The sequence below is a fragment of the Lutjanus erythropterus genome, chromosome 18 (genome assembly GCF_056507025.1).
Source record: "Lutjanus erythropterus isolate fLutEry1 chromosome 18, fLutEry1.hap2, whole genome shotgun sequence".
Classification (NCBI taxonomy): Eukaryota; Metazoa; Chordata; class Actinopteri; order Lutjaniformes; family Lutjanidae; genus Lutjanus; species Lutjanus erythropterus.
The window spans coordinates 9,872,734-9,944,202 of NC_139334.1; the positions used below are offsets into that span (position 1 = coordinate 9,872,734).

General features: G+C 39.7%; 5 protein-coding genes across 6 annotated transcripts in view; all 5 read right to left on the bottom strand.

Moving 5' to 3' along the window:
* Positions 1 to 1,568: 1,568 nt before the first annotated feature.
* LOC146310630 (zinc finger protein DPF3-like) lies at positions 1,569 to 25,413 on the bottom strand. 2 transcript variants are annotated; one of them, XM_084742717.1, is made up of 11 exons: positions 25,335 to 25,413; positions 16,234 to 16,394; positions 14,820 to 14,927; positions 10,367 to 10,494; positions 9,372 to 9,467; positions 9,087 to 9,147; positions 7,786 to 7,827; positions 7,093 to 7,233; positions 6,435 to 6,545; positions 5,518 to 6,300; positions 1,569 to 4,432 (listed from the first exon to the last, which is right to left on the bottom strand). In XM_084742717.1, exons 1-10 carry the CDS (start codon positions 25,364 to 25,366, stop codon positions 6,140 to 6,142), a joined length of 1,041 nt encoding a protein of 346 aa, XP_084598843.1. In that variant the 5' UTR covers positions 25,367 to 25,413; the 3' UTR covers positions 1,569 to 4,432; positions 5,518 to 6,139. The 2 variants fall into 2 exon arrangements, with proteins under 2 accessions (XP_084598843.1, XP_084598844.1); XM_084742718.1 differs by lacking the exons at positions 1,569 to 4,432; positions 5,518 to 6,300; positions 6,435 to 6,545 and adding an exon at positions 6,586 to 6,986.
* Positions 25,414 to 27,159: 1,746 nt separating this feature from the next.
* On the bottom strand, positions 27,160 to 40,372 carry LOC146310631 (zinc finger FYVE domain-containing protein 1-like). Its single transcript, XM_084742342.1, has 11 exons — positions 39,696 to 40,372; positions 38,124 to 38,628; positions 35,531 to 35,745; positions 35,292 to 35,398; positions 35,089 to 35,197; positions 34,865 to 34,962; positions 34,360 to 34,477; positions 33,771 to 33,941; positions 33,391 to 33,571; positions 32,956 to 33,069; positions 27,160 to 29,801 (listed from the first exon to the last, which is right to left on the bottom strand). The coding sequence occupies exons 1-11, from the start codon at positions 40,206 to 40,208 to the stop codon at positions 29,569 to 29,571; spliced, it is 2,364 nt and encodes a 787-aa protein (XP_084598468.1). The 5' UTR covers positions 40,209 to 40,372; the 3' UTR covers positions 27,160 to 29,568.
* A 2,238-nt stretch (positions 40,373 to 42,610) lies between these two features.
* LOC146310632 (rho-related GTP-binding protein RhoV-like) lies at positions 42,611 to 44,258 on the bottom strand. Its single transcript, XM_084742296.1, has 3 exons — positions 43,956 to 44,258; positions 43,456 to 43,514; positions 42,611 to 43,371 (listed from the first exon to the last, which is right to left on the bottom strand). The coding sequence occupies exons 1-3, from the start codon at positions 44,119 to 44,121 to the stop codon at positions 42,922 to 42,924; spliced, it is 675 nt and encodes a 224-aa protein (XP_084598422.1). The 5' UTR covers positions 44,122 to 44,258; the 3' UTR covers positions 42,611 to 42,921.
* Positions 44,259 to 59,658: 15,400 nt separating this feature from the next.
* On the bottom strand, positions 59,659 to 63,491 carry LOC146310633 (glutathione-specific gamma-glutamylcyclotransferase 1-like). Its single transcript, XM_084743057.1, has 3 exons — positions 63,049 to 63,491; positions 62,808 to 62,843; positions 59,659 to 60,996 (listed from the first exon to the last, which is right to left on the bottom strand). The coding sequence occupies exons 1-3, from the start codon at positions 63,217 to 63,219 to the stop codon at positions 60,547 to 60,549; spliced, it is 657 nt and encodes a 218-aa protein (XP_084599183.1). The 5' UTR covers positions 63,220 to 63,491; the 3' UTR covers positions 59,659 to 60,546.
* A 2,048-nt stretch (positions 63,492 to 65,539) lies between these two features.
* Positions 65,540 to 71,469, bottom strand: part of LOC146310634 (delta-like protein 4) — an 11,091-nt gene continuing 5,161 nt past the window's right edge. The window contains exons 6-11 of the mRNA XM_084742429.1: positions 70,848 to 70,978; positions 70,379 to 70,548; positions 69,899 to 70,118; positions 68,257 to 68,971; positions 67,986 to 68,094; positions 65,540 to 66,959 (exon numbers count right to left, since the gene is read on the bottom strand). Coding sequence (XP_084598555.1) covers positions 66,954 to 66,959; positions 67,986 to 68,094; positions 68,257 to 68,971; positions 69,899 to 70,118; positions 70,379 to 70,548; positions 70,848 to 70,978 — 1,351 coding nt within the window. The 3' untranslated portion in view covers positions 65,540 to 66,953. The remainder of the gene's footprint in view (positions 66,960 to 67,985; positions 68,095 to 68,256; positions 68,972 to 69,898; positions 70,119 to 70,378; positions 70,549 to 70,847; positions 70,979 to 71,469) is intronic.

Consider the following 71,469-nt stretch of genomic DNA (forward strand, 5'->3'; position numbering starts at 1 on the left):
TATGTATGTATGGTCATATCCCTCTATGGTACACATTATGATGCCAGTGAGGGAAATGTGTTTTTATATCTCAAAATAGACTAAATAAACATAATCTGAAGAAATTTTATTTTTATTTTTATTTTTGGAAGTTTTTGGGGTTCGTTGCCTGTAGGCAACATTGTACCATAATGGTGCATAAGTGAAAAAGAACGTTCCTTTTCCAATTTGAACATTGTTTATTTCATAAACATATGCAAAAATATTCAATAACATCAAGAAGTCACAATTCATTTTAAATTTTAAATTAAAAAGAATTTTAAAAAGAATTTAAAAAGTTTCTTGGCTAAATGTTGCCTGTAGGCAACATTGTACCATTTAGGAACAACCCATTGAAATAAATGTGTAAAGTATTAAACTTTAAACTACTTAAATCAACAAAGATAACCATTACCATAACCATTTGAAAAACAAAAACAACAAATTCCAGTGTTTGATCATCACTGCTTCATTTCAGTGCATGTTTTGTGTCAGTCCCCCGTGTCTTTCCTGACATGTGTTGCCATCACTTGTGGTGTTGCTGCTCAGTGCTAATGGAACTCCATGAAGCAGTTTTTTTCAGGAGTGAAGCACAGGCAGGTGACACATTTTGTGCACTGTGATTTCACTCTACCCTTACATCCAGGGTATCTGCATCTGCCCTTTTTCTCCACCCAAATAGGCCAGTGGTCAGCGTTGTGTTTGCTATAGTGATTCCATAATGGTTCACTGTTGCAGGCAACATTGCAACTTTCCATGATGGCACATTGTTGCCTCAGGGCAACAGCTGCATTTGAACAAGTTTCCACTATTAAATTAGTAAATAAGTTGCATGAAACTATCAAAACTTAAAGTTTACTCACCTATTAGTGTGAAGACATTTTTTTCCAGGTGGAAAAGGGACAAAAAATAACTTTTTGAGAGTCTTTTTTTTGCAGCAAGATAGCAGAGCTGTCTCCTTAGAAAAAGCCCGCCAAGAAGGGTTTCAAAATCGCTTCCTGGAGGTCATGTGACAAATTAAAGCATTGTTAATGGTTCCCTATGGTTTTACCTCTTTTTTAAAGTATCGCATCATTTAAAGGGATGCATTGTGGAGATGTGACAGGGCAAAAATGGGTTTGTTGCCTGAGGGCAACATGGTACCATAGAGGGTTAAGACACCAAACCTTTCTATTTTATACCTGGAGTTAACATTTAGAGCCCATACACTGCTGCTGATAAGAAATATTCCTCACTGCAGGCAGACTCTATTATTGCTCATATTCAGTTCCACCAACTTACTAGTGATTTCTCAAGTAGCACCTACCGATCAATAAGAGCTCCCTGTGCTGGAGCTTCTTTTTGTTGTCCTGTTCCTATTTAGAGTCCAGAGCTACCACTGCTCTCACTAACTCCAGTGCTGATTTTCTTCCCCTCTTCGTCTGCTCCTCACAGAGTCTGAGGGTCACTCTGACCTATTGATCCAGTCTGGGATTCTTCTGCTTATCAGCTGCCTTTTCAAAAACGACCTGTGGTCATTCTCAGAGAGAGAGAGAGAAAAAAAAACAGCATCAAGAAGTACCATTCATTCTTTATTTTTTTTTTCAGAACAATAAAAATAGTTTAACAAACAAAGACTTCTTCATTCTCTCCATTTCGACTTCGTATTTACAGCTGAAGATGAAACAAACGCCCAGTCGTGTCCATTTCATCTCCTCTTGGCTCCGTTCCCACCCCGATCCTCCCTCTCCACCCCCGGCAGGCTTGACAAGAGAGTACCAGGGCCTATTGCTGTGTCTTTGACGAGGTATACAGGCTATTAAATGATTGGTGACACAATTCGAAGCGGACATCACTGACTTTTGCATTTAGGAGCTTCTCCTTTTGTTCAGAACTGCACCACACTAGGCCTGTTCGTATACGGTAGGAAGGTAACATTAAGCAGGTTTATGACTGATGACACATGCTTTCACTTACTGGCATGACTTTGGAAGATAAAAAAGAGACACAACGACCCATTTTACTGTGGAAACGCCATATAACTGATACAAGAGAAGAAGACAAGATAATTGAGAAGTCTCAGATCCATTCTTTGTCCAGAGGAGATAAACTGCTGTGTGGAAGGGTCCCTGAGGGAAGTGAAGAAATATGGTGTGAATGTACAAGCACAAGTCATACCAGACACATAGGATTAATGGTTAGCTTCAAAAAACGGAGCGGCTAGTATTACTTTGCAGCGATACTGAGTAATCACATGGAAGGACAAAGACATCTTACAGTTTGTGCAACCTATGGACCTAAAAGGCTTTTTGATACAGGACTTCAAGCACCTTCTAAATGCCATAAAGCAATTAGGCCCTCTAAAGCACTCAACGGAAATGTCACAGGTACAGTTCTCACTTCTCACTAAGTATCTGAGCAGAGTTATGTCTCTCTAGCGACAATATTGTTTTTAAATGCATCTGAGATGATTCTCACTGTTTCTACAACCCTAATTACATAAAAAAGTTGGGAAGCTGAGAAAAGATAAGCCTATAAAAACAGAATGCAATGATTTGAAATCCCTCTCGACCTATATTCAACTGAGTACAGTACAAATACAAGATATTTAATGTTTAAGCTGATAAACTTAATTATTTTTATTTTTTGATATATACACTTGTTCTGAATTTGATGTCTCCAATAAAGTGATACATACAGATTTTGTAGAATCATATGCTGCCGTCCAGAGGTATTTTTCAGGGATGTTCCTGCTTATTTCTGCAAAACAATACCAATTCTGCATGTGTTACAACACAGCATGGCTTTGTAGTAGAAGAGTTCGATTACCGGTTCTGGCCTGTCTGCAGTCCAGACTTTTCTACCATTGCAAATGTGAAGCACATTGAGAAGGGCAAAATACGACAATGGAGACTACAGACTGTTGAGCACCTGAAATCGTACATCAAGCAAGACAGAATTTCACTTTCAAAACTTCAACAATTAGTGTCCTCAGTTCCCAAATCCTTACTGGGTGTCGTTAAAAGAAAAGGTGATGTAACACAGTGGTAAACACGCCGATGTCCCAACTTTCCAGGCAGGTCTGGACTGCCAGCAGGCTAGTCTAGTAACCCCACTCTTTTATTTCGAAACCACGCATGCAGAGTGTGTCATGGCATTGTCTTGCTGAAATAAGCAGCGATATCTTGCAGTGATGTCTGGATGGCAGCATATGTTTCAGTTCCAACCATGAAATGAGTGTATATTTACTAAAATCAATGTTTTCAATTGAATACAGGTTGAGAAGGATTTGGAAATCATTGCATTCTGTTTTTGTTTACCTCTTACACAGCGTCCCAACTTTTTTGGAATCAGGGTTGTAACAGAAAATAGAGAGGTTTTACATGGCGAGTTTGATGCCAGGCAAAAATCAGCAGAGACCAGACAGAAGTTGAACCTTGTTATTGCAATGTTTTCCTATAGCATGAGACTGCAGTATCCCAAAATCCCTTGCAGGAGTTGATTATAATGGGATCCTTGTGTGGCGTTATTGTCCCTCCGTGCCAACTGAATACAATCACATGAATCAGGGCTGCGTGGCTGAACAATCAACAGCAGAGGAAATGAAAGATGCCTGAGTAGTTGTGGCTATTGTGCACCTGATCAGGACAGAGGTATCAATACAGTCTGAACAAACCCAAGAAGTCATACTAATTAAACTTTAAAGAGTTCAAAACATAGAAATATTATACAACAGAGAAAAGATGCAAAAAAATTACTAAATTACTGTGACGCATTCGAGTCAGAGAGGCCTGGGAAGTAGAGAGCAAAAACAGACAGAGGGACAGAAGCAGAAAGATAAAACCTTTGCGTCCATGTCAAGAGTATTAATACAGTAGTCCAGAGGTCTGCATGTAATAGTGGTGGATTTGAGCACCATCTCTATGGCTGGGGGTCAGGGGGTCACTGGTCCAATCAGGTTGGAGGGTCATGGCTGTCAGAGCTGGTTTCCAGTGCAGAGCGGCAGGCTGGCACAGTGATGAGGATAATGACGTCTTAGTGTCACATCGGATCACACAGCAGACACACAGTCACAGAGCAGGAGTGGGCAAGCTGGGCCGCGAGGGGCCCCAAATGCACCCGTTGGGGCACAAACAGTCCAGAAAGGCCTGGCTGGCCTTTAGTGTTCCCATAGTTCAGTGGAGCTCCAGCACAGTGCAGAAAGGATGAAACGAAGCTGGATCTACTCACATTTCAAATGTTCAGAAGGGATCGATACATATTGTCAAGGGAGCAGTTGCTTCAATTAAACCACATGGCCTGTAGACGTGCTGGACGTCTGTTCATCCATTTCAGTTATTTTAAGCCCAGATTCAGGAGGGACATGAAGGCTCATTAGTTTTTGAGAGTTAAATCCTCTTCTTCACTGGGCAACATGCCAATGTGCTGAGTGCTCCTACAGTACAACACAGACAACATGGGTTAGACTCACACATTATATGTCTGAACAAGAGTCTGCAGTCATGCTAACAGCACACATGGGACCAGCTGGCCGTTAGAGCTTTCCATCAGAAAGTGTTCTTGCAGAATGGTCTCTTTTAACCCTAACCATGATCTTTTCCTAAACCTAACCTACCAACCAGCAGCAACAGAGAACTGAAACTAACAACAACAAAACAAAACTCAAAATGATTCAAGTGTAAAAGTGCTTCACACAGGACAAGAACCCTGGTCTCCTAGGTGAAAGTCCTGTGTTTGATCCATTTATCCACCACATCCTGGTCACTACTGGGACTTTGTTGCTCTTTATACTACATCACCTGACTTTCAAAAGCCTTTCTTCCAGAGGCCAACTTCTTCTAACACTGCTAGGCCCCCTATGAGGCCGTATGAGTGCTGTGACAGAGGTGTTCTGCTAATGAAGGAATGCTAACATGCTCACAATGACAATGTTAACATGCTCACAAGTATGACAGGAATAACCTTTACCATGTTCACCATCTTAGTTTACCATGTAAGCATGGTAAAATTTGATAACTAACACTTAACACAAAGTACAGCTAAGGCTGATGGGAATGTCAGTTTTGCAGCTAATTTGCTGGTAATTATTAGACAAACGGAAATGGTACAAAAGTGTATCAGGGCCACTGTAGGTTTTTAGATTTCCTGAGATTTAAGTAAATTTATAGTGATAGCTTTTGTGCATAATTTTTTTATTAATTTCTTTGAACCTTAAATTGCACTAATAAGCTGACCTGCTGTAAGTTGACAATATTCTATTTAACAGGAGGGATAGTTGGATCCATCCACTAGTTAAATAAATTGAAAAAAGTGATCATTTATTCTGGACTACAGACAAACATAGCCTTCCCAAGAGCAGTTAGCATGGCTAAAACCCAGATTAATGTTTGATTCCTGTTCTTGTTACAATGATTTGCAAAGCTGAATCTGTTTGACTGACTTCATGCTTCCATCACAAAAAAAAACTACCACAGTAATTTAATAATACCAGTTTTATAACTCAAAAAACCCGTTTCTTACCTTTCATTTATTTAGTCTCATGTATCTGTAAAGACTATATTTATAGGTTTCTTCATCTCCAAACATTTCCAGTAGCCTGTGGCAGTCCTTTCATTGGTTCCTTCATTTTCAGACAAGTTTAATCCAGAGTTAAAGCAGAAGAAGAGAGCTTCATAGTCACAGCGACTACTGATTCAAAAACATCCAGTAGCTCAAGTATGGGTCTGCAATGACATTCAATCAGCTCCCAAACGTGCTGTATCATTTATGCCTTTAAATTTGTCAATTGTTCAAATTTCTCCAGTGTTTTTGTTCATAACGTTTACGCTCCTTCTGCTCCAGTGAGGGGGAAAAAACACTCCAAAAACATCTTCTGTTTTGCATGGAGACAAAGTTCCTTGTCAAGAAACACTGACAGTTGTTCATTGCCTTAAAAGTTAATATATATATTTATATATAAAAAAAGTGTTCATAAATTATTCAACAATGTTCAGTAGATAAAATACCACTTGCATTTCTGTCCTGAAATGATCACTTTGTGCTTTCTGCAAACAAAAAACATTGAAAAAGAAGCAGCAGATTTTTGCCAGAGGTTAATCCATATAAAAAAAAAAATCATTTCTTCAAATCTAAAAGGTCCTCTCTATCTGTGTCGGTTGGGTATTCCATTGCCGTTTGTGGCGGGCTCTTCCAGATCGTCGTCCTCAAAACCATGGAAGGTAGAAGTGTCGCTCTCCGACGTGGTGCCAAACAGCTCCTCCGCTCCAGTAAAAGTCCCGTCTTCCTTCTCTTCTCCACAGTCAGCTGGAACACAGGATAGGAAAGTAGAAAGCAAGAGCACCTTAGAGTTAGAAGAATCACTGGGAGGAGGGAGCATCCATTTCTTCCCATCGTACATTCAAAACTGCATCTATACACTTTGGTGTACGTGGACTCACTTGTGCATCGGCAGGTGGGGTAGGGAGGCCCCGATTTACCCGTTTTCTTCACGCCCTGGCATTTATTACAGTAGTTGTTGGGAACGCTGGTCCCACCTGGACCTTTTGGACCTACAAGGACATTTCAAAAGAAAGAGAAACAACAAATTTTGAGGAACAGTTGATTTTACCCTGAGTATTGCAATTTCATGTTCAGAATACATTACATATCTTGATACAGCACATTTTTTGTAGATTCAATAAATAAACAGTTTAGATAAAATGACAACACGGAAAGGCCTGTTTATTTATACATTTTGAGAGACAGACACAGACATTTCATAACCAAACCATGTTCATGACACAGAAGGAGCCCCTTTTAGGTACAAGCTCCTCATTCTGTCTTCTGGGCTGGTCAAAGTCCTTCTTCCGTTTGGAATTATGTTCACTCTCCTCCATGTTTGTTTGTGTTGTTTTCATGCAAATTTCCTGCCGCTACCCGTGCCATGCGGAAGAACGCAAAGCATTGCCAAAAGTGGCAACTTTTTGTGCATGACATCTGAGTGGAATTATCTGATAAGACAAGCTGTTATGTTATGGTACGAGATGGTTTGTTAAATGAAGCCAAATGCTATGATATATGATGATATATTAGAAGTGCAGCAGTTTGACTTCTTACGTTTGTGTCTGTCAGTCTGTGGTGCAGAGGGGGATCTGGATGCCACAGAGCTCCTCTCTCCAGCTCTTTCCTCTTCTGCCAGGTGGGAATGGGTGTAGTGGTAGCTTAGTCCCGTACGATTCCTGTAGCGCTTCGCACAGACTGCAACAGACGGCACATGTTCAGTAATACTACTCTAACTGACTGCATAAAAAAAACACTTTTAGGCAGGACACTGTTTCTAAAAGCAGGATTTCTTATCTTTGTTTAACTTTTGTGAACACTTGTTTAGAATGAAGGCTTCAATATGCTTTGATTGCAATGTGATCTTCACAAATAAACAGTCAAACACAAACCCAGTCACTGCTGAGCTGTTAATGTCTAGAAATTATAGAGCAGAATGCAAAGTGATATCAATCAATCAGAAAAATAAACAGGACTGATGGTGTTTAATGGAGCTACCTATTCCACTTCTGAGTCCAAAATGGAAAAAACGGAGCACTTTAGGGTCTGATTACAAGAGTCAGTCAAACAAAACACACAGACAACATAATAACCACGTCTCAGTTTCACAGCACCGAGGGCACTTTTCAGCTTGAGAAAAGTAAGATAATATAGGGGCTAAATCAATAATCACAGCACTTGCAACACAAACACTCAACAATCTATCAAAACAAATATCCTTAAAAAGCTACTGTCAACAAGTCAAGATACCTGAGGTCGAAGATTTTGAGTTCTGCTTTTGTTTGTATCTGTCTGAAACAGAGAAGATGCAGAGCAAAGGGAAAACAGCATGAGTTGAGAAGAGTCACAACAGAGTAAAATCCAATACCCCCGAGCTGGATTTTCCACATGCAACTTGCATGTACAGGAATACTGGAGGCTACAGTGACACTCGTTCACCTTGTTTCATCTTGTGGTTCCACCTCAAACAAACTGTGTTGCAGATTGAGTTACGACGAGTCGACTGTCTGACAACAGAGGCTCCAACACTTTTTTGTAATAACTTCTTGATGCATATTTACATTATGAAGCTAATGCATAAGACAAGGACAAGTCAGACAATGAGCCTCATTTAAATCAGATTCTTGAGCAAAAATGCTTAAATACCTATTTTGTATGTTTTACTGATTTTTAGCAAATGGACAAGAAACTATCCTGTTAGATCAAATTAAAAGGAACTGCATTTGGATGGAGAACTACATTAATACAAGGAAACGACAAAGTAGGTCTGTGATACAGTCAATTAGATACACAGAATTAGTGTATTGTCTTAGGGCCTGTGTCCACATAATTTTTTTTTTTTTTTTTTCTGGCAGACAGGTGGTGGCAGAGTGCTGCGAAAAGCTGGAATAAAGCATCTGTGCAATAAAAAAAAGCAAAGAAAATCATACTTTTTCTTATTATGAAGCTGCAAAATCAGGAAATGAGTTTTAATCAACAGTAATTTAACATGACTCCTATCTGGCTGAAAGCGAACATGAGACAGTAAAATAATGTAGATACCTAAAAGTACAAACAGCAACACAAGAGAGAAACTAGAAACTAGACTTGAAAAAATCTTTCTCTCTGAACTCTTGCACAGACATGAGTTGAGTCTCAGCTCTCCGGCGCTCATCAGAAAAAAGAAAAAACACAAATGCAAACTCTCCTCCATTTTTTTGACTATTACTCTCCTGTGATTGGTTGCCTGAAAAAATAAAACAATGGTGACAACACCAGCAGCTTTCTGAAAGGTTTGCGATGTGCAACTAGAACAACTTGGAGTGGCCACACAAAAAAGGCGCAGCACTTGCGCCTTTTCTCTAGGCGGCCACCTCCTGCCACAGACGCTCTCTCCTCAACAGGAATAATTGAAAAAAAGAAGAAAAAAATGCATTTGGACACAGGCCCTCACATAAGATAAACATCCAGTATACTGTCCCACTCAATTGATCAGTGAAGGATATCAAGAGGTGTGGTGAATCACATCTTCCTACACTCTATTTTATACATCATGTTTCATCTCTACTTACTGTCACAGACGTATGGCTTGTCATCGTCCATATCTGCCCTCCTGCGGCCTGAACCCCGACCCTGAGGAAAACATCCAGATAGTGTTGGTATCTGCAGTTACATCTGCGCCCACAGCCTTCCAACACGCACAAGCTGCTGCATGACTTTTGCATCTTGAAGTGTGTACAGTTTAACCACTGCCTACGCAAAACAAATCACACTGAGTTTAATGTTTACTGTTTAAGAAACTGCTGATAAATAAAGTGAATTTATTTGCCCTGACTACTGTCCCTTTGATCACTTACTCTTCCTTTGCCCCGATGTCTTCTCCTGGGAGTGTCCACCTCAAAGTCGTCATCATCATTGAAAGCGTCTTCTGCTGCGTCTGCCTCCAGAACCCTCTGAGACAGAAATAAACAGAGGAAAAACAGTTCAACACTTTGATTAAAGTAGGAGCCTGCTGAAAACGCACTGAGCAGCGACAGCACAGAGGAAAGAAAAATCAATTTTTAGTTCAACGCAATCTGGCAGCTTTTGACAGATGTTGTGTACGTTCCGTTGTTGCAGAAACATGTATTTGAGCTTACAGATAATACAGCTCCTTAAAAGGACTGGAGAACATTTGTTTATTTCAGTGTTTTGAACCAGGACCACAAATTTCTGAAGAAAAAGCAGACTGTCTCGGGAAAAGGGATGATAAATTTTGTTCAAAGCCCTCTCTTCCTGTAAACATACATGTGCCCACATGTACATTTAGTGGAATGTGTGATGTTGAGATATGACTGTTTTTGACAACAGAGCTCAGCACAACTAATAGAGCTACTGAAGTTACATTGATGTTTGGCATTTGTCCTCATTTTTATCACATCATTATTTGGCCATTATTTATTATTATTGCCATATATAATAATCAGTACATGGGAATTCAAAGTTAAATGAGTCTGCTTGTCCAGAAACGTCTCAGTGAGGCAGCAGTCAGCTAACGAGCCCTGCAGGTCAGCTGGAAAAACTTGGCAAGTTGCCGTGACAACCAGTTGGGGTGCAACACTTCACTCTTGGTGCCAGGGCCCTCAGTCATTTGAGTGATATCGCTGAACATTTACATTTTAAACGTTTGGCTGACGCTCTTAACCCGAGGAAACGCGCATGGACGCATGCACGCACGCACACAGACACAGACACACACACACAGACACACACACACACACACACACACACACACACACACACACACACACACACACACACACACACACACACACACACAGTGAGTGTTAAACATCTCTCTGAGTGAAGTCACCTGGATCTCCAGCAGACTCTCCTCATCGTTCTTAGAGTTGTTCCTCCTGTCTAGACCCTCTCCTCGCAGCAGAGCCTCCAGCGTGGTGCTCTGGGTGGGCAAGGCGTCCTTGGACATGAGGCCGCCGTCTGCACAGAAACAGACAACACGGGATAAATACTCAAAAATACCAGCTCAGTGTTAATTACTTTAAATGGAGAGTTCAACCCAAAATCAAAAGTACATATTTCTTTCTCTTACATATATTGATTTTTAGCCATCTAGATGGTTTTGGTGTGAGCTGCTGAGTTCTGAAGATATCAGCTGTAGAGATGTCTTCCTTCTCTTAAGACAAAAATGTAAGTCAGACTCAACAGTAGAGAGGCACTGATTGCAATTTTCTTGGCCAATCCCGATTTCCAGTTTTTCAAAACTCTGACGTGTCGATACCAGTTTTAGCTGATTCTGATTTTCTATAACTGACAGAATACACACAGATTTTTTGGAACTGTTAATGTTAGTTACTGTTATTTAGCAGCACCATCAGCTGCTCAGTTGCTCTGTCTCTTTGTAGACTCGTGTCTCTTCTCTTTGGCCTGATATTGGAAACTATCACTCCTCCTTTTAAAATCTACAACATGCTAGCGTGTGTGGCTGTGACCAGCACCATTGAATATGGCTGTGTGTGACTGTCTGTGTGAACCATCGTGCAGAGAATGCATGTAAATTTGACCAGTACAGAATATGATATCACTGGTCATGGCCTATCAAGCTGAAAAACGGATAATTCCGGTCACTGGTGCATCCCTACTCAACCACAATGTCTCTTTCCAGAAATTGTGACCTGGTTACTTAAGATAATCCACAGACCTTGTTGTGAGGAGCTTTATGAGGGAAGTACTTCTTTCTACAGAACAGCAACCGTATCAGCGCACAGATTGAAGCATGCATCTACTCATGGATAAGAGGCTTGTGCTCATGATAGTGTGGGATGTAAACACGATCCTCAAAACACTGCAACTTGCATTAAAACAACCTAGATGGATAAATAGCACTACAAGTGGGAGGAGAAATATTTTATTTTGGGATAAACTGTCCCTTTAAAAGCTCATACAAACACATGTCTGTTGTTCACTTTAGATAAAAACTTCCACAGGTGTATATTTGAAGCAATGGAGCCTGTATACTGCTAATGATGAATGAGCTGCAGTGTGTTACAGCTCCCTGCATCTCCATCAAGAGCTGTTATTGTGACAAGAAGCATCAGAGCTACAATCTGTGACCTCTGTGAGCAGCTTCTATCAGCACATTTCCATTATGTCTCTTCTCTCTACTCACAGACCTAATAAAAGCATGTGGTAAATTGCTTGAGCATTTGTTTTTTATAGCGGCTGTCTTTTTTTGTGTCTGCAACAGCATGTGTCATCACAACTATTTTCACAGCACTATATGACTGAAATGAAAAAATGTACATATTTTCATCGTGAAAGAATGCATTGTCACTGGTGAGCTCTCAATAACGCTGCTATGTGCAGACACTGGGCTGACTCTGTCCACAGGAATCTCCGAGGTACAATGTAGTTAAGTGGCTTATCACGTTAACCTGAACGCATCATGCAGATATCTCCTCCTACAGCGAGCTCGAGATCTAAACAAACAGTGTAGGAGGCGGGCAGGTTGAGCAGACAAAGCAGAGCAAACAAAAGCTTCGACAGTCGCTCGGATCTGCACATCTTATTTACACAATCTCCTCTACACAGACTGCTTCATGGTCGTCCACTTGCTCTGTGGATGTTTGAAAAGAGGACACACTTCAAAGCCCCCTGACTCCAGCTTTCTATGAGTCCTCCATCGTTTCCACTGCGCCCACTGGAGAGACTTTTGCAGAGTATTGAACATGAAGAGCTGAAGCAACAGAAGACTGCATAGGTGAGAGGCAGATACAGGAGGTAGGCGTGAGGAGCAGATACAGCACGCTCCTCTAAAATGGGCCTCTCCACCATGCGGCGGCGGCGGCAGCCCCTCACCATTGTGTCTGCACACGTTGACTTTCAACTCTCCGCGACGAGACAGACCCCCCCACCACCACCACCCACCCCTCCCCCTCCCTCCCTCCCTCCCTCCCAACCCATGGGAGCTGGGGGGCTAAAAATAGAGCCGGCAGCAGCCTGCAGCAGGGAGCTGATTCTGCATGCAGCCCCAGACTCCAGCACACCATCAGTTAGACAGCGAGCCGAGGCAGCGAGACAGACTCTGCTGCCCTGTGCCGGCCACCTCTGGCCAGCTGCACAACGTGCTCTGTATAAGAGACGCCAGGTTAAATCAGGGTACGTTTCCCCCTCTGCCGGGTACGCGCAGACAGCAGCACATACAGTCCACTGTTGCTGGAGAAGGGAAGGGACAGCAGGGTGGTGGCGGCGGGGTCTTAGCAAGCGCGAGCTCAGTGGAAAACAATAGGCGACAATGGGATGTGTTTGGGAAACAAAGGCTTGGTTCATGTGCTATCACTCCATCTTGCTTTCTCTTTCCAGGGCCTGTTCTTCTTTTTGACAGTCTCAACTTCCAAAACATTTGTCCTTCACCATGTACTGCGGAAATTAAATCTGAACTATGACTGTCACAATATCAGATTTTCACTACATGATTATTGTGGCCAAAAGAATTCAGAATAATGATATTATCACGATATCTATAGAAAATTTAAAACAAAGAAATACCAGCCAAATTCATCTTTAACTTTGTTGATTGGACATTTTGTCTCTTTTTTTGGCAAATGAATCACACTCAAAATACAAGTGTGGGGAGGTACATAGAGAATCTGTCACCATATCTGTACAAAAAGTGCAGTTAGACTTAATGGATAGTGAAAAGGGTGTGTGTGTGGGTGTGTGGGTGGCACTGGTGGAGTTAAGCCCATTATCCTGAAAACAAAAGCCCACTGCTCCAGTCATACACACTCTGGAGTTTGAGTTCAGTGACTGCCTGCCACAATGTCTATCAGGCTCCATTAACATTTTGCTCAGTTTAACCGCTATAAATATCTACTCCTAAAAGATTAGTAATAACTTCTTACGACCAATAAACAGACACTAATTCAGAACTCTAAGAGGCAAACAAAAACATAAGTTACAGACCAGAAGAGAAATTTCAAGGGCTGTTGTGTTGTTGTAAGAGAAGCAAGTATTTCAACATTTCAACTCTCTGGTGACATATTGTGGTCATTTTATGATTTATTGCAGTAAACATATTATAGATTTCTCCATTAATGTTTAGGCTATTACCAAACTGTAAAATATCCTGCCTCCACTGTGATGTAACTTTGTCACAAATGTTTGATAACCACATTTGAGGGCTCATTGCAAAAATGTGTGTTTATACAGGGTGCAAAACTTTTTCATCCACCAGCCAATAGTGAATATACAAAATTTACACAAATCTACCAGTAACTTGCATATTTTACCAGCATTTTGGTGGTCGCTGCAGCTAATTTAATGTATATATTCTATATTCTGTATAAATATTGAAATATTGAAATATTTTCACTCCTTTATATTTGTCTCAGCATCAACCCCAAAAATCCAGTATTGGTCCAACTCCAATATCAATATTTATTTATTTTAAACATCATGGTTATTGTCAATACTGGTATATTGCAACAGCCCTAATTTGAATGGTAGGGACCATGATCATGAACATTTTATCCAAACACAATGGATTTCTTACAGCCTTTTACAGAAACTACTAGAAAGTGAAAGATGTAACATCATGTTTCTGTGTGAGAATCCCTCTTTTGTCATGTTCATTCCTGAGGGTAGGGTAACATCCCGTTGGGTATGCAAGCCCTAGGCACAGAATGGACCAGTTACTTGAGCTCAGGAAGACTGGTGACAAAAACACACACACACACACACACACACACACACACAGACTGTGGGCAGACTAGCCGGGGAGAGATGGAGAGATGAAAGACTTGCCAGAGAGATAGAGACAAAACCCATCAGCAAGGGAGGTGGTGAGGAGAAAATAAGATCGAGGAGAAGGTAAATGCGTTGAGTGAGCTGTTTGGAGTGGCAGCCAGAGAAGGCCAAACTCTATTCCATAACATTTATTAAATACTGTCTTCAGTGGCCGAACTCTGTCTCGCTGCTCCCAGCAGCGGTAAATCTAATTACATGTTCTACTTCTCACAAAACAAGTTTACCAGCCGGGGTGAACACAGCCACATTTCATCCTCTGAAAAATGACTGGCAGTCTGTTCTGCTCGCTGCGCTGAGACAGAGCGATATGCTTTTAGCCAGATTATTCCAGATCATCACCAGTAATCACATGAGCTGAAGGAGGTGGTGGAGGTGGGTGGGAGACGGGTGGGGGTGGGGGTGGGGAGTGGGTGGTGGTGGTGGTGGGGGGGGGACTGAGAGGAGCGGAAAGCGACGGGCAGGTGGTTTGAGGAGAAGAAGAAGCCGCGGGGTCTTACCGAGCTGGAGGCCGTAGATGCCCAGACGAGGATCTGTGGTGTTGTGCAGCCGTCTCTTCTTCCTCCAGCAGCGGGCGGGGTATGTGTACATCTGCCCCGCTGCGACCCCTGGACAATAATAGTGGTAAACATGCCAGCAAGAAAGTGTCAGCTAAAACACATTGATAATAAAAAGAATAGAGGTACACCTATTGTCTTTTTTTAGTTGCGATTTGATTCTGACACTGATATCCTAAAACATTACAAGTGGACATCTTACTTTTCTGTGTTTTCCCCCCTGTGCTTTGAGACTAAAATATCTCCAAACTAAGGACATGTTGAGTTAGCCAACTGTTACTAGTTCACTAAGTTTCAGACTCTATCGTGTTACTTTAGCAGGGCTTAATGATTTGGCTAAAGCTGCACATCTATGAATTAGATGTACAGTTGCAGATAAAAAAAAAAAAAATACTGAGTCTGCTGGATACATTTGTACTTTAACTGTTTAATTACTAATTAATTGGTGCTATAATGATAGGCAATGGGCTTGAAATTGTATTATTACATATTTCCATACATATTCATAAAAATCTCTGGATAGGTTATGTCAGTCCAATGTCCAGCTCTACTGACACCTGATAGTGATGTTGGAAAAAAATAAATGTACAATGGTGCTTTGAGCTACATGCTAATGTCCACTTGCTAGCAGGCTCACAATGATGTTTACATGCACACTTGTTTTCCATAATTTATCATAATATGACAATATTAAGAATTTGATATGGGTCATGTAAACATACATATTCTGAATTAGGTCTTTCAGATCATTCCCTCTACTACCACAAATCATATTGCAGTTGCAACATCAATGAAAATAATCACACCTACATAGTTTTTCAAAAACATTCAGTCCTAATCTGAAGACTGAATGTTTGTTCAGCATTTTGTGCCAAGACAGTAAAAAACTTTGGCCTGCTGGTGGTGCTAACTAAAGTAACTAAAGAAGATAATGGGATTTATCCTCTGGGGTCCATGAATGTCTGCAAAAACTTTCATGGCAAACCAGTCTGGACCGCAGTGGTGGAGCACCTGACTGACAGACTGCCACTGCCATCCATGTGGCTAAAAATGCCAAATATTTGCTGGTTGCAGTTTCTTGCTGCTATTCTTAGTTTAAAATGCCCTGTTTAAGATTAATTAACCCAAACAAGGCAATAAAAAGATTAATCAATAATGAAAACAATCCTGATTTATGATGTTAGTTAACAGCTTTAGATAATGTAGACAGACATAATTTTCAGAGGCTTAATGGACCAAAAAGACTCTTAACTCTGAACATAAAACATTCTTTGTGTGTGTGTGTGTGTGTGTGTGTGTGTGTGTGTGTGTGTGTGTGTGTGTGTGTGTGTGTGTGTGTGTGTGTCTGTTTGCCCACCAGGGCTGCGGTGGTGTCGCTCCATCCAGATGTAGCAGTTGTTCTGGGCCACGCCAGTTTGTGAGTCCAGGAATGGCAGGCGGACGCTGCGTTCAGCACACAGGCGGGCATTGTAGCTGCGGCACTGCTCAATGGCCTCCTTATAGAACTGGTCGCCCAACCTGCGGGTGGGGTAATGTCAGGTCAGTGACACTGGCTGATGTGGTTGACACAGCTGAGCTGTGATGTGATTATATTTGCAGGATCTCTGATATGGAGATGAGCCCTTTTATCATGTATGAGTGCTTCTATAATGGCCTGTTGCTCTGCTGGCTACACATCATTAAATCAGTAAACTGAAGCAGCTACAAGATTTGTATGCAAGTCCCTGAGAAACTCTCCTCAACCCACATAATGCTGTTAACGTCTGCTCAAACTTCTTATCAGCGCTGCTCAACGCAAGTCTCAAACTGACAGCTGAGCTTCCCTCTTCGCTTCCAGCCTGCCATCGGGAAGAATTTGTGGGGAAAAAAAAAACAATGCAACCCAGTTATGACTCTGCTGCTCCCACTCCTGAAGTTAAAGGGATATTTCAGATTATTTTAAAGAGGTTTAATTTAGGTACTTATCTTTAGTCAGTGTATTATCTAGAGTAGATGGGGGGGCCGTACATCCCCAGTTTAGAGATGCAGAGAGGAGTACCAGCACAGAAGCAACTTAATTCTGTGGACAGTGTGAACAACAGAAGGTATTTTAGCCACTTAGAGCTACTACAGGAAGTAGTTAACTGGTTATAAAACAGTCTCAGTTTAATACTAATGCCGCTATATGACCTACATAAGCAAATAAGAACATCTGCAAGAAGACTGACCATTTCTGTTTAGTTTTTCTTAATGCCTGCCACCAGGTTAGATTTTCCGTGAAATCAGATGAAACAACTCTGTGTTTGTATTTTCACAGCCAAAGTTGCAGTGCGTAGTACATTAGCTAAAAAGAAGCAGGAGATTTTTATATAGAAAATTTTATGTATTAATTTAATTTTAATAATTGCTTTTTGAGCTTCTTTAGCATTTATTTCATAGGACAGCCAGGAGACAGCCAGGAAATGGGGGGAGAGAGAAGGGGGAAGACATGCGGCACAGGGCCACAAGCTGGAATCAAACCCAGGGCGACTGCTAAGGACTCTTAGCCTCTGTATATGGGGCATGCAACCTACCAACTGAGCCGCCAGGGCACCCAAAAAAATTGATTTTTGACACTACATTTTGTGGTTATTATGGTGGTAACAACCACTTTGGTCCACATGGGCCTCCAAAATGAATTAAAAAAAAAGTTTCTTGTTGTAGCTTTAAAAAAAACCAATGTATATTATAATACTTAAGTCACATAATAAGACAAACTAAAAAAAAACAAAACAAACTACCAGATGGAGGCAGTGGTAGACAAGCAACTTGGTGTTCAGGGAGGTAAATTAATGTTGTTGCCAATGGACTCTGGTTGGTTTGAAGAGATCGATATTTGGCTTATAGAACTATGGTTTCCCATCAGAAAAAGCTGTCTGACAGCAAGGTAAAAAAGTGAAAATATTCTAAATATAGAATACACCTTACTGATACTGACTTTTTTAGGTGGCTGAAATACATTTTGCCACTGACCCTGTCCACAGCAGTACACCGCTTAGCTTCTATGTTGGTTCTCCGCTCTGCTTCTCCTAACAGAGGGTATGTCGTTCGCCACCTACTATAGCTAACACACTGACTATTGATCAGCACCTCATTCAGACCCACATCAAGTAATCTAAACACTCCCTTTAAACATATTATTACCTCTGTGGGCTCTTTGTCTATGAAGGAGTTTCATTTATCACAACATGATAGAATCTGGGGTCTGATGTGAAGTAGTGAGCAGCTAAGACTCCTCTCACACTTTAGTTCCACTTTTCTTAGCACCACTGAGATTTTGGCAGTCCCTCAGGGTTTCAATGTTAATATTCAGAGTGAAATGGGGGAGGATATTTCACATTCAAGCCCTCAATCGCTGCCACACGCCTGGTATGGTAATTAGCCTACTTAATTAATCTCAGCAGAGCGCCTAGCACAAGGGCAGGTTCTAATTTGACTATATCAAAGATGGGGGCAAATGCAGCAACTCTGAAATCACGACAAGGTACTTTGTATGTGATTTCCAAAGTCTGCTGTTATATCACAGGTTCAACAGGGCAAATAACAGCTACTGGTTCTGCTACAGCGGTATGAACATCTCCATAATGAAGTTCCTCCACGTGTTCTCAATTACAACATTAGGAAGACGGCCATTTTGAAGTGAAACTAATGAGCTGCGGGGCTGCGAGTCGAGCCTGGAATCTTAAACTAGAAGAGGAGGAGGCCGATTTGTCTTCACTTCCATCTTTACCCCCTTTACCCCCTCGATGGAGACGACATCCAAACACATGAACAGCCGTGTTAGGAATGCTGTCCCGCACAAAGCCCACTGCTCTGCGGTTCACACAAAGCCACAGTGTGTGTATGTGTTTGTGTGCGCGTGTGTGTGTGTGAGAGAGAGAGACTTCTGGGAAAAGAGAGGCTTCGTGTCGGTGTGACTGTGAAGAGTAAACAGTCGCAGGTACAGAGCGAGTGCAGGGGTGGAAAGGTGTGAGAAAGACAAAGAGAGGAATAAAAACAACAAGACAGGGGGGTTCAAAAAGGCATAACGGTGAGAAACGAAGGTGAAAGCTAACAAGCAGATCATGACTAATAACTGTGGGACTTTGTTTTTCTTTCCTGGTGTTACAATCATACCAAGATTGTGGGTTTGTTGCAGTTCATAATCATATTGCTACTACTGTCTGCCTTGCAAAGATGTCACAAGTGTTTCTCAGTGTATACCAAGCCAAGAAAACACCGATTTCTGACATGTGCCAGCTCTTTCTCACCCTTTAAAGATGCAGGAATTTTTACAAGAGGAATCACACAGGGATATACTCGAAACAGATTGGCCATAAAAGCTGCAAGTTCAGAGGTTTGACATCTTCACCAGTAGCTTGATCAAGGATAAATATTTAGCTCATAAAAAATAATGACACACAGCTGTGTAACAATATGTATAATTTGGATTTCTCAGATCTATTCCATATGTAGGCTGGGTGTACAGTAAATACCCTGGCGTCAAACTAACCTGTTGGCTTCACTGCCATTCCTTGATACCCAACGCACAGCTCCAATGAGACGCAGCGTGACATATCAGTTTACTAAAAGCACACCAGCTGTAAACGCTCCCTAAAGTCAGCCACGAGTGCATGCTCAAGAGCCAAATGCTCCTGAGATTACTCGAGGTGAACAAACCAAGAGATCTGTCTCAAGTAAAAACATGCAGGGGTTGGAGGGGAGTCAGAGAGGGCAAAAAAAAAAAATGGTGAAAGTCTTGTGGTGGGTGCTGGCTGTCTGTGCAACGACAAGCTCTCCATCACAGCCCCCGCCGCCCCGAGCAGCAGGTGCACTGGCTTAGGTGAGAGATCTTTCTGACACTTGTAATGAGTGACAAGACCCACACCACCAACGCCACAGGAGAGGAGAGAGTCAGTCACACTGACACATACACACCACCCCTACAACAGCAATCTCAACTTTTCCCCTCTTGCCTGTTTCAAGGAACATGTAGGCCTGACACAATAACTACATTATCGATTTATCCTACAATGTACAGGGTTTTACAGGGGGGCTCGTTGGCACTTGGCAGGTATCTTATAATGATGGCTAGTGGCCAAGTGCCTTTTCTGATGAGGGCCTGCTGTTAGCCAGTGACGTACTGATGGCAGCATTAAGGTTGCGTCCTAAAGTTTCTGTATTAACAGAATCATAGCTGGAATCAAGGACTTGAGAATTAAACATGCCATAACACTCTACATTAAGTCAGTGCTAGAAGCTGAGTGAAGATTTGAAGATATTTCAATGTAATGTGTAATAGTAATAATGCAATAATAATGTAATAATCCCCTTACTGATGATCAGTTGACCAATATTATTGGCCAGAGCTGTATAGGTCTATATCAGTATCAGCTTATATGTTGTCTGATATGTGCCTTTATAAAAACTTTTTTTTGAACAGAACATAATGCACATTGTGTCTATTTGTTAGCTTTACAGGCAGCATACAATTTTGGACAATAAAGTTTGTTGCACTATAACTGAAAAAACATCCTGTTTTGATTACATATCTTTGTCACAAGTATTAACCACTTTTAAGGGATGATTATATTATATTCTGAATATTTTGTAATGTATAAGGAATATTGGCAGATATATATATATATAGTTTTTTACTCCTGGTCTAGGCACTAGCCACAGAAAATCCAGTACCACATGTGCCGTAAGTGTACTGCACCCAGTCTTAATTTTTGGCCACCATTCTTATCTGTCATGATAACTTTGTACTCAACAAATTAACTGCTGAGAATACTGAGCAATATCACTAAAAAGAACTCAGACATGGTAAAAAAAACAAACAAACAAAAAAACATGAGAAATCTTGCAATAACACTAATTTTAATTATATATTTAATTAGAATTATTTTAGATTATCAAGAGAAAATGAACAGTTAAATTATTAACCAAACTATTGGTTGTAAACATCTGCCACAGTTTACAAACCAGCATCCCAGTTCAATTCTGACCTACCGTACTTACTGTAAATGGGTGCACACACAGTTTCTTGTGCAATGTAGGATTACTACCAACATTTCAAGTGCACTCACTTTCAGTTTTAGAGTAAATGGTTACCATCAGTGATTCTCAGCTTTTCGGGTTTGTGAAAACGAAACAATGTCTACTTGTGAACTGTCATCACCGGATGCATACTGTATGTATAATTTTTTGAATTCACATTAAGTAAAATTACCAAGTAATCCAGAAGAAAAAAGCTAAGATTTGAAGAAAGTCGGACAAAAACAATCTGTAGAACATTGTGCAGCAGAGATATACATTATTCTGCTTTCCTATTATGTTAATTTATCTAATCTATTTAGACAGTCTGGCCAAACTGCTGTCCTGTGTACAAACTATCTGATTGCTTGACTGCTCATTTGTAACACCACTGAACTTTTCAGTAATTTCCATGTGTTCCCATATCTCAGCAATTAGTTCTGCAAATCCAGTTCTACAAAAGTGATAGAAATGAAATGACAAAAATAAAACAAATGAGACCCAAGCTCTGCCAAAAAGGTGATAAAAGTGTGTTGAATCAAACTGAACTAGTACAAACACTTGTGTGCCTTGCAGAGCTTAAAAAGGTGCGTCAGACCAGAGGTATGTGCTACACATCTTCAGTATCTTCCAGTTGAGTAGAGAAGGTGAGTGTGTGCACGAGGGCGAGGAACAAAAGCAAATCTTGTGGCCAGTGGGGCCTCCGCTATCAGCGTGTTCCTGTCAACGGTTCGCCGTGTCACATGGCTGCGTCCGTAATGTGAGCATGTGTCAACACTCATTTTGCATATCTGACGACAAACTTCAGTTTGCAGAACAGCTTTTACAGAGGAAAAGTGATCTGCAGTGCAGTCATGTCAAAAACTCCAGCACCGCCTACTTCAAAATGGCCCAGCACACAAGAGATCTAACTTCTGTGAAGAATTAATGAGAATATGAAACAAAAGTCTGATCTAAAAACTTCAGGCTCTTTTCAGGAGGAGGTTTCTCAAATTTGCAGGTGCACTGCTCCTTCACAGGAAGCTACAGCCACCACATAACAAGAGAGGAGGAGGAGGAAGAGGAGGAGGAGGGCCTACAGAGTGGCTGTATCCTGACAACAACCTCTGATTACACCAATCAGAACAACACAGTCTGGGTGAGGGCAGGAGCAAAACCAGACCATACACCTCCACACTGCAGTGCCAATAAACAGCAGGCCTGACTCACTCAAAGTCTACTCAACACCAGTGACGAGTGGGGAAGGATGGAGGATGTGTCCGACCGACCCGCGGAAAGCTCCAGCTGCGGCTAAAATTTTAATGAGCAGCTTTATGAGCTCCTTTATTAATCAAATATTCCAGACTCCATTTTTAATCAGCAGATTCTGGAGATTACTGTCCTCCCGTGCTCATAGGAGGGACAGACCTCACACACGGACGTGCACAGGCTTGCACGCCACCACAGCTTCATCCTCCACCACCTCTTCAACAAAGTCAAACCAGCATTTCATTTCCCTAAAGTGAATCATCTTAATACAAAAAAAAGGTCAAACTGGTCCACAGGAGCGACATCCAATTAGTGTCAAGTGTGACTAATTATAATCTGACAAACGTGTGAAATGAAGTCAGAAACCCAAGACAGAGGCTAATTATAGCACATTGAAACACTTCATTAAGCACAGTTTATAGCAAGGAGACATTCCACATCAGAATGCTAAAACGTCTCTGAGATGAAACGGCAGCTTGACAGCAGACACACACTCAAGCTTGTGGGGACACAAGAGAGGGAAATAGTCCAAGAAAGGTAATAATGAAATGTACTTTACAATAATAATCCTGAAAAACACAGACACGACACGATGAGAGACTGGAAAGGGCTACAAGGAAGGATTACTTCTGATATTTGAAGTGAGGTTGTATGAGGTACGTATCCATAGTCTGTATTATATACAGCAGATGGCGGTCAACATGACCCTAGTTTGGTGAAGCAAAGAGGAGTGCAAGCACTGAAGCTAAGCAATGTATTGCTCTAGACAGGGTCAGCAGATATGATTCTGTTATTTTAGCCAGGGCCCGAATTATACTGGATTTTTGTACCCAATGTTGATAATTCAGTGGTTATCAAACATTATGTGATGGAGGCAGGAAGATTTACAGTTACACAATAAATTTTGTTGCCCGAAATGACATCAGATCACTGAAACAGTAAACTTTTATTGGTATTTTTATTAATTATAAATAACTGGAAATTTGAAAACACAAATAGAAAAAAGATATTAAGATACAGAAAATATTCATAAAATGCTATCTATGAAACTACAAGATAAAAACAACCTACATAATGTTCTTAAAAAAAGTTTTGATATTGCCACAAATCGAACAACATATATGCTAATACAGACCGATGTGATATGCAAATATATTTGTCTGGCTCTATTTTTTCACCTAAAAAACAAACAAACAAAACAAATAATATAAGCGTACACTATATTTTTTGAACATTTTTTCCACTTTACTGTAATGTCAGACAGCCTCTTCTGATGGGAAACCACTGTTATGTAAGGCAAATACTGCTCTCTCTAAACCAGCCAAACTCCATTAGCAAAATCAGTCATTTTACCTCACACAACACAGGAGTGGCTACCTTGACCAGTCTGTATTTGTATTGTTTGACAGATCAAGGCAGCTCCCATGTTATGTGAGGTAAAATTTCTGTTTTTGACAGTGGAGTCTGGAGTGAAAAAGAGCAATATTTGACCAATACAATGGCAGCTTCCCACCAGAAAAGACAGCAAGATAAAGCAGTGGAAATATTTTTAATATAGTTTACACTTCAACTAATGTTTTCTTTTTGGTGGCTAAAATACTTTTTTCTGCTGATCCCGTCCACAGCAGTTCATTGCTTAGCTTCCTACACCAGTTCGCCTCTCTGCTTCTTCAAAATGGGGTCATGCCAACCACTGATTATGGACAAATACTTAATACAGCACCACTTCAAATAATCCAAACTATCCCTTTAACATAAAGTGTTTCACACTGACTTGTTCAGGTGGCTGTGACTGTATTGGGCAATTCCCTATGGGACTCGGTGAAACTGTGAATAAAAAGTGCAAGCACGCTCACTTGACGCATAAATACAGATTCAACAGAAATTTTGCAGCAGCCAGAACATCGTGCAATGATTGTGCAGGTCTGGGGTTGCTCATCTCTGAACAGGACGCGTGCAAAATTAAGTACTATGGAAAAAGGTGGGTAAACAGGTATGAAAAACACCATCCTGCATCCTCTCCTACAGTAGGTGTAGTAACAATGTCACAACAACAATGGCAACAGTGTGTGGGTGATGTGCAAGGTGTTGTGCGGTCCACTCCCTGTGCATTACAGTCCACGGAGGTGCCAGGGTACCTCTATGGAGGAGCAGATGGTTCTCCTGCTTGTGCCCAACACTTCCTCTCTGTCGGAGCATCTCTCTGACAGATGGGCCCAGGATCCTGGACCAAGCTAATCTCCAGCACTCCTCCACTTAAAGGCACAGTGGAGCGCCTGCCTGCCTGCTCTGATCTGCTCTACCTCCACCACAGTCCCAAACGAGCCATGATGGTGATGATAACACACATCAATACTGGCTGTCACGTCCTGCTGAATGTGCCTAAATTATTATTTAGTTTAAAAGCATTAGATGACAACAAGCAGGGGGGGTTATTGTGTCTGACTTGCAGTGAAATGTTATCCAAAGGAATTGGTGAGAAGAACAAAGGAGAAAATAAAAAAAAAAAGGTGGAGCATTTCTTTGAAGTTGAGCGATAAAAATGACCAATGCACGGGCTATTTCAGCACAGAGTGACAGTCTATTTCTAACAGCCGACTCAAATTGCTGTCACTTTTGTCGATTTCGCCAGCAAGCATGCAAATACAAAATGCCTCCTCCCTTTGCTTCACCAGCCGGGTCCTGACCACGTCTGCGCTCGGAGGAGCCAAAGTTGACATGTCGACAATTCACACCAACTATAAACGACTTCTCTCGGTATGTCAGATGATATTCCACCGCTGTGCCCAACCAAGCACGAAGAAAATCGGCTTTTAATTATTCGGAGCGGCGCAGGGGCACGTTGTCGACAGTTTTCAAATAAATTTACAGCCCAGGAAAGACGACACTCTCTTGTGTTGAGTGTGTAACCGTGTGGTGGAAAAGCTCCACCAGTGCAGTCAAAATGTCAGGCAGCCTTAACGCACATGTTTAAGACTAAATGTTAAAATCTTGTTGGAATAAAAAGAACTATACGAGGCTACTTTGCCATGCAAGAAGTACACAAAATGAATTTGGACAGCTTAATCTGTCATATGCACACGGCTGGGAATCACATGCACAAGCAGGCAGTTTTAACGTACAAGTTGGCAACAAAGTAATTATTCACACAATTTCCTAAATGTCTAAATTACTTACGCTTTTAGTGGATTCTGAATGACAGCCGCCATTTTGCTACAATGTAACGCAATATCGGCGTCTTGCAGTTCTGAGGGAAACCTACAGGAACCGGCCAATCAGAGCGCGGGGTGAATTCGTGGACCAATACATTTGCAGCATACGCGGACGGGGCGTGGTTTTATGGGGTAAACTGTCAAAATTATTTTAAAGGGTTTTCCCTTGTATTTATATTGTACACTGTCGGGCCATTCCACCGAATCGGTGCCTTTCCCGTCCCCAGGACAATACATGCATAAATATGCATGAAATGTATCTGTATAATATATTACATTATCAAGTAGTTTGTTCTAATTGCAATTTGAAGACAAACCATGTAAAACCTTAATTAAAACTACAAATTACACACTGAAAAGACTGTCCCCACTCTTTAACACTACACTTTACCATGAAATAAAATTATTAAAGTCCTTCAGAAATCTTATTTTTTTGCATTATTGTGTGACTCTGTGCTGTGTATCTATTAATTTAAAAATAAGAATAATTTAATATTTATGTATTGTATCTGTTCTGAGGACATAACATACATAAATGTGCATGAAAAGTATCTATACAACAGATTATATTATCAAGCAAATCAAGCTTTGTCCTATTTGCATTATAAATTATATTATCAAGCATTCTGTCCTAATGGAAATTTGAGGATACATCATGTAAAGCCTTGATAAAAAGTTACACAGAACACTGAAAAAAAAAAAAAGGATTTTTTTTCTGTCCCCACTCTTTAACACCACCTTATCATGAAATAAAATGATTACAGTCCCTTCAGAAATCTTTTTTTTTTTTTGTATTATAGTGTGGCTCTATTCCCAGTTTAGTATTTCTGATATATTTCTATACAGTCTTTTAATATCTTAAAGGGTTTTCCTTTGTATCTATACAATACACTGTAGGGCCATTCCACTGAATTGGCGCATTAAATGCATCATTATGCATGAAAAGTGTATGTGTAATGTATTATATTCTTAAGCAAAGTGTCCTGCACTTTGCAATTTGAAGATAGGCCATGTAAAACCTTAATTTAAAAAACAGCAGAAAAGTGGGACTTTAGCTTCTTTAACACTATACCACAAAATAAAATGTAAGATGATTAGAATCCATAAGATATCTTATTTTTTGTATTATTGTGACTCTATTTTTAATTCAGACATTTACAAATTTAAGTTGTGTGTTGGTTCATATTGCAAGTGTTTCATGTATTTGCTGATACCATACTGAAAACTCAGTCCTGTTATGAAACTGCAAAATGCATGATCCTCATTTAAGAAATTATGTGACCTGTTATTAATAACACATTTTGAATAGTTAAACATGATATTATGTTATTAGATAGTGTTGAAAAAAGACAAAGAATTGAGTTGATTTTGAAAAAATACAACATGCAAAAGGCACAAATTCAGTTAAATGGCCCTGTGGCAGAATAACAGCACTTTTTAAAGAGACCCTGACTGGAGCTTTGGATGCATATCAAGTGCAATTCCCTCCTGAGACCATGCAGTGCAAGTTAGTGGCAGAGAATATCAACATAGAAGCTTGGGTTTAATTATTTATTAAAATAATTATAAATCATTTATCATCATCAATAAGCACCAAGCAAATAATTTTCCCTCTATGTATCTGAAGCTGCAGTGCTGGGAGAGGAATGGAAGCAAGGCTCATAAATACACACAGGCGTGCACACGATCTATTCCTCCCACATACAGTACAAGTAAGTGGTTTGACACAGGCAGATTTAAACACACAAACACACACACACACACACTGAAAACATGGAGGCAATTCAAGATTATGTTTTTGACAGACGGGAGCTGATGCAACTTTAATCTTATGCAAATCTTCCATCAGTTTTAGCACGTATCCACACATCATCATCATCGCTTCAAGTTTCCAACAGTTTCAAATGCATCAATCATTCTTGCTTGATTTGTAGTGTGTGTAGGTGAGAAGTGTTGATTAGCACCCAACCTTATTAAAAAAAGAAAATGGACATCACAAAATGTATCTGTCAAACACCACAAAGGATATCTGAAGCAACAGACGGCACGTATTTGCATTGGAATGAACTCCAGTACAAGTAATCCGCCATGGTGTGTCTCCTATTCTATACTGTGCAATATTAGCATCTCAGAGGAGGGTGTGTGTGTGATGCAACATTCAGACAAATAAATCTATTTTGAGACAAGGCAGACACATCTTCTCATCAGACATCAGAACCAAAAAGTTCCACGTTATGAGCAAGGGGAGAATCAACTTTATCTCCAAAGCGTACAATCAACAAAGACCCTCTTTTTTTTCTAATTTTTAACAACAAAATACAAGCATGTGTGTTTAAAGGCATCACCTTGTGCTTTAAATGACATCCAGATGTGACGGTCTCTTCCTCAATAACTCAAAACTAGATAAAGTTAAAGCTCTCAGTCACTAAATATGGTTCGCTGCCACATTTGAGCATCAATTTTCATCTGTAATGCTGAAAGACAAAAGAAAATAAAGACAAAAACAACATGAGGAGAAAGGGTGATTCACATACAGGCACTACAAAGTATATAAATATCAATACAGTAACTAATGTCAAACAAAACCAAGAAAAAGTACATCAATAACGGATGTAAAATAACAGCAAAACAAGCTGTGAGGAGCTTAAACAGAACAAAAAATGTGTTGACCTTTTGTCAGGAGTCCTTATCATGTCAGACTTTGCAGACAGAAACCTGGAGGCGTGAGGTTAAATTGTAAAACTGGTTTGAAGACAAACGTAGGTCTTCAGTTCTGCTTAACGATGTCTTGACAACCAAAACGGCAGGAACTGCAGATGCTACACATACAGAGCAAATAAAGCAAAAGTGTTGAGAAAACAAATATGAACATGAAATACAAACATTTCTTAACATGTGAACACGAAAAATGCCACTTGGTAAAAGAAGACAGTGAGGTTCGTTCAGAGACCATCCTCTAAACAGGTAAAAGGCCATGGATTCATCAGACTGTCATGCATGCCAGAGCGCTAATAAGTATTTTTTTTTTTTATCTTCAATACATAAATAATTTTCAACAGTTCAAATGTACACTCCTCTAACATATCTCTATGTCTTCATACAACCACAAATTACAAGATCAAATATAAACATTATACCAGCACAGACACAGTGACCTGAATGATTTTTGGCACACCAGATATCCACATCCATCTAAACTAGAGCTGCAATGATTATTAGATTATCCAATAAGTTGTCAACTATTAAATTAATGGCCAACTATTTTGATAGTAATTGTTTTGAGTCGTATTTTAAAGAAGAAATGCCCAAATTCTCTGATTCCAGCTTCTCAGGTGTGAATATTTTGTGGTTTTCTTTAGTCCTCCATGATAGTCAACTGAATATTTTTCAGTCGTGGACAAAACAAGACATTTGAAGATGTCACCTCAGCATTTTTCACTATTTCCTGACATTTTATGGACAAAACAACTAATCAAATCAGCAATAATGAAGATAATCATTAGTTGCAGCCCTAATCTTGACATACTGTCATAGATTTTAGCTCAGTTTGGAACAGGCTACATGATCATCTGGATATCTGGGTTTTGGCCATGGTAAGCAACAACAGCCTATAACAGCTGAAAAAAGGCTTAGTGCAAAAACTAAAATGTTGCAATACAGCATGCAATGGAACCCGCAGTTATACCTGCACGGATATAAAATATCTCCTCGCCATTACACGTACGTACGACATCAGAGAAACAATGCTTATTATTAAGAATTGCTGGAAACTAATCACACCAACCCCGAAGGGTTCTCGACTAACTAATAATCTTTAAATGATACATTTTTTTAACATTTTCTGATAGTAGAAAAATAGCTCAACAGCCTTATTTAACGTAAAATCAGGGATTTGTGTCGATAAGAATCAAAATATTCACTCTGTGAATAATCAGAGTGGAAATGCAATGCAAGTTTCACACTCAGTCAAGTAACTCACATGTTCTGGCTGTTCTACAAAGGCCACAGGAACTCTGAAATCCCAAATATGCTAATTGTCCTATATATAATGTATATATATATATATATATGTCTAAAAACTTCCTTTCCACAGAAACAAGAAAGAACCATCAGAGTAACAGAGGTAAAGCAGTGACAGACTGCGAGCTGACTGAGCCAGTGGTTCTCTCCTGTGCTCCGAGGAAGGAAGGCCGTCCCTGTTAAAGTTCTCCAGGTTTCTGGTTGCAGCTGGCGCACACACGCACAGGGTGGTCCCAGCCCCGCGACGGAACGGGCCGCCGCTCCGGGGAGCAGTCGTCACACACTCCCTGGCCACAGGCGCGGCAGTGGTGCTTGGACAGCTTGGCAGTGAACTCGCGTTGGCAGTTGTGGCAGGACAGGATGTCCTGGTCAGGCACCCAGTAGGCAGGACGGGCTGCATCTTTCACTAGACCTACAGGAGACACAAACACACACATAAACAAGTACATATTAGTCATACTATGAGGTTACATCTTTTACATTTACTACACACATGGTAGTCATTTGGTGGGGTAAACAGTTCTGGAGAAAGACACATATTTGATCCTCACTGTCTTGTTGATAGTTTAATCTGAGCACTGGGTGTGACACTGGAGAGACTCACTGGGATACCGGCGGTGCTGTCAATAACATGGTAGCACCACCCTAAAGCATACCCTGCTTTATTGTCTATCTTACTCTAAATGGGGTCATAATTTACACAATGAATATTAGGCTGCAATGATGATTTGAAACTAGAAATTGAGACCATAAACTCATTAGGAAACGGTTTACTGACATAATAAATCAAGTGAGAAGTAAGGTTATTTTCTCAAAAGACTTCATATCATTGGACTTCTTTTTACAACCAGTACCTCCTGCTTGACATTAGAAAGAATGCAGGTTTAAGGCACTCTGTTCACTCATTCTACTGTACATGGCTTTCTTGCTGAGAAGATCGATAGCACTTTCTATTATCTTAGAGATAGCATAAAAACTAGAGACAGAGGAAAACTGCTAGCTGGCTGGTTCAAAAGATAGTGTAGACCTACCCTATATCCACTGCCAAAGGGCATTGATGAACATGTTTTCAATAACCTGACATCCTGCTGGAAGCAAGATATTCTAACACCACGGAAGCTGACTAATTAGCATGTTATATCTCATTTGTTTAATCTGTACAGAAACTGAAGAGTGAAAACGGCGAGTTGTGGTTTTATGGGGGTTATGTACCGGACTTGGCAGGGAGAAATTACTTCCTGGAGTCTCTGCTGGTTGCCTGGCAACTGATCCCAGCCGAGGAATTGTCCAGAACATAACCCTCTGTCTAAAATGGCGAGGTATTTCTTTGATTTGAATGTAACCTATGAGCTACTTCCATCCCATCCCTGCTGATTAAATACTGCTCTATGCTGCAGTACCTGCATTTATTTACATTGACTTACTCAATTTAAAATACCAGACTGTTGATATCAACACTTTCTATTCTCAGTTACCATTGCTTTACCTTAGCTTTATCCATGCTTATTTTTCATTTCTACTGCTTGAAGAGCATCGTAACTTCAAATATGTGGTTGGGGTATCCATGGAAACATGGAAACAAGATTTGGAAATAAGCAGGCTAATTTAGTTGTGATTGGAGCAGACCTTCTGCTGCTCTGAGGTATTTTTGGGGTGGTGGATATGGAGACCTTTTCAGCAGGATATCAAGTTATCACAAACATGTTAATCTATGCCCTTTAAGAGTAAATATAAGACTACGGTTGGCTCATATATGCACCTAACATAAATTAATAATCATACTACTTACGCTCTGAATTAAGCACATGCTTTAATGGTTTTTCTAAATATGATTAAAACAAGTGAGAAACAACAACCAGAAGGAAAAATAAGGGCTATGATTTGTAGTGTATTTGACTGAGAGTACAGTTTTTATTCTTGCCAACACTTTGCAATCTCTTCCCATACGGAAGAGCCAGTTTTCTCAATCTAAAACACATTTTGGTTTATATTGACAGAAATGTGTCATATTGGCTGTTACAAAAATGTTCTTCTCACAAACACTGACAGGACCAAAGTGCATTCTCAACATTAGTGCAGACAGTGTGGAAGCGACTGCAGCAGCAAGTCTCATAAAATGAAACAAGTAAACACGGTAACTGGTCATCTATCTCACCTTTGCACTAGTCAATGTTAAACATTAAGGTAGCAGGACCCCTCTGCATGGAAGCACTGACACTGATATGCCGAAGGCTATTTTAGGTTCTGTAGCCAGTGTTTGTATGAGGATTTTAATTTTTTTAGTCTATAAAGGCCTCTTGTTGGCAATAAATGTAGACATTATTTGAAGGTTTGCTTAAAGGGATAGTTTAGACTATTTGATGTAGAGTTATCTGATGTACAAAAGCCAGTGTATTAGCGACAGTAGATGGCGGTCAGCACGGCTCCAGTTACGAGAAGCAAAGAAGGGCATCAGCATGGAAGCTAACAAATGTACTGCTGTGGACAGCGTAAACGACAAAATGTATTTTAGCCCCTTTAAAAGGTTCATTTCAAAATATCAGTATCAGTTTAAGTGTACACTATATTTAGTATAATATTACCATTTCACTTTGCTGTCAGACAGCATCCCAAAGGAAAAGTCAAACATCACTCTCTCCAAACCAATCAAACACCACAGGTTAAATCATTAATTTTGCTGATTTACTGCTGCCTCGATCTATTAGTATGTCTGTGGGACTTCAGGGAATCTTAACTGTCCTTTTAAATCACCAAAGTCACACAATAACAAAAACAAATGAACAGATTGAGGCAGACAAACAAATCCCACGATCTGTGAGGTAAGATTACTGATTTCACCTATGGAGTTTGGTTTTTTGGAAAAAGTGTTTTTTGGCTTATTTAACAACCATTTCCCATTCGAAATGCCTGTTTGACAGCAAAGTAAAGCTGTGATATTATTCTCAACACTTAAACTGATATTGATTTTTTTTAAGTGGATTTTGGTTTTGTTGCTTCCGTGCTGGTGCTCCTTTCTGCTTCTCCAAACTGGGTGGGGGCTGATTGTTATCTACTGTAGGTAATACACGTAGTACCTCACACAACCCCACTTCAAATAATCTGCACTATCCCTTTCATGAAACATGTCATTTCAATCACACATCTGAGTCTCTCAATAATACGTCATGTTGAAGCAGTAGGTCACACTATTTGCTCCTGTTTGAATTAAAATTATTTTTACAGCTTACTAGTCATTTGAAAGATCAGTTCCTTGATCTGTGACATTTGCATGATTTACAGAAAGTGAGCAAACACCTGTGAGCTTTTGGTAATTGCACAGGCTGTATTACAACTGGGCCAGTAGGACATTATATATTCCTTCCAAGGAAAGCTTTGCTGGCCAGACTGGTCCATGACATCTTTGAAAGTTCAAACTAGAAACAAGACCTCCCTACTTTTCTTTCTTACTCTAAGCACATTTGGCCTCTGCCACCAGAGGGCATCATATCTACTCACTCACATTTACTGGGTCATTTGCTCCTGTTACATAACAACCCTCTTTAGGTTTTGTTTTGGGCAACACTCACCAAGTGGGATGTCTATAGCAGTGACCACAACCCCGAAGGTGTTGGTCACGGCTTCTCCAACCTTCCTGGCGAGGTTTCCACCTTCTTCCTCCTCGAGCTCTGCCTCCAGCAGCTCTGCATGAAGATGAAAAAATGCCTTCGCTAGAGCCGAGCTCACCAAAATGTTAAACAGCTGCATAACACACACTCTTAGAATAAAGGTCAGAGGATTCTGTAATCTATGTTACAATTGTAACATGTAACAATCTTTAAAGAACGCTGTCTTCCAATAGATAGAACCCCTAGAACCCTTGATGAAACCTTTCTTCAAAAAGGGTTCCACAGAGGCAAATGGTTCTGGGTGAAACCTCAACCCTTCAGGAAGAGCCTTTCTCAACCCCTTATTTCTGAAAGAACACACAAAAGAACATTTGACATTATTCAGAGTGTGTGTACCTGCGTATGAGGCTCTCTGCTCGAAGCAGACGTCACAGACTCTGACAGGGGCAAGACCCCAGCCTCTCTCAGGGACAGGCGCAGCTTTGGAAGAGCAGCCATCGCAGAAGCCCTCCCCACAGGCACGGCAGTGATGTTTGGTGTCATTGTCCTGGAAGACTGTGTGACACTTATGGCACACCTTGTACAAAAGGAAAACAATAACAACATAGGCTGTTATTGACCACAAGCTGGAGGAAAGAAGATTTATCTTGTGACCTGCAAACATAATGTTGTGTAATGGGCACAGAGCAGCAGACAGTAAACATCCCTCTGGACACGAAAGTGTTGACTTGGCTGTTGGTGGCGGGTGGCACAGGGTGGGGCTGTGTGTCACTCACCAAGATGAGGGAGTTGGGTTTCCAGTAGGCTGGGGCGATCTGATCTGTCAGCCAAGAGGTGACGGCCTTGGCAGGCTTGACACTGAGCTCTGACACAGACTGGGCTACTAGGTTGACTCCGTCCAGAAGACGCTGCGCTGCATTGCTATTGTCCTTTAAAAAGCCATCCGACTGCAACAAGCACACAGGTTTTTACTACATAAGCAGATAAGTGATTATCTCTTGCCATAATTATAATTCTGTATGATAACAGATTGTTTGGGCTGCAACTAATGATTATTTTCATTGTTGATTAATTAATAAGTTATCTGGTCTATAAACTTCCAGATAATGGTGAAAAATGTTTCCCAAAGCCCAAGTTAACATCCTCAGATTTCTTGTTTTGCCCACAACTCAAAGATATTCTGTGTACTGTAATAGAGGACCAAAGAAAACAGAAAATATTCACATTTAAGAGGCTGGAATCTGAGAATTTCCTTAAAAAATAGTTGGTCATTGATTTCATAATTGATTCATAATCGATTAATTGTTGCAGCTCTATGTACATATAATCTACATCAGATAAATAAATTAAATAGCTTTGTCTTACCCCTGGCCATACATGCTGGATCTCAGTGCGGACAACCGTGTCCACAGGGTCCTGGTTCCCATACCAGTACTGACGGCTCCGATAGATCACTCCACAGTTGGGACATTCAATAACGTACCTGAACATATAGTAGAGACATAAACTCAGTCTCTGTGAAAATATAAATTGGTTTGGATTGGAGTGGATCATCTTTATTGTCCCAAAGGGGGCAATTTGGTTTGCTAACAGTAGTCAACAATTCACAACCAACACCCATCATAGGAATGAATAAAGAACATAAATACATATAAAAACATACAGCAGATTTCATCATAATAAAGTTGTAATGTAAATACATTTGAATCTGGGGTACTATTTGGAGCATGTAGGCTACTGTAAGTATAAAAAATAGATTTTAGGTCAGAGTCTGGAGCACCAGAGCTAAAATTAGGCTCTGTAAAGGTAACCTAAGCCTAACCCAAGTGTAGTTGCACATGACCCTGCAGGTCACTCAGCTGCTACTCACCCAGACCAGGCATATTTGGCGAGGCCCAACCACGGAGAGTCTGAGGAAGCCGAAGTCTTAGGGACAACTATCACTTCCTTTCCCCCTTCATAGCAGGCCTGAAATGATACAACACACAATGAATTTAACTCAAGACTCATCGGAACAAGAGTAAGAATTAAGTCAGTGGTGTAGAGAGAAAGCTCGGTTGAATTTAACTGAGAGACACAAACTCCTGTGCTTACCTTACAGATGTAAATGCGATTATCATACTGGACAGAATAACGGCAGCGATGCTTTGCCTCGTGGCAAACTCCTTCTCCTAAGTGGTTCATGCTGTTCTTGCAGCCGGATCTGGAATAAAAGTAATACGTCAGTATGTTTAACAACATGAAGAACAATAGACTGAATGTGACATTATAATGGTTACAAGTAGGGATATACTGACCCACAACTGAGGCACAGGCTGGAGCAGGTGAAGTACTCATCAGGAAAGAAGCAGCTGTGAGCTACAAGCTCACCTGCAATTTCTCCATTAAAGCGCTCACTCAATGCCTGCAGGAAAATCAAGGGGGAAAAATTAGCGAGAGCCAGACAAAACACCTCTTCATACAGTTATATTGCACAGACATATCTCAATACTGGCTTTAAAACAACAGAGATGTTGATCTGAAGCTGACTTTATACCTGCAGGGCTTTGAAGATGACCACAGGGGTGCGTGGGGAACGGGTGGCGTTGTTATCCAGGAGCTGCTCCAGTTTATTCTGCAGGCCACGGAAGTCAGTGGGAGGGTTGAGAGTCTGTGTGCCCCAATACTGGACAGAGCTGAAGGCCTCTGGGAAACGGGCAAGTTTCTTGAAGCGCTCCAACAGCAGCCGATCTACTGACTCAGATGACTTATCTAGAACAAGACACACATGGAGAGGTGACCTTAAAGTGTAATCACAATACAATGTAGATATTCCATTAGTATTTGTGTTTCAGAGCATCAGAAATAATTTGATGTACCCTGATTTTTTACACTTCCACTTGGTTATGTGAAATAGCAACATAAGAGAAATCTATTAGAAAGATATTAGACATGTATTACAAATATTTGCACCATGTCAACACAGATTGACAGAACGCAGAAAGAGACAGTTTCCACAATTAATGGCTGACGCATGCTTGAACAGGGGAGGAAGATTAATATATATGTGTGTTTGTACATATAGACATATAAACACACATTAAAATAATAAATAATAACTTTATTCATATAGCACCTTTTAAAACAGAATTTAAGAGTTTATAAAGTGTTTTGACAGACAAAGCAAAAGAGCAGGATACCCAGGTTATTATAGATTATTTGATTAGAATGTATGTATGATAGTGTATTCACTATATTAAATTTAAAATTTTTTACATTATACATTGAACTATGAAGCATTTTGAAAATTAAAAAAAACATATAACCCACTGTATTGTGTATAAGTGTCAAAAATATTGCAGCATCAGCCATCAGGCCAAAACATCCCTACACCAGAGATAAAGCTATGAGCAAACACGTAGCTCATGTAGTTAATTTATTTTACATATGCTGTTCCATGTCTTGAAGGCAGTATTCCTGTAAGTTTTAGTACATTGTGTACTTTACACTCCAAGGCCTACCACGTTTTGAATGTGCTTCTTCTCCCTGATAAACAGTGATTTGTTTCCATACATTTCTATACTGTGTGAAAAACAACTTGAAGAGACTGGCAGCTCACTTGAGTGATGTCATGCACCACAGTTAATATCAGGTCTTTTATTTCCTTCAGTTATTTTATTGCTGCATGGAAATGGGGCACAGACTTAATAAAAAAAAACCCTGCACTTACAACGGCAGAGATAACAGAAGTCTGAGCACAGTAAAAGCAGGCATGATGCTCACTACTGGGGGTTAGGGTTAAGTAAAGCTAACTACAAGTCTCTGCAAGCTAATATTCATACTGTAGCAAAAACAATAGAAACCAGCAGCTGCCTGCACATTGTGGGAAAACAGTAAGTGATTCTGGAGAAAGATAGATGACTGTTGAGTTTCATTCCAAGGTTATCAAATACTGACATTTTGGAACAAGACTCAACAAATATCTATCTTACCAACAGGTGATTGGCCAAAAATACGCTGTCTATGGCAGCTTTAAATCGTGTGAGTTGCATGCACTGGAAATGGTTGACAGTGAAGTATGAGTTGTAGCAAGTGGCGTGAAACATGCAAAAACTGGCCTCGTCTTTTAAGTGTGTGACTGCAGCTACAAATCTGTGTCATTTTTGACTTTGCTGTACATTCTGCAGAAGAAGTAGTTACACATTTCACAAAAAGTTGGAATGCCAATTGCCACCTCTGGTAAAACACTGTAGACTAAACCTGTAATTATCTATAGATGCTTAACCCTTAGTTTACCTTAAAGGCACCACCTACCATCCCTGCTGGTGATGCAAACCTACATGGTGATCGGGTCACAATTTTTGTTCTAATGGAAGTTTTTAAAGTCCCAGTGTATACAATTTATTGGCAGAATATAGCAGAAATTTAAGTGTGTTTTTGTTAGTTTATAAACACCTGAAATTTGTTGCGTTTTCATTACCTTAGAATAGGTTGTTTATATGTACCAAGGGTGGCGGGTCCTCTTCCGTGGAGGCCGACACATTGAACCTCCATGTTTCTATAGTAGCCCAGAGCAGACAAACCAAACACTGGCTCCAGAGAGGGCCTTTCACAAGTTTCCCAGCCACCATAGTTCATCTTACACACTTACTAAGAGGCGGGCGAGGCAAGTGGTATTCAGCTGGCTGCAAAAGACAATCTCACTGCGAAATTCACTAAATGCTACCTGGACCTTTTAGTAAAATTCTACTTATAGTTTTGACTCTAATAATGTGAAATACACAAAGCAATTACACTCTAAATGTGTAATAGATAAATTACTTATACTTCATAGCAGAAAAGTTAATTAGAAGAGTTAATCAGGAAGGCAATCTAGACACAAAGAACAGCAACAACGAAGAAGAAAATGTTAAAAAGACATTATTGTAGTTGCTAAATCATTAAAAAAACATGTTTCGGTCTTCCTCAGGACTTGAATAAAGTATTTTTTATAGTCTTGCTTCCATGTTGTTAATATTTTTTGTTATATTTTTAATTGCCTTCCTGTTTATCCTGTTTTTTCCGTTTTCAAAGAGCACCCAGAACACCTCTGATCTGTGGTTGAGTATACAGAGTCATCTCCTTTTCCCAGAAGTGTTGAGATGTTTTACCTGAACCAAGCAGCTTAGTGTGGACTGTCTCATGGAAGATGACCACTGCAGGGCCCAGGGTGGACAGTGGGACATCCAGGCCACAGCGGGCCGTCGTGGCCTTCAGCTCCTTGGTGAAATGTTTCAGGTAAGCGTCCGAGGCATCCCCGAGAAACTTGAAGAGGTCATCATGGAGGCGGTCAGCGTGGGTGCGGTAAATGATGAGGTCAGAGATGGCGAGCACCTTGAGCAGGAGACGGGTTCTCTGGCCCTGTTTGGAACTGTTCCCGAGCAACCCCTCCGTGTCGATGACCACTACTTTACGGGTGGGGTCAAATGCCGCCCACACACCCACAGTGCAGGACTCCTGTGTGGGAGACGTCTTGAACACCTCTCTGCCCATGAAGAATGTGTGGTTCAGGGTGTGAGATTTTCCTTCTCCGGTGTTGCCAAAGATGGACACCACCTTCAGCAGCTGGTCAGGCTCGCAGCTCAAACGCTTTACAAAAGAAGTGTGATCTTTTATCTTGAGGGGAACAAGAGTTTAGAAGTAATAATTAGTTAGTTAAACAAAAATATGCACAGCATAGAATAAGTAAGACAGTAATACAGTATGTACAGTACTGTGTTTTAGGTAGTGCTGGGTACATTTAAGGTATTGACCAAAATAACCATCACAAAGTAGTTGTGTACAAACTTCTTCATTTAAACAATACCTGCATTTAATCCTTTTTGTAATCACATCTAGAAAAAAAACAAACTATTTGTATAGTTTCATCTGCAGCCAATCACAGCAAGAATATTTTGATTTAATATGACATGTGATTGGCTACAACGCATACAGTCTGTGGTGTGGTTAAATCAAGCATGGTGTATTTGATGGAGTTGGCAGTTCAGCGTGCTGAGACACTGCCAAAATGTTCAAAAGTTTTGCTATACTACACGCCTGTGGTGTCGATAAAAATAAATACATGTAATGTTGAAGAATTATTCCTTTCCATTAACACGATAGGCATTAAATTAAGTAGAAAAAATGTATTAAATATGCACATCTTTCTTATTGCACAGACTCAGGCACTGTTTAAGCACAAAAGTTAATGACCTTGTCTACCTTAGTCACACTTTTGCACAGACTTTTATACTACACACATTATTTTATACTTTTATGTTGTTTTATAGTGTTTTTTAATACTGGACATGCTGTGTTATACCATTTTTATGCTACTTTACACTATTTTTATACCAGACATACTATACATACTACATATATGCACATACTGTTTGATATTTTGATGTTTTGATGCATTCTGTTTTATACAGTTTTTACACTGTTTTGTACCATTTTTATACTGCACATATTGTTTTATCCTGGTACTGTACAGGCTTTATATTGTTTTTAGCTGTTTATCAGCTAGTTTCTAGTATATTTTATATTTGTTAATAGACACTGCACTGATGACTTTTCACTGCATTGAAAACTTGTTTACTTCTGCCAATCATAATAAAGCCTTTGAATCCTGATACCCAGCACTACCTTTAGGTGTTTTGATTCTATTTGCATTCAATGGCGAGTGTCACTTTTGCACAACTCACCTGCATTTCCTCATTCTCATCAACCAACAGAAAACTGGAAACCTTCTCCAGAAGTTTTGCTCTCTGGGACTTGATCTCATCATTGACTATTTGGACAGCGGGCGGGACAGATGTCTGGACAGAGTTGACCACAGCCGGTTTGGGCAGCGGAGGGTAAGATGTGAGCTGGTGTTTCTTCTTGTTGCCTCCGCTGTGGGTGCGTTTCTGACAGTCTTGGCACAAGTTAACTTTGCAGTTCTGGCAGCGGACCACAGATCTGTGGCGCTTGGCATTGTCTCCATTACCTCCTTTACAGTTGTCACAGTAGGGGACGTGGCCTGGACCTATCTGAACCCTCTCATGGTTCTTCAGACGCTCCTGACTGTGGAGCTCCAGCTCACAGCGGACACACTGCAGGCTCTTGCATTCATCACACTCAAAAGCAGCCTCCTCAGAGCCACCACAGGCATAACTCTCCTGACATATTAGACTGGTATTGACTCCCTTTTCTGAGGATGAGCCATGGCCACTCATCGTTTCTTACAGGATAAATACAGATCAGTGAATATTGCAACACCTTTGACAAGAGCACCAGTAATTTCAAGTTAATGAAAAACGTACAACATGCAGTAATACTGACAACTGAACTGACCAAATACAATGACTAACAGAGCTGCATAGTAACAAGGCTGGTGTAACAACGAAGTCTGAACAATAATACAACAACCTAATTAACTCAGCATGATTTTAAAACACTTAAAACTGTTAAAAACATATAATATAGTGCAACGAACGGTGAGGCAATGAAGCACAAACAGCCGAGTAACACCTGATATCTTTCTCCCACCAACAGTTAGCTTGTTGTTCATGTACTAAAGTTAGCACTTAGCTGCAGCATTACATAAAAATATATGTCATTTAGCGAATTAAACTAAAATAATACAGAAAGAAATTCAGGTAGTTAGCTTGTACCAACCGAGACAATGAACTCTCCCTGAAAAGATGAATGTGCAAATGTTGATGCTAACAACAGGCTAGCTAGCAGACTGACCCTCAGTAGCTCGCAGGAGGCAAACTCGGTGGATAATTTGGCAACAAAGCAGCAAAACGTACTTTACAGCTGCTCGGTTTCGATGGACAGTTTTGACTTTTCCCAAAGGAAAGCTGTAATTATCGTCCTACGAGTACATAGCCGTCCTAACAAGCAGCTAGCCTCTCCTCCAGTTTGTCAACTGAGCTGTAACAACATATCAACAAAAACAACAGCCAGTCAGTCGATGTCCAAAGCTCGGGTTTCCGCGGGCCGTTTTTACTTTCAAACTTGAGAGAAATCCGCACGATTCCGTTTAAAAAGTCTTTAAAAAGTGTTAATGTGTTTGAATCCTTCCGAGCAGTGTCATTGTTTTGTTCTTCAGCCCCCTCCCTGCCAGGATCTCTCTAGCTACGTTATTTTGTTGCCAGGTCAGATCAGCTGATCAGATTATTTTCAGTCACAGGGTCAGAGGAGGGTAAAGAGCGGCGGCATCATGGGAAATGTAGTCAGTTCAGCTGTGAGGCGACCAAGCTGAGTCGACAATTTCTGTGCCGTTTCCAACATGTTTTTATATGCTCACTAAGCTCAGCTTTTTATTTTGATATTCTGTCACTATTGAGAAAGTTTGGCCATTTTTCCGAGAATTTTGCTTTTTTACTGATACTACGTTGATATTAAAATAATAAGAAACCTTCTCAGATGAAGGAGTTAGCATTTTGAGATATCAAGTCATTATTTTGACAGTCTAGCCCATTATTTTGAGATTTAAAAAAGTTATAATTTTGTGAAAGTTTCTCATAATTTTGAGATACTCCTTATTTTGAGATACTAACTTATTTTGAGGTTTGTTACTATTTTGACACAAATAATGAAAAACTTTCTCAAAATAATGGGTCACTGAGTTAGTATCAAAATAATGAGAAACTTTGTCTCCAAATAATGAGTTAGAACTATTAACTCATTATTTTACTAGTATGAGTTAGTTAGTATTATTATGAATTTATTATTTTGAGAAAGTTTCTCATTATTTTGAGGCTATATAGATTATTTTGAGAAAGTAAGTCACTGTTGGAGACAGTAGATCTTTAATTTTATAAATTTTCTCATTTTAATGACTTACAGGATCCTTTTTTCTATCCCACTGGTAGAAATGGGCTTCTATATTTTTTCAGTTTAACTTACAGAATTTGATTGATGCCATAAAACCTTAATATTTTGGCTGCAGACCTGCAAGGTTTAGGCTGTCTGGCATGGACTGTAAATAACTGTTGAATGAGAGGAAGCGGAAATTTTTTTTTACACCCTTTCTACAGGCAGGTTGGGAACTCAAACCATCTTAAGCTCTTGGACTTTTGCTGTCCTAACCCTAGGCACTGTAAAATACCATCAGTTATTAGAAGACCAAAAGAAAAAAGCTCAGCCACATACCTAAGATTACTTTCAAGATAATGTTTGTTATTTGTAGGAACTCAGTGTTTTTTCCCCCCTTTGTATCTTATTAAAAAGATACAGACAAAGCAAAATGATTGTGAGTTGGTGTTTTAATTAAAGGATTTTGATGAGTATAATCTTTAATCTTTAATAGTTTCTTTTGGTACCTATCGCGATCATTTTGGGCATACTGTGGGCATACTGTAATTAAAAAGTCATATCTTTGATCATTATTTTAGAGAATTCCATGTGGGTGGTTGCTTTAAAAGTAATTGTCAGAAAAATGCCTCAGTGTAAGCTTTCAAACAGAGGATGCATTTAAATGGCTTTTGTCTTGCAAAGTAGCACTTCAAAGTATCAGTAGGTGACCATTTGTCCCAAATGGCTTTGTGTTTTCCCTCCATTTCTTTACTGACAGTACCCTCCACTGTAGGATCTGCAAACTGACAAACAACTGACAATAAAACATCTCTTACACTGCAGTGCTTTTATATCAAAATTTTAAACACACAAACACACACAAATATGAACAACAGCGAAAAATCAAACATGAAACCAAGGAAAGATTAGAAAAAAGAGCAGAACAGGCTTTTGCAATTAATTTGGGATAAAGATGGTCACATTTCTGACAGGACAGATGTCAGCAAAGATTTTGAATGATCTAAAATGATGTGGCTTTTGAGCACAATCCATATTACACAATAAAAATGCATACGTTGTCCTAAAAACCTCTTAACAGTGTCGACCAGACGGAGTACATTCAGTCCAGTCTTTGACACCACATCAGATGAACCTGAAGATTCTCCTCCATCCACCATCACAAAAACTCTTTAAACGTTTAATCAGGTTGAGCTTTTTAGACTTTGTTCCAGTGTGCTTTTGTTTGATGGCAATGAATATGGCCCGGTCAAACACATCTTTGAGGTTGTGTTGGGTCAGAGCTGAACACTCCACATAGTCCTGAGCTCTGATCCTGTGTGCCAGCCTCTTGGCCCGGCTGAAGTGCACCGGTTTGGTTCCCCGCTGGTCCAGGTGGATGAGCACGTCCACATTATGGCAAAGGTCTGACTGAGTCCCAACCAGAACGATGGGAGAGGTGGGGTTGCCAGCACGGATCTGTGGGATCCATTTAGCGGTGATGTTGTTGAAGGAGACAGGGCTGACCAGGCTGAAGCAAAGGATGAAGACATCCACATGGGCATAGCACAGAGAGCGAAGATGTCCAAACTCATCCTGTAAAATCAGATATTTAAAGAGATGATGAGGAGGAAAGGACTAAATATTGAAAGAAATCACAATGTGGTGAGTAATATCTACCTGTCCTGCAGTGTCTATCAGCTTGATACGAGTTGGAACCCCGTTCACATGAACCAAACCTGGAAATCAAGTAGAAAAACAAGTTGTATTGATCAGTCAAGCAAAAAGAAAAGGAAAAAGAAAATAGTTGAAAAAAGTATAATTTCAAGTTAACGGTCTTGACAGATGTTTCAATTTTGAATCAAACTCATTGAAATAAACTGGGGAAAAAAGTTCCAAGAAAGTCAAACCTATGATTAAAATTATTTACTTTTACTTTTCTTTCTTTCCTTCATTCATTCTTTCTTTCTTTAAAAACAAGTATTTCAAAAAATAGTTTGCACCCAAAGAATGACAAATCAGGTTCACAGCTCACTCTGAACAGTTTCTGAAATACCAATTTTGGGAGGTTTCTAAAACTCAAAGATTCAAGTTTATCTAAAGAAGCAAAGTAAATGATCTCAATTACCTCTTTGAGTTTGACTCAAACTTTTCTCAACTTTTAAAAAGTGTTCACTCACCAGTGAAAACATCAAAAGCAGTTTGCCTGTACTCGCTGTTGTATCCGTTGAAGATGTAGCTGATGATCATGCTTGTCTTCCCCACAGCTCCATCACCAACCAGCATGCAGCTCACCTCTTCCCTCAGCCTGTTTGCCCTCTCATGTCTCTGACAGGCCTGTGCCATCTTTATCTTTAGATTATCACTCCATTATTATCCCACCAGCAGCAGTTTGAAAGGTCTGTGCAGGAGTGTAGCAGCGCAGTGTTACTGTAAAAGATGTCTTCCTAACCCCCAGGGGCTCGTTGGTGCCAATAAAGGCCGGGGGACACCTCAATTTGAAAGAACAAAGGCGCCCAATCAGATGAGTGATGCTCCAAGACGTTGTCTGTAAACCTTTGATGCAGACTAACGTGGTCCCTCCCACAAAGACGAGCTTGATGACCACTGAACGTAACAATAGATAATAAGATTTTCTGTTGATGGATTCTACTGTAAATTGTATAACTAATTTATAAGTAGCCTACTGTAATAACTTACTGCTGTCTGTTACTGCTGTTTGTCTGGTTCTGTATGTATTAATGTGTTTTTTAATGTTTATATTTTTTTCTAACTAGAATCCATTCGTAATTTCATTGTACCTGCGCCTAACTACGAGGAACAAAAATGACACAAATACTGGAAAATAAAGAATAAATTAATGCAGAAATAAATAATTACCTGCCTAATATCTGGTTAATACAGAAAAACAAAAAAATTTCACTCGTTTCTTGTTCTTAGTTTGCCAGACTGAATTGAATAATGGAGTGAACCGATGATAGGCGGACCCACAAGAAATACTGTTTTGCTTGATATAGTCACATTATTAAAGCAAAATAGTAATATATTTAGATAATATGGTGCCTTTGTCATTGTGAGGGTTAAGCTTCTGCCAAATGACATAAGCACAGATAAATGAATGCAGAAATGAATTATTGCATACCTAAAGATAGTAAAAATATTTCGGCAGTGGCAATTTTTGTATTTTTACATGCATCCGTCCATCCATTCGTGTATTTGTGATCAATAATTTATCAATAATTGCGTGTAATACCGTCATCCGCCTATAGAGGGAGGCGTTGTTCCAGAATCGACATGTGCGTGTCCACCTCTGGGATCTGTTCTGATTCTGCTTTTTATTTGTTCTTGAACGTTTCGCTGCTGTTCACTGTTAGTCATGAACAGAAGTATACAAGTGGCATCTGTATTTTTGGTTTTCAAGTGTGTCAGAATGTTTAGCCTCACGCTAAAGACCTGTTTTTAATTTCATAATTCATTTCACTAATAGAATTTTTTTCACGGCAGCCACTTTGACATGAAATCATAGAATAAACACAGGTGTTACTAATGAAGGTTTAGTTCCATTCAGGTCAGACGGAGTCAGTTACTGTGCTTCTGTGTATGTTGGCTCACTGGAAAGACTCTACTACACTAAATGGAGTGGGACATTGATTAATTTCATTTGTAACACCTGTGTTTATTTCATATCGACATGGCTGCTGTGGAAAAGTTTTTCGTCAGCACAGCTTTCAGGATCCATATGCAACTTTGGTATCACAGACATTTAAAATTTTCCCAGACTTGTTTCCCGAGCTGTCATATTGTTCATCTTTCAATCTATAAATTCAGTTTTCTGAGAGCGCTCACAGGCAGCTTTATTCTCCCATGTAAAAGGGGCAAAGGGCACAGCTGAGGGGGCATTGTTAGGCTGTCACCAGCTGCAGTTTATAGCAGAAACTTCATGTGCCATGTTTCATCCTGTCTGTTTCAGGGTGACTGAGGTCATAACTACACACAAAAAAAATCATTTTCTGAATTTACTGAAAATAACACACTTTTTTTCTTGTCTTGAACATGTGCATACATACAGATACTTTTAACTTGTCATCATATGTTTCATTTGTCACATGATGTTTTGTTGTGTGTGGAAGATACCCTAGTGGATCTGATTCAAGACTAAAGAACTACACTGCAAAATGACTACTACTAATGGCAATCATGATAATTTCATAAAATATAATGATAATTTGGAATGTGCACTGTGCAGTGACTAGTGCAGCATACTATGAACAAAAGGACATGTTGGACTGGATTTTAAATGTGGATTAATTATTCTTTCTCAGCCCGTTACGCTTCAGTCAGTACAGGCTGCTTTACTGGCATTCATACTCGTATCACACTGAACTTGTTGTGTTGACTATGGCAATATGGCCAACTAAAATATCTAAATCGCAGAGGCTGCAACTTTTACAGACCCCAGCAGGTGTCACGTAATCATGATTTTAATTGTTTGTTTTTTTTCAGTGAAATTGTAACACAAATGATCATTCCCACTAACCATGAATCATATTGCAGTTGCGATATCTGATGAAATATTCACTATATAATTTTTTAACCTTATCGTGCAGCTCTATTAGTATGCCAGTTGCTCCAAATTTTCATCACACATTTGATTTGTGTTTTCGTATGGAATCACCAAAATATTAGCGTAATAATATTGTGCTTACCTTGGACGTGTATTCTCTTCTCAACATCAAAAGACACAAAAATACCAACGATGATCAAAATACCATCACCTTGATCTCGTACTTCCTCTTTTGTCTTTAACTGTTTTTGGTGCACAGCTGCAGGATTTGTTTTATGAAGATAGGATATGTGCAGGTGATGATGCTTTTGATCAAGCCTTCAGATCCTCATCACACAGGAATTCTTGTGTCTGGCCCCTGACCTTATGAAATAGGCCTACATTCTCATTGTAGTAAAAAAAAAAAAAAGCACTGGTTATAATGTAAATTTGACATTGTGTTACTGTATTTTATTTTTTATTAAAACTCACAACTGCAGATATATTCAAGACAAAAAATCAAAGAAACCTCTCATATTGTCTCGAGACATTTGAGTTTTGCCTTTTTTTTAAAATTCGAGAACTCAAAATCCAACATTTTCTGCCCCTGTCACAGCTACAGTGCAGAAGAAGTATACTAGTGTTGTAAGATGTGGTTTCAGAGATCGGGAAACTGTTGTGGGGTGAAAATACAGCTTTAAACAAAGTGTTGTTCCTTATCTGTCTGAGCCTGCAGGAAACTCTGCGAGCATTGTGTTATAAGGTCTCCGCTTCCTGTTTGCCGTTGTTTCTCACTCACTCCTTCTCTTCTCCCTTTCTCTCCCCCCTTTTCCCACCACCTGCAGTGTGAGTGATAGAGTTTATTCCCCATGGAAGGAGGACAACATCTGGTTCCCCCCCCTCCTCCTCCTCCGCGACACACGTCATGTTGCCTGCTCGGCTCCCATGCTACACCTCTGGCAGCTGTGAGTCACAATGCTGTTCCTTAATCCAAGGTAAATGTCAAACACAGGAAACGCTCTTTAAATATCCCCACGTCCAAAGATTCTTTTTCCTGCAGCGGCCACTTTTATCATCACAGATCATACAGTGAGCTGCTCTTTAATGCTACAAATGCAAATACAGGCACTGTGCAGCCTCATGCAAGTGTGTTTGCAAGGTTTGCATGTACCTTAACTTGTGCAGCAGATGTCAGCAGTGTGCTGATGACTTTAGCAGTAGCTCATGGTCAGATCTCATACTGTAAACATGTTTTGTGTCTGCATTCTCACGCTCTCGCTCTTTGCATGACTAGACATACAGAAATGTATCCTGACATAGATTTATGGAGGTAATCTGCTTAGTAAGGGTGTCTCAATGTGTGCAGCTTAGGACGAGCCCCCAATATACACACGCACAAAGCACACTTCAAAATTCATCCCGCTCTTCTTGACTGCCCGACTCCTATGAATTTATGTAAATGTAAACACGAATATCAACTCCAACATCCCTCATGTCTTCCCTGAAGTATTTCTCAGCTTGTTAAAAAGTAAACACAGCAACCGAAGCAACTTCCTGCTGCATATCAAATCTGACAACAATAGAGATATCTGCCAGATAGGTGTTAAAAGATTACGCTCCTCCCTAAGCCAGAGATAAGCGTGGCACGCTGTAGACAGGCCACAAAACAAAGTGGCTGACACAGAGATGAAGTGATAAACAAGCCATTTGCATAACATTTTCCGCATAATGTCTCTTTAAGTAGATATCGCCAAGGCTCTTAAGTGGTGAGGATTAGAGAAGGATGGGTGCCTCTGTCACACTGAGACCTCAGATAATGGAAACCCTTTCCCTCTCCTTCTTTAGTTCCTAGGTGTGACTTTAGGGTCATGACTGCGACACACTGTCACTTTCTATACATATTCAGCATAATCTCTAATGCTGTTTGCAGCCTGATGTCAAAGGTCCTGACCTGCTTGTTTGAATTTGACACAAAACATAGGCACGTGCTGGATTAACTTGTTTTGTGCTCATTGATAACTTGCAGTTGTCAACCTTGGGGCATAGAGTTAAGTTTTTAACCCCTTTACTGATGGACTACAAAGCCAGTACAGTTACACAGCATGCTATCAGAGCAAAACCCACAGACGACACCCAGACAAAAGAACATTTAAAATAAGATCTCTTGTGTGTCGAGCCACAACTGAGCTCAGTTTAATGTCAATAAGGGATTTTAACCCATTTTCTCAAATTCAGCTCCTGAGAAGTAGCCATCCTCTTGTCTCAGATCTTTATTTGAGTTCTTAAAATGTATTTTTTTTTCTCTAACTGCACTGATCCTTATTTGTCTGAAAAATCAGCTCGTTTATTTGTCATAAATATATTTAAATGCTACTGGCTCTGTGTGGCTGGAGTCGACTTAGTAGTAGTAGTGATAGGAAATGCTGACATTAGCATTAGCTAAAGTTAACACGCCAATGTTTCGCAGATAAAATGTTTACTACGTTCACTGTCTTTTAGTGTACAAGTCCAAGACCTACCACCCAAAAATTGCTCAATAATGTGAGTAGCTGTAATCTCTGGAAAACTACAACACGTAGCCTAAGTTTTGCAGTTTAGACACTTATAGTACAGCAAATCAGAGCAAAAACAACACAAAGACTGCAGTCATGCTTGCAGCTCTGTGAGGCTGTACTAGTAGCAGTAGTATGCTAATGTTAGCATGGTAACATACTTATAATGTCAACATTAACATGCTAATAGTTGTTTGGCATTATGGCAGGTATAATGTTTGCAATGTTCAGTATCTTAGTTCAGCTCATTATCATGCTAATGATAGCTAATCAGCATTAACACAAAGTACAGCTGAAGCTGACGGGAGTGTCATTAGTCTATAAGATTTGACCTGATGATCACACTAGGTGACTTATTATAATTCATCCTGAGGAGACTATGAATGTGTGTAACAGTTAATGAAAAACAATCGATAGCTAGTTGTTGAGACTTTTTCAAAACCACACAATGAAGTTAAAGTTAGAGTATCACCAAAGTCATTAGGATTCATCATCTGAGGACCATGAATGTCTGTATCAGATTACATAGCAATCCATCCAAACATTGGTGACTCATTTCACAGTCTTGGGCTAAACCTGTCAAACTAAATGTCACATAGAGCGCTGGTCTGAAGTCTAGGGTTACTGCTCCATGAGAGAGTCGTACCATGTACCTCTCCAGTTTATTAGCAACAGGATACAGCCCCCTTCCCAAGTCAACTCGAATTCTAGCACCTTATGGTCACTGCACCAAGTGATTCATGGGAATTCAGACCGCTGTGGATCTCCCCCGCCTGGCCCTACCTCCTTGCTGATCCCTGTTGTTCACATTCTTGACTTGTAGCCAGTTATTGCAGGAAAGCATAAAGTACGTCTGTGACTACATTGTAATCATGTGAATCAGGATATACATGCCTTGCCTTTTTTCCTTAGGATGAGTGCATTTGCAGTTAATCTGAATTAATAATATAACCAGCATTGTATCATTTGGATCTCAACCAGCTTAGGGTAAGTCAGCATGTCCCAATTTTTAAGTAAAGCTTAAGTGTTTTTGGGCTTTTGTTGGCCAGCAAGCATCCCCGTCAATTTAGTTACTCCTGCTCCATTAAACCCTGGCAGGGGTCCAGGAGCCACGGATTAATCCTGCTTTACCCTCCAGAGAGCATCACAGGGGGTCTGTCCACCATGCTGCATGGGATATTCAGTAGCCCTGCTGCAAAACAGTCACACAAGTATCATTCAGTTGATCTGCTTGATTACTGTGATCATGGGAACATGCCTTAAAATCAACAAATAAGTTGAGTTAATGCATGTTAAAAGGCCCTGGAAATGTATTTGCTCAATCAGCTACAGTTTTGGTTATTTCACAGTTTCTCAGTTTTTGAGTGTGAAACCAATATATGATAACTGAGTGTGAGTTTTCTCCTGGCTTTAACTGTTATTGTTGTACATTTAGTAACATTTTATAAAAAAATAAGTGACATTAAAATAATGGCATACCAATTTTTATTAATCAGTGAAACAGAAAAGCAGAATGAGAATGTGATGACAGAATGTTACTTGAAACAAAAGTGGCGTACAGTATGTCAGATGCAATATGTTTTCCCCATATAATAACATAGTAATTTGTTATAAAATAAAAACTTAATTTATTCAGTGTTTTTCCAAAGAAAGTTACAAAGTGCTTTACATGGTAGATCCAGGATCAAAACACTTCAAGAGAGGGCTAAGTAAAATCAGACAGTTAAAGCTGTGATATATCACACGTCTCCACTGAAATGTTTAAAAATGCCAACAGTTGTTATATATTTTGTTGAGCTGTGTACTTATGTTATCCCAAATGTTTGTTCAAACAGAGAGAAATCTGTAATTTAATCAAGGTAACACTGTGTGTCCTGCTAGCTGCTGCTAGTTGTTAGAAATTCCAGGTAGGCTCGCGATGATACGTCAGAGAGGGAAGAAGGAAGTCGTTGCACGTAACTAAACGGTTTTATTATTATCATTATTATTATTATTATTATTATTATTATTATTATTATTATTATTATTAGTAGTAGTAGTAGTAGTAGTAGTAGTAGTAGTAGTAGTATTATTATTATTATTATCATTATTATTAGCGTGGTGGTTGTTGTTGTTGTTTCTTACAATATCTCATCTTTGAGTTGTGTGAGGCTATTTTTGTCAAAGGTAGGGCATGGCATGGTTCTTTACCTTTTTCCATTGTCGTGTGTAGCTGATGACGGTACATGTCTGGAATGCTGACAGCTGTCACACACCTGAAAGTATGCCAAAGGAAAACCTACCTGACATTTGTTGTTTCCAACTGGGTCACGTGTGAAAAACATGTTTTGTCTTGACATTTGATTTTTTTGCCCATTATTTAACAACCAAGAGACAGGTTGAATGAAAGGGTAGGCGGATGAAAAATACAAAACAGCCAAACACATTTCTGTTAGAAGCCGTTCAAGATATGGCGATTCCAAATACAAACACAATCCCACATCAATCCCTCATCGTCTGAATGTTTGATCTGATGCATTACAGGGAACCGATAACAACATCACCAGGGGCCCTCACCCTTTGGCCTTTGAAGCATCTGTGTTTTCTTCTTATTTTAGTTTCAATTGGCTCCACATCAATCCACGCAGCAGCATATGTTCTCGCAGGGCCTGATTGGGATCTATTTAAACAGGAAACTCGGCCGCAATTGGCTGATTAACATGAGAACACGATCTTTTCAAAGGGACAAAACTTTTCCAAACAACCGCAAAGCATCATTACTGACTCAGATTGAAAATTAAGTGTTGTGTGGAGCTTGTTTACACTGATCAACACTTTATCTTTATATTGATGCATTGCAGATGCTTGTGTAGATAGATTTTAACAAAATGTTCCAGAGAAATGAGTGGGTAGAAGACATTTGTGGTTTCTCAAACGATAGAATAAATGAAGTGACACTGTCTGATTTAATGCAGATCTTCTATAAACAACACAAAGTGGTCTTATAACCAGTGCTAGAAGACATTTACAACCACACAGAGGCTGCAATTATTAATGTTGCCTCTAAAACATATAAACCAGCATCATTTGTTTAGTGTGATATTGTAGGACAAAGCCTGCGAGACTCTCACAATGACTGTGCAGCTGTTTGATTGTGTTTCTGTAGTGTTCACACTGTAAAATGGCATTGATATCGAACCTCTGTGAGTGTGTGGGAAACAGAGCTGCCTTTCCTGTTCTTTGAGAGAAAACACTCCAGAGAAAAATGGCAGGAAACCTCCAGGGCCTTTTGATTCGGGCTAAGAAAGTGAGTCAGAGTACCTGAGAGCACAGAGTCCTCAGAATGTCAGGGCCGTCTTTAAAGGCAAACGTCCAAGTCAAGCAGTAGGTCAGAAAGTCCAAAAAAAGTATTTACAATTCACACGGTCTTGTTGTTGCTGTTTGAAAGTGGCTGCAGGATTGGAAACAACATATCATGTTGGATAATTTTAAGTAAAGAGAAATGACATGAAGCAAAATGATAGACATAGATACCCTCTTTGATTTGCTCAAATGTGATGTTTTACTACATAGTAAAAGTTTGATTACACCTTGTACATTCAGGCTTTCTGCTTATATCTACCAACAGGGGGGGCTGTAGTCTCATCCCTCCCCTAGTCGCATCAAGACACAGATCTATTTTCCCTTTTTTTCACAAAGATTACCTTCAACTTTGAGTGAAAGAATTGTCTTAGATAATCAATCAAATGTAAGGCAGGTGTGTAGCCATGTATGGCATTTAAACTCATAGAGGGTGGGCCAATTATTTATTTACTTTTTTTTTTTTTTTTTAGGTTTTTTATATAATTCTGTAGCTTCCCATCAAAGTCCAGATGGATAGATTTTGGGGCTGATGTGATATCTGTATTAGGGAGTAAAAAAATTCTGCTGTTGATCTATTGGCCGATATTCTTCATCCAGAATACAATGTACAGAATATAGAATATATACATAAACACACATGTAATGTATATATTGCAGTTTAACAATCAACATTAAAATGACATCTGGGAACTGAAACTGAACTTCCACTGGTATTCTTAAAAATTTGTAAAAGTTGTAATCGTAGTCATCTTTCAGGTAATAATCATAGAAAATGCTCTTTTCAGCCTCTCAACTATGGAGATTTTCCATTTTTCTTCATCAAATATCATATTAAACTAAAATTTCTTTGGATTTTGGTTTAACAAAACAAGACTTTTAAAGACATCGTGGAAAAAGACATTTTTCACAATTTTCTGACAGTTTATAGATGTTGCACCTTTAGATTAATCATTACATTTACTTAAGTCTTCGCAGTAATTTGATAACCACTAAAAATGAAATAATTTGTACAGGGAAAATAGATTTCTGAACAAGCTGCCTAACAATAGGACAATAGGAAAAAATATTAATGTTGAACCCTTCATAAATAGAGCAAAATATCTGTATATATTAAACCTGACATTTATTTGAAATCACCATTTCATTTTAAAACAGACAAGACACTGTAAACATACAGACAACAATAAATGGCATGGCAGCGATAACTGAAAACAAGAGGGATTTACTGGAAGAACACAAATAATCATTGACTAAAAAGAAAAGTGAAAACTAATCAAATCTATTTATAGAGTACAACCTCATATTTCCTCTAACTGTTTACTGCTGCGTGCTCTGGGTCAGATACTGCTGGATGTAGAGGAGTGTGGAGTTGGAAGAGCCCTTTTTTGAGTTGGTCACTTATTAAACCTGGATTTAAAAAAGGGCCAAATATACCTATATCGCCTATAAAAATAATCAGTGAAAACAATCTGAATAAGATGTGTTAAAAAAATTGATGAATGAAATATGCACATATCTCATACACCAATATAGCCATGGTATGCAAATTGGGACAATAAATTCGGTTGTCCACCTCTACTTCCCAGTAGTTTTGTATTCAAATCTGATCAAATTTTGGTCACCAGCTTTTTTTTTTCTTACATCAAAATACTGCTTTATCAAGCCCTTCTGAAATCGTCATCCCTTGTGACTTGGCATAGATTTCAAGATGACGTTGCTACATACTGTATGTACATCAGCGCTGTTCCCCATGTCACCACTCTTTGCTAACAGCAGAGTGGAAGTTTCCATTTGAAAAACCTGGAAAATAACAACATATGAATCACCCTTTACATTAAACCTCAGTCAAGTTTCCAAGGTAAAGGTGTGGTAAGAGATTCTGGAGAGAAATCGTCAGTTGTTGTTGATTGACTCATTGCCAGGTTGTCAAATACTGACGCTTTTGGTTTGTGGCCCAGACCAAGCCCCTCAACGATCAACCCAACCCAAAGTGTCAGTATTTTACTAATGAGACTCAACAATCAGCTGCCTTTTTCCAGCTTATCTTAGATCACACCTCTCAATGTTCCCACACAGTTTCTTCATGTCCTCGACTGATCTTTGCTGTTTGCCACTTGTGTCTTAAACCAGTTGTGGCGTGGCTACATATTGAGCAATCGTTTTACTTTTGGCATGTGTTTACATCAAGAGAGAAAGATTTCATCATTGAAGTGCACAGAGCAGATGATAAAGACATCTTTGTTGAGAGATGCCCGACCATTCTGTGGCACAGACTGCTATGCAAACACTGTGTGTTGTTTTTACTAAAACAGACACCTGTCCTTCTCTGCACACAGTGTGATTACTGCACACTGCACTGACTCTTACCATTCCCTCCTTCAAATGTGGCTGCTCAGCTACAGTAAGATTTGTTTTGCTGTTTTCTGACTGATTAAGAAGATGAAGAACTGACAAACAGCACTTCAGGATGTTACTGGAGGGACCAGAATGGGCCACTTCCTCAGCTGTGAGTGGTTGTTTGCCAAATGTCACTGTGGCATTACACTTGGCACTGGAAGCCACTGAAAAAATCCCAACTGCTTCAGCCGATTGTTCTGCCTTCACAAGTTTAACACGTCCGCAAGAGGTTTATTTGGTTTCAAAATGTGTGATAACTACAGGGATCGATGTGAAGCACGACAACACTGAACTCAGACCTTTGCACTTGTACCTGCTCTTGCTGAGCCACCTGCAGAAATGAAAGAGGTTCACATTGCTGAACTGAGTTGGACTCAGATGTTTCCTGGCATTCCTGTAAAGCAGACCAGGAAGCCTACGCACACCCTGCTACGTCTCTTCCCCTTAATGCCATTGTCATCTCGAATCTGCTTTTAATAAGAGGTTTGGTCAGGTCTCATTCCTCATACACGGTAAAACTGAAACACAAAAACCCGCTGGGAAATTCTCAACTCTGTGACCCTAAATGAACCAGGATTGTATTAATTTCATTGATGAATGCTACACACTGGAACTGGCTTGTTACTTAATCAATGCAAAAGACGGAAGGAAAAAAGCAACACAAATTCACAAATTATGTATCCTGGATTTGATTCAGAGTGAAATGTCTGGACAAGTATAGGCCTACGGGATGGATTGTATAGTGCTTATTAGCAAATGTTAGTATGCTAACACAACTAAGATGGCAAACATGAGAAACATTACACCCGGTGTCACTTTGAACATGTTAGCATGATCCATTGTCACTATGAGCGTGATCATAAAGTTAAGGTAACAATGTAATTTATGTCATACAAGTACTAATCTGTTTACAAGATCCCAAGAAGCAGGTAAACAGGAAAAATAAAAAAATGAATGTGTGATATACATAGAATATACATGTACATACACACACACCAAAAAAAACCCCACAACTGTAGAGCTAAAGGCACCAATATATCGAAGAGGAACGATGCTGGTACATGCAGATCTGGAGCAGAATCTGAATGCCTATAGAAAACGACAAGTTTAGTGTTTCATTAAGACCTGGGGTCTGCTTTCATATTGTAGAAACAGAGTATGTACTTGTAAAAAAGTACATTATCCGTACCAGTTACTCATTTCAGTCGAGTAGGCCTACTCGCTTAATGCTAAAGCAGATGTTGGCATTTAGCTAAAGTGGTAGCAGTCACTATGGTGGCTGTATAGTCTTGTCAGAACAGTCAGAACAAAATTCAAAAATACAAAAAAATGACCACCATTTCAAGAAGGCAGTGGCAGTTTTAACAGCACTGAGGAGGACCCCTGAGCTTTAGTCCATCCTTCAGCAAACACACAAACACAAAGTAGGATCCAGATCACATGCAACTATGAATTCCTTCTTGTTAGTTATGCTATGTGACTTGGTGCTCAGCTGTGTTTATGCAGTGCACAGTGCAACACTCAATGTGTACAATTTCAAAAATCTTGCAGTATTTCGTGTTAAAACAGATAAAAAGTTAAGCCACAGTTGAGCTCACGTCACCGTCTCCCCTCAGGGCCTGACACCCCTCGGCCAGGCGCTGGCAGCTGTGGTGTGTTTGGGTGTAAAAGAGATTAGGGAAATGAAATTAAGTGCAGCAAAAGTGCCATTCCTCAGGGATAGAGCAGGCTAATGAAGCAGAGAGACCGCTCTCTGTCTGGAGCTTTAATTTTGTCAAGCCTGGTTCAGTCCCCCGTCCTGCTCACCAACAGATTCAATTAAAAGATCCAGCCGGTGTGAGTCATGTTCTGTTTGGATGAGAAGAAACAATTTTAACATCAACCACTGGAGATGATGGATTGATGCAAGAATTGTGTTTATCATTGCACAATGATGGATGAGTCTGAATTGTGTAATTTCTCTCCTGCATCATGAAATGAGATGAGCAGCAGCTCACGCCCGAGTCAGAAACCAGATTCAGTCTTTTGATCCAAGAAATCTGCTCTCACTAAACTATATTACATATGGAGCATTAGTTTCATTTTCTATTTTGTTGATTGATCGAGGGTTGAAAGAAGGCATGTGGTTTACTGCCAAATCATTAGCCATTGTTTGTGTCTTTTTAATGGACGCTCTTCCTCTTGTGGTGAAGTGGCCTCCGTGACCGCACAGCACTCATGTCCACTGGCCGGAGCCCAATGAGGGGTGAGGTGACCCCCAGCGGGCAGAGCTGACCTCCCAGTATGAGAGGGTTAGGGCTCTAAAGCGGATGGACTCCATTAGTGGCCCAATCACTTTCTCTTTAACACACTTCCAGGGTGACCTTCAGCCCTGCATGGACCACGCCAAGGTCAAGGGTCAGGGTTCAGACAAGGTGCACATTAGCATGCAGGTGGAAGCTTCTGAGCTGCATCAATAGGAATGATGTTTTTGGGGATGTGTGACCATCCTTAGGACATGACCTCAACCTCCACATGTGTGTGTTCCTCATTATCAGTTCAGAAGATAATGACTGATATCTTTTCTTGGAGAGGATGTGACATCAGGGGCGCTGTTAATATTGATTAGGGGCTCAAAGTGCATTGGGCGCACAGTGTGTCCATGTATATGCAAGGTAAATTTTACTTGTATGTCAATAAGAATTTATTTGGTGTCATATTATAATCACTGTGGATGCATAAAGAATTGTCAACATAAGACATATGTACATGTTCTGCATCCTTCTGTGTGAATAAGTATCCTCTAACTTAGTGGTGTCATATTCCCTCTGCATCTCTCCAAGGAGCCCTAACAGTGTGGTAAAGGGCATTCATTGATTTGCTCATATTTATTGTTCTATCTCTAATGAGAGGTGCCAGAGTGAGCTGTAAATCATAATGCTCGAATGCAGAATAATTGCAGATAGATAAATAAATGTTTATTTCAGCCTTGATGAACACATTATAGCAGCATTTATAGATGTATTTTTATCTCCACCAGACACCACTGGTCCCATCAGCCTAATATTTCTTGTGCACATTTGTGATCATACACACAACTAACTCTCATGGTGGCGGTGATCCACAATTTCTGAAAAACAATGAAAACTCTCTTTTAGCAACTGCTCTATTTTATACAGACTCCTCACTCCTCTCACCCAACATAATGTGATTTATTAAAGGTTTACTAATCATTTAGTAATTATAACAGGTACTTAACATTGCTTACAGTGAAAATTAATGAAAGTTTCATTAACCATTAATTTACCATTTACTAATAATAGTTATTGTGACGTGTTACCTCATAGGCAACATTAAGTGTAAAGTTTCTCAGATGGTCTAAATAAATAACAACACGTTCTAAACAATATTTACCTGGTCCAGATGATGAGATTAGCACTTTGTGTTTCTACTTAGTGAGAACCAAATTAAATATTGGGTGTTGGCTGGGAGGCAGGGAAGATATCAAGTTCACTGACTCATCAGATGTATTTGTTGTGCACTACATGTACTAAAACTTGCTGCACTGACTTGCATGTACAGCATGTTATGATGCGGTTCAGTAAGATGCCACAAACAATCACATGCTGTTGACTCGTTGCCATCTGTCTCAAGTTTCATCCGTAACAAAACACTGTGACTCAGACAGCACAGGGAACCTCGTGTGCCCTGGATTTCAGTTGTAGTTTTGCAAAAACACAAACAGTTTTTCCATAAATCAGGAGGACAACCACCAGACAAACTGTTTCAGTTATGTAATGAGAGGTTATTATGATCTGCCTATATCAGGACTCCATGTCCATCTACATTACCTGGTCTGTACATGTGAGCTATTGGTGAACTGTATGTTCCTGTACACTGTTTCACAGCTCAAACCTTTGACCCACTTTTGGGCTGATTTCTAAGAAAGCAGATCCACAGAACGCTGCAGCTTAAAATGTGGGCTGGTTCATCCTAAAACTACTTTTTAAAAAATTGTGGCATGTGCACATGTTATGGTAACGTGACCAAACCTCAGACGGGGAAAGAAACCCTATCTGCAACCCCACCTCCCAGCTAAGCCACTATATGCTCTCTGTATACTGTAGGAGGGGGCAGTCCTCCACGGTGGGTGGTTCCTCTACTACAGCTGACTGTGTGATTTGTACCAGCACCACTGGACATCACACTGGACAGGCTGTGCATTATTCCTGCTTGATTTTTCACTTGAATGTCCTCTGAGGTTTCTTCACAGAATGAAATATGTCAACATTTGAATGTATGGCTTAAATATAACATCAGATGAAATATTCTACTTCACTTAGTATGCATTTCCATGTAATTCACCCTGACATGTGTGTTTTCTTTGGGAACACTGGGATCTAAACTAGATTTTTAAAGTTAAGTTTTATGTGTTTGTGGAATGCTTGGATGCACAATGGGGATTTTAAAAAATGGTCCCACTGCTATGCCTGGAAGACCCATGGCGATCCTGGCATCATGAAAGCAAATGTTTTTATAGCCCACTGGTAGTGACATTAAATTCTGTCTCAAGAACTACACAGGGCAACTCTGAGGTCCACAAAACATCCAGAATAAGCGATTTTTGAGTAAATGCATGTATATAATACAATTTAAATCCACAAAAGATGTCTAAAACCTGCTTGGTCTGTGCAGTTAACAACTCCCTGAGGAAATATCAGCATTTCCTGTAAGTTACAGCTGTACATTCCTCGACCATGTGATGGGATGGGAGTGTGAAGCAAGAGCAGGGTTTGTATGAGATCAAGGATTCAACTGCAAAAAACAAACATGGAAAACTTGTTCAAACTTATAGTATGTGAGAGCCACTGATAACAAAAGAAACACAATTTACTTGATGTAGATTTTTAGTGTTTTTATTAAAATATATTTTAAAAATGTACAGAGTATACAGTCACCTCTGAGACCCTTTTACAACAAAGGTGTAAGACATAAGTCATTTCTTAGACTGGGTTGCACCAAACAAGATCAATTTAATCTGAGATTAGATCTTGTCTATATATATATTGATATAAACCGAAAGTACAGATGCTTGCTCACTCAAATTAGGATAAATGCATAAAAATAAATTCAAGCGCTGTCAGGACCTAATCAGTACGGAGAAAGATTTCAGCTGCTCTGTATTCTTTAACAATGTAATGTTTGATAGTTAGCTAACAAGCTAACAAAACTTTACATTGTTTGCTAGTTTGTTAACAGCTTTACAAAACTTTAGGGTCTTTGCTAGCTTGCTAAAAAGTTAACAAGCTAACTAAAAAGTCTGTTTTAATTGATCATCTGGAGTGAAAGAAATAAAAAGACGCATCATAAAACAGTCTGTCCCTTAACTGTCTGTGATGAACTGGATTATTTTGCTCATTCTGTCTTAAAAAACAAAGGCAGTCATTTTAAAAGATAGCTTTGTCAAATGTAAGTTTAAAGTTAAGACTTAAAGGTTTTGGTGCTGCAGAATTAGGCTGAATTTAAACTAGGCTTAGCGTAAAAACTAAACTGAGCTTGGTTTGAAGAGAGGTTTAAGTTTAAGCTAATTTTGGTGCAACATAATTTAAAGTTAAGACATGATTTAATAAGATTAACAATCAATCATTGTTGGTGCAACCCAGCATTAGTGTGAATTTTCAAAAGCATCACATGCTTCTGTAACTTGTAGAGTAAAGCATTTGTGACCTACATATTTTACATTCTCCGTCTTCACAGTTGAAAAATGTGAAGTGAGAAGGTGAAAATTACAGTACTGAGGAACATGAGATACCTCTGAGGTTACAACTTAAAAATACTTAACCACCAAGATGTCACTGTCACTGTTGATATTTTTTATTTGATACCAAAACAGGTATTCCTCTTTTAAGCGCCAAATACAGCATTTCCCTTTCACCAAGAATAAAAACACGATCATTTTCATGACGTGGAGTGCCTTATGCAGTCTTTTAAGTAGCTCCCAGCAGTAAGGATTTTTTGGTCTGAGGGTGTGATCTCTTCACAGTCATGGAAAATGCTCAGAACAGCCGCCTCTATAGAGAAGAGGTGCTCATCTTCTACCTCAGGACAGTAAATCCTCATGAATTCTGCCAGGCGGACCAAGTATTCAGTGTTGTGGCCAGTGTTGCCCCTGCAGACGGCAATCTGTGCGGCGATCTCCTTTTCCGAGGCAGGGCCGAGGTAGATGGGGTTGTCAGAAGTGGCGATGTAGACGAGAGCCAACAGAGGAGCCTGACCCTTCTCCTTGGGGATGAACTCCACCATCTCTGTTACGTAACCGCCCAACACCACCTCTCTCATGTTCAGGTACTGGAGGGCCACTTCAGTCTGGGAGTCAGTCACTTCATAGGCCACACCCCATGTGCAAGCCTGAAGGGCAAACAAGTGGAGGCAAGATACAGTAGTTAGCATAGTTTGATATTAATTGCCAAACAAACATGGTGCCACTTGCAAGTTGTAAATTTTCAAATTCAAACTCAATTCTTTTTCTGTTTTCATTGTTGTATCTTATAACACACTGAACTATTCACAATGTGTAATGGTCAATCTCAGGACATTTTATTTTTTCTTCTCCAAGGTTTCTGAATGAGGAACAAACATTTATTGTAACAGGACTTTACAGTAACAAGACTGAGTTTTTAGCATAGCATTAGCAAATACATGAAATGTAGTCACATGGCACCAATACTGTTAACATGAGTACACTCAGTAGCTTCAAGCTATCTTTAAAAACACATAACAAATAGTTAGAAATAAGCAACAGGACTGTACATTGAGATTGACATTCTCAGCCATACCTAGAATATGATCCAAAAATAGAGAAAAGAAAGTGAGAGAATGTACTTTTGGTTTTCCCGTGGCCTTCAGGAGACTCCAATTATACCACTTGTTCTTGATCATGTCTCTTGTGTAATGTCCCAAAGTTTTAGAGGGGGAAGAACTGTAAGGGCACCAGGACTGAGTGAAAACTGGGGGACATGACTAAAATGAGTATTTTGACCAACATATTATGAATTTCTGATGAGCAGATGTATTTAAATGTCTAATTTGGAAATAAAGTTGTACGATAAAATAAAGAAAATAAGATTTCAGAAAGATCGTAATCATTTTACTTCATGGTAAAGTGTGGCGTTAAAGAGTATGAACAGGCTAAAATTAGATTCCTACGAAGTTTTGTTTCGTTTTTGTTTCCTGAGGATGGAAAAGACCTTTACTTTAAGTATTCTGCCAAGACCTGAGGCACATCTGATCCTGATTCAGGGAGCATTCACAGCTGGAAGAGAGAAAAATTAGACTTTCTGTGGACTCTTTCAGAGACTGACTTGACCAACTTGACTAAGTCTTAATTATAGGACCTTTTTAATGTTTAATGACCAACTTATATATAATAAATTGTTGATAACAGGGCATTTTAATAATGAATTGCAACTCCATTTAATTGATTAATTCGTTACGAATTTATTAATCAATAATGTTTCTTTTCTGGACCATTTCACTGGAGCTCACAGGTTTTCTTATGATTTGGTTTGGTCTGCCTTGTTAGTCTAGAAATTGCAGTAATTATGCCCCATTTGACTTTGTGTTGTTTGGCGGAGCCATTTGTTGAATAATGACGGGCAAACAAGAACAGCCTTTTTCAAACAAGATCCTCATTGTTTCATTATTCTGCTCATTTAAATTGATTGTGCTTCATGAATTTAGCATTTCGTATTACTGATGTGCTGCTAGACGTGGTTAAATACAAGTTAAAATGAGAACAAGACATGCATTTATATCTTATTAATAATTAATGTATATCGATTACTGATGTGAACTTTTTCAACTATCAGTGCACAAAATTTGTAACCTTAGTGACAGTAGAATACACGTGTATTAAAAATCTGTTGTGTAAAGGTTAAGGTCATGGGTGTACCCAGTTTTTCCTACAGCATCACTGGGTGTAATACAAACATACTTATACAAATACTGTATAAGACAGTTGTGCAGATCTACTTTTTGTTTGTGAAACGGGACATTTGAAAAATGGCTTCACACCTTCTTCAGGATGGTTTCTCATCTTCACTAACAGCGAAAGGTTAGAGATAAAATGATATTTAGCACTTGATAATGGCAGAAACACAGAAAGCAGTTTGCTACTGCAGGCTGTTTACAGTATGAAAATAGACTGGGACACTTCTTACCTCCTGATCCTCCACTAGTGTGACCACTCTGCCTGGCTGTGAAGAACAAGGACACACACAGTGAGAATATGACTCCTCAGCATATCACACAACAACAAGAAGCAGGTTTACACTGCAGAATAATGCATAATATACAGATAAAATAATCCGTAAGCAACTAATAATCAGCCATTAGAAAGCGTTTGAACCAATCAGAGAGATAAAATAATGTATCACTGGCACATGTGGCAACAAATCTCACATTTTCCTTGTCTCCTCGATAAAAATCATCTCCATGCCAGAAGCGCCTTTTGTATCCCGTGATGTGGCCAATTTTGCTCCTCTTGTAAGCGAAGTCGGGTTTCCACACTAATGATCCATACCCAAATATCCACAGGCTGCTCTTTTCTTTCAAAACGTCCTGAGGCTTCATTGTTGTAGGTTGGCTGTGTTTTAAAAAAAAAACAAACAAAACAAACTAGACGAGGTTGTTTATGTCAACAAGTCTCTGCTCTGAGATATTTCTTTCCCTGTCTCTGTTGTCCTACACATTCCAATACATCCACTGGAAATGTAATAAAGTGCTCAAGGAAGACAAATGTTAATTCAGTCTTGTACAGAGAAGCGTTGACTCCAACATTAAGACCAATGTCATTAAAAAAAATAGCGTTTCGATATATGGATACTGTCCCCTTTCTATGTACAAACACGTGTATTTGTTGTTCAGTGCACGTCAGAGCGAGGCGTCCTCGACCAATCGTGTCACAGATGGGGCGGGCTTAGCTAACCGATAAACCAATCAGAATCATTCTGGTGGTCCGGCTGCATTCCAGGGTTATGGGTGGGGGGAGTTGGAGTGGTGGTGGGAAAACACACAGTTTCCTGACCGCTGCTGTCATAACGAATGTAAAAAACGAAAGTTTTCTTTCTTTCTTTTTCTTTCTGACACAAAACTCTCCTTTCATAAACACATGTGGCATAGCAATCACATACATTTTCGTTATTACAACATTTTTTTTTGATGATTTTTCACCTAGTACAATTTTATTCTTTCAAACATTTAAAAATGTGGGCGCACCTCTGTACCCTTGAGTGTCAAACCGTCAGTGCGAGTCCAGCAGGTAATCACATTACCTATAAATAGCTGGAGCTGTTATATCTGTGCTCTCTTAAGCTCATTAAGTGTCTGTGTTCTGCTGAGGGCTGTCTAGCACACTGTGGTGCCCTGATAATTTATGAATGGCTGCTTGAGATCATTTGTCCTCTGCCTGTCACTCTCTGGTTGTGATACATGACGAGCACGTGAACACGTCAAAGTGGAAGAAACTCTTTTCCTCCAACTTCACACAAAGCTTACTGCCCCCAAGTGGTAGTAAAATAGATTGCCCCAATCTTGAGACTGAAACGATGCTTTGATATTAGCTGCAGGAGTGAATAAAGGTGAATAAAATGCAGTATGTTTATACTGACAGCAGTGCTGAACTTTGGCCCAGAGAAATAACAATAAATAAATGAATAAATAAATAAATAAATAAATAAATAAATAAATAGTTTTATTATGTGACCCTCTACAATTCAGATTATTTGAACTGGGGTTCTATGAGGTACTTATCGATAGTCAGTGTATTACCGACAGTAGATGGTGGTCAACTTGCACCCAGTTTGAAGAAGCAGCAGGAGTACAGTATAGGAAGCTAAACTAATGTATTTTAGCAACCTAAATAAAAGGCCCACCTGAAAAATCAGTGTCGGTTTAAGTGCACTATATTATAGAATATTTTCACCCCCTTACCTTGCCTTCAAACAGGTTTTTCCAACAGGAAACCGCTGTTTTGTAAGCCAGATGTTGCTCTCTCAAAAGCAACCAAACCCCTTTAACAAAAACAGTGATCTTACGCAGGATACTTGTCTACTGCTACCTCTGTTTGTTTTATTGTATGACTGGTGAGTCCAAACTAAAACATGAAAGTCACTTAAACATAAATAACACAAACAAACTAACAAATTGAGGCAGCAGTAGACCAGCGACTTCCGTGTTCTCTGAGGTAAAATGACTGATTTCACCAATAGAGTTCGGTAGTTTTGGAGAAAGTGCTTATATAATAGCAATTCCCCGTCAGATAAGGGTGTCTGATGGCATAGCATACACTCAAACTGACACTGACCTTTTAAGGGGCTAAAATACTGTTCACAGCAGTACATTGCTTAGCTTCCTACATGGTACTCCAGCTGCTTCTCTAAAATGGGAGAATGCCAATCATCTACTATAGGTAATACACCGACTATGGACAAAGTACCTCATGTGACCCCACTTCAAAAAACCCAAACTATCCCTTTAAGAGGAACACAGAGGCCAACTACAAAATTGTCTGCCATGTAGGGCAGTCTTTATGACAATGCACCACATTTCCTCCACTGAAAGGGCACTTTCTGTGTCCCACCACCACCACCACCAACATATTACAGCTTAATTTGTTTGTGTCTACTGGGTTGTTATGGTCCTCTGCCTTATGGGCTGTGGGGCCCTTGTTTGCCATGCACACGCTTCAGTGAAAGGGCATATGCAGATTTTCTTAATGACACATGCACAAGCATATGCCAACTTTTGTCAGCCCCTCCCATCTCACTCCATCACCCCCTCCCTCCTTTCAGCTTAGAGACAACCTATCATCAGAGATCGTATCTAGCCTCTGGTGTCTTGTTTCTATGAGTCACTCAGCAAAATTATATCTAGTAGCACTTCAGAAAAGCAGTTAAGTTTTGGAGAAAGACCACAAGGATTCTTTATTTTCACATACAGATGTTTTTTTTAAATATATATATCTTTTTGTTTGAGTAATCCCTTACATTGATGCCAATTACAATACTGTCCACTGAATGATTGCTAGCACATGGATTTAACATCACACTGACACAGCTGTCATGGACATAAGACATGGAATCATTGGAAATGCTACCAGGCCAAATATATGACTGTATCTATAGACAATGAAGCCACATCCACACCAGCTGACACAAATAAAGTTTTTCTAGATGATTCCAACATTTAAATTAGGATCTCTATTTGACCACATGTACACTTGACCATTGAAGAGCAACAAACAAACAGTGTACCAGATATGTATTCATTGTGTCTTTTTATAACAAAAAATAAAAATAAAATAAAACACCAATGACACTTTAAAAATAAATTCACCTTTTCTGGGCGTCAACTTAAAAACAGATGTTCATACTTCTAATCTCGACATATAAATATACAGTATATACAAAATAATCTTATAAAACAAAGAGAGAAAGATCAGTGCTTCATATTCTTAAATTACTAATGAAATACTAATCTTACAAAATAACATTATTGGTTCAGTAATTTCCTTTGAAGGCGTCCTTGGTACGATAGTCACTTCATGTATTTCTTTGTCTTTATTTAAGGGTGATCTTGCATAAGGTAAAACAAGGCCTTATCCTCAGTTTCCCTGCATGGAGCTACAGCATATTGCATCTTTTGATCTTTTATGTTACCTCCATTTTGCTTTGCAGAGGAATCAAGATAAGATGGGCACGAACACATATATAAGGCTTTGTGATCTAGGCTGCATACATTCTTTATAAAAAAGGATTTACAAAACTGATAACCCTAAATATCCTTCAAAAATGAACCGTTTTCAGTAGTTTTTGTCCCTTTTTGATTTATCACAATGCTGATTTTTGTTTGCATAGCGCATTGCAGGCCACAAAAAAAGTGGAAAAGGCTGGCTCCCTCCACAGGCTTGTTGGCAGTAAGTTGATTCGTTGATTGCTGATTACTGCAATAAGGCGGAGAGGAGTGCATCAAGATAGTCCTCTTCTTCTAATCAACACGCAGGCATAAACATCTCAGCCTGCAGCCCTTGTTGGATGAACTTGGACGGAGCAGACAGAGGGTTGAGTCGAAAATATCGAAGGCCCATCCACCGGTCAGATTTGCTCATTATTTGTCTTTTTCAGTCTTTACATTCTCACAAAGTTTAGTAGCTTTAGTTCTATTGAGTTCGAAGAGCACACTTGCTCCATCCAGTTATCAAGTTTTCAAGAGCAGCAACTTGCATTTAAATAAATCCCAGTCTATCCACACTTGTAAACAGTCCACAAGAAAATCCAATGTTGACAGTGAATAATATCTTCTATTTATTATACCTGAAAAACAAGAACAATAAAAAACTTCATGAGTCCTTCAGCAGTTAATGACAAAGAGAAAGACAAGAAAATGCTATTTTTGGTTAATAATAATGGTCAAGAAACAATAAAGCGGATACATTACACAGACAGTAGAATTTGCAAACAGAGCTACTGTTATGTCAGGCCTTGGTTTTTGGACTTCTGTTTTCAAGCCTTGAGTTTGGCATTATGGAGGTTGACAGCTTGACATGGTTTTTTGCAACCAGAGCGTGTGCAGTACTGACAAGTGAGTGCGACTTGGGCAGTGTTTGGTTTTGGCTTGTCTGTTCAGCAGGATGTAATGGTGGAATGCCTTTCTTGTTTTACAGCTAAACAGAACACCAAAATATGAAAGAAATAGGCAATGTAATAACAGAATCGTGATCCTTGATGAAGTTTGATCTGCACTGCCTAATCTGACAGTGTGATCTGAGTTTCAGGAGGCTCAGTTGGAAACTATAAACACAATGTTGGCCACCAGGTACCACCAGTGGACTAAATTATGTTTTTGAAAACATTTTACACAAGGAAAAGGCAATGTAGTAACATGATCTGGATCCATATTTAATCAGCACTGACCAGTTTGACAGTTTGGTCTGAGTTTTGTGAGCCTGCAACATTGCTCTGGACAGACTCACTGAGAATGACTTGTCAATCACGCAGCAGCCACACCCTAAAGCATATCCTGCCTTATTTATTTTACTCTAAATGGGACCATAATTTTCAAAATGAAATCATGCTGTATTGAAGAAGACTTGAAACTAGTGCTCGAGACCAGAAACTCACTATGAAACTGTGAGGCCATAAATCAAGTGAGAAGCAGAGTCATTTTCTCATAAGACTTCATACAGTCTGACTTCTTTTTACAACCAGCGGAGTCGTCATCCTGCTGGCCAATAGAAAGAATACAGGTTTAAGGCACTTACGCACTGGCTTCACTTTTCAGACCTGGAAGCTCTGTTCACTTATTCTACTGTCTGTAATCCATTTTGGAAATAAGCTTACCTCAGTTGCAATGATGCATTCATTTTTCTCCTCAGCTATTACAAAGACAGACTGGTACATCGAGTCTCTGGAGGAACATATTGTTGATATTCTACACTCTGGCCTTTCACTGTGGAGTGAAGATACATCATGTCAGTTACTGAGCACAAAAACAAAATCAGTGACCTGATGTTGTAAACAAATTATGACTTGTCAGAACCTGCAACACAAAAACATTAACATAATAATATACAAATACAACTGCTGATTCAATCCTTTCATGTGCACTCACCTGTACATTCTACACAAATGTTTTTTTTCTTCTATTGTCTTTTCACAGTTTTCATCTTTGTCCAGAAGGGACAGTTCATCCTTGTACCCCGTGGAGGTTTTATAGTCCAGGTGGTAGTGGTTGATGTGTTTGTGATTGGACTTTTCTCTGGGACACTCCACCTCCAGATCAATCTTTTTATTGTTGTTCTTCAGCTCCAGAGTGGAGATGAGGTTCTCTTTCTGAAAGTCACCCTTGGAGAGGTTGTTCATGGTCTCTGAGTCCTGCTCTTTGTTTCTCTGTTTCTTGACATGACGTATCACCACCACAACCATGCAGAAAAGCACCAAAACGGCCACCAGACCAACTCCCAAGCTGATGGCTGCCAAGCTCAGCTTGTCAGAGGACTGGGTTGAAGGCACACTGTCGGACTGGCACTGGGGGCCACTGTAACGGGCAGGGCAGATGCAGGTAGGCTGGCCTTTTGCTCCGATGGTGCAAGTCCCGCCATTCAGGCATGGCTGAGAGGCACAGCGGTCTGTTGGCTTGTCACAGTGGTGGCCTGTGTACCCTGGAGGGCAGGTGCAGGTGTAGTCATTGATGCGGTCTATGCATGTGGAGCCATTTGCACACGGGTTCCTGGCACACTCGTTGATGTTGATCTCACATCGAAGACCTGTGAAGCCTGAGCGACAGCTGCACAGCCGGCGGTTACCGCGGATCATACAATGTCCACCTATGAAAAGAAAACAGCATTATAGAAGCTTTTCTTCTGTCTCATGCTCTATGATTAGTCTTTTAATTGGTCAGTCCAGGGTTTTTAAATCCCAAATCCCCTCAGACTAAGCTTGGAAAAAAGGCAACCTCCTTAGTTTGCTTTGGATAGTTTTGCTTAATTGACCCTTCCTAAGTCCTGCCTCTTTTCAGTCTGTGCTCCAATGACAGTTGAACAAGCTTGGTACCTCAGTCAACGTCCTCCTTTCCTGTTTCTTGTACTTGGATCTGCTATGCACTAGTTTTATTTATGTTGAAAAGCAAACCAAATTTTAATGATGGCTGAATTTTTTGCTAGGGTACCTGTAAAAGCTATTAGCTCATGTTAGCTGAATGTTAGCTAACTAGCTAGCCAGTTTACATCAATCATTAGCTCACTACTTGGCTTGCATTTCTCCAGGACAAGGTTGACCAATGTATCAATCGATAATAAAAATAATTGTTTTAATTTTCATTAGCAGCACTAATTATATTTTGTACCTAATGATTAAGTTCATTGTTGATTAATCTGTTGATTACTTCCTAGACTAATTGATTAGTTGTTTGGTCTATAAAATATCAGAAAATGATTTTTAAAAAATGTTGATCCCTGTTCCCATAGTCCAAATCTCTTGTTTTATCCATGACCCAAAAATATTCAGTTTACTGTCATAGATGACTAAAGAAACTATAAAATATTCACATTTGAGAAAATTGAAATCAGAGAATTTTTCTTAAAAATTGACTCAACAGTTAATCAATTATCAAAATACTTGACCATTAATTTAATAGTCGACAACTAATCCATTAATCATTAAAGCCCTACTTGTGTTTCAGATTGTTTCTAACACAAATGTACAGAGACAAATAGAGACTATTAATATTTGTTGAAAAGAGAATGGTGTATTACCATTGGCGCATTGCAGTGAGGTACATTTATCCACCTTCCTCTCACAGTTCAGTCCAGTGTAGCCTGCTGGACACTCGCATGTGTACGTATGCCCATTGTCTGTCTCTCTGCACTTGCCACCATGGAAGCAGGGTTTATCTGCGCAGGTCAACATCGTGGGTTCACAGTGTGTCCCTCCAAATCCCTGTGGGCACACGCACCTATAGCCGTTCTCAGAGTCCTACAGGGGGAAAAGATATACAGTTTATCAAAAAGCTCGCTGTCAGATGTTTTGTTTTATCATATCCTGTTCACGACTGCCCCAACGAACCCCATTATCCTTAGTTTGAATTCTATTTACAGTCTGCTGTCTGTGAACTGGGTCATCTACTGACTTGACAATCGATAGCATCCTCCTGCACCAGCAGATAGACCAAGGCAAAAACAAAAACAGGAAGGCCTGTGTTGTGGGAAAGGAGAGAGAGAGACTTCCGCACTCACCAGGCAGTGACCTCCGTTGCGACAGGGCTGGCTGTCACACTCCCTGACCTCCAAGTCGCAGTTGACCCCGGTGAAGCCCGGCAGGCAGGTGCAGGTGTAGCTGCCCTGGCCTGTGTTCATACATGTGGCCCCGTTGGCACAAGGCTTGTGGTGGGTGCAGTAGTTCAGATCTAGAAACAACATAGAGCTGTCATGATACTAGAATTTTAAACTTCAACACATTACTAGTAGAAAGAACGATACTTGATACCTCTTTCAAAATCACATCAAAAAGAAAAACAAAGACCTTTTTTTTTCTTTCACACAGTGCTGGTACAGTAAAAAAGTCACTGAACACTGCCTGGTTTAGCTGCAAGCCAAATTTCAGACAGGATAATAAAGACTTAACTGAACTGAGTTTTTTTTGCCTACAGCACTAACATTTCATTCAGTTTCCTTGCAGTTTAAAGAAAGAGGTACAGTTACTCACCTTGGTCACAAAATATGCCTCCCCAGCCTTCCTTGCAGGTGCACTGCCACGGTTCTATACAGGTACCATGTTTACAGGATGGATGGAGTTTACACACATCACAAAAGAGCCCCTGCCAGCCCTCTCTGCATCTGTTCACACATGACACAGTAAAACATGACTGTTAGTTCACACTAATATTTTTATTCACCATGACATATATACAATATGACCTTTTTGTGACATGAATAGATAAAGAGATTATTTAATATTTGCTCTACTTTTAATAAAGGTGATATTTCTTGTGGTCATTGTGAATTAGAGCTTGTCCAATACTGGATGTTTGGGGCCAGCGCTGGTGTCAGTATATCTGCCAGTATGGTTTATACAGAATACAATATACAGCATACAGAATAAACACACATTTTTTGCAATAATCACTCAAAAGTAGTTAACACTTGTGACAAAGGAGGCAAGATATATAACAGTAAGTGTTATTGTCCAAAATTATATCAGGGTACTGATACAGTATGGTATGTTCGCTGGTATTTTTAATTATTACAAATAACTAAGTTAAAAAAAAGAACAAATAGAGCAAAAATATATATTAAACCTGAATTCATATAAGTGTTCAAATATACAT

Coding starts and splice junctions, on each gene's coding strand:
- LOC146310631 (XM_084742342.1), bottom strand. CDS start 40,208: ATGAGTGGCCATGGCTCATCCTCAGAAAAGGGAGTCAATACCAGTCTA. Junction 38,629..39,695: donor ATGAGAATGAGGAAATGCAG/GTGAGTTGTGCA, acceptor GTTCCCCTCAAG/ATAAAAGATCACACTTCTTT. Junction 33,942..34,359: donor TCCAGCATGTATGGCCAGGG/GTAAGACAAAGC, acceptor TGCTTGTTGCAG/TCGGATGGCTTTTTAAAGGA.
- LOC146310633 (XM_084743057.1), bottom strand. CDS start 63,219: ATGAAGCCTCAGGACGTTTTGAAAGAAAAGAGCAGCCTGTGGATATTT. Junction 62,844..63,048: donor ATCGAGGAGACAAGGAAAAT/GTGAGATTTGTT, acceptor TGTTCTTCACAG/CCAGGCAGAGTGGTCACACT. Junction 60,997..62,807: donor CACTAGTGGAGGATCAGGAG/GTAAGAAGTGTC, acceptor TTTGCCCTTCAG/GCTTGCACATGGGGTGTGGC.
- LOC146310632 (XM_084742296.1), bottom strand. CDS start 44,121: ATGGCACAGGCCTGTCAGAGACATGAGAGGGCAAACAGGCTGAGGGAA. Junction 43,515..43,955: donor TGCTTTTGATGTTTTCACTG/GTGAGTGAACAC, acceptor CTTGATTTCCAG/GTTTGGTTCATGTGAACGGG. Junction 43,372..43,455: donor TGATAGACACTGCAGGACAG/GTAGATATTACT, acceptor CTGATTTTACAG/GATGAGTTTGGACATCTTCG.
- LOC146310630 (XM_084742717.1), bottom strand. CDS start 25,366: ATGGCGGCTGTCATTCAGAATCCACTAAAAGC. Junction 10,495..14,819: donor CATCTACGGCCTCCAGCTCG/GTAAGACCCCGC, acceptor GTTTCTGTGCAG/ACGGCGGCCTCATGTCCAAG. Junction 6,546..7,092: donor ACAGACTGACAGACACAAAC/GTAAGAAGTCAA, acceptor ATGTCCTTGTAG/GTCCAAAAGGTCCAGGTGGG.